This window comes from Cavia porcellus, unplaced genomic scaffold (assembly GCF_034190915.1).
Source record: "Cavia porcellus strain 051 isolate PalLab524CR breed Dunkin Hartley unplaced genomic scaffold, mCavPor4.1 scaffold_18, whole genome shotgun sequence".
NCBI lineage: Eukaryota > Metazoa > Chordata > Mammalia > Rodentia > Caviidae > Cavia > Cavia porcellus.
This window is the reverse complement of record NW_026947501.1, coordinates 63,141,839-63,213,927: the sequence shown is the minus strand read 5'-3', so window position 1 is coordinate 63,213,927 and position 72,089 is coordinate 63,141,839. Positions and strand designations below refer to the sequence as shown.

The following is a 72,089-nucleotide window of genomic DNA, read 5'->3' as shown; positions in this document are numbered from 1 at the left end:
TACAGTCATACGCTACCACATCCTGCTTGAGAAACTTTCCTTATAGTCCTAAAACCTTCTTCTTGTCCCACCAGTTAACTTGTTCCCTTTCTTTCCAAACACTTTTTCTTTCAGTGGTTTTTCAGGGAGGGTCTACCATTCTGCTCAGGCCGTCCTCTGACTTGCCGCCTGCCTTGAGTGTTGCTCCTTTCCCAGACTCAGTTTTGCCACAACATAGTAAATGTACTCGAGGGAGAAGGAAAAAAATTCTTTAGTGTCCTTTGGGTTTGCACTTATTTCTGTTTGCTTAAATCATGTCGTTTATATACTCATACACTTTGTTTTCCAACTTGTTCTACTTGTCTTAAAAATGTTAACTCTAAGTCAATATTAATTGAAAGAAAATGAATAATGGGAGAAAATATAGGAAGTGAAACCCGAGGGAGGTTATGCTCCTCTGCAGTTCATATGACCGAATGAGCAATCAGTCAGGCAGGAAAGTCGCGCAAGCCTGGCTGCACCTGCTGACAGATCCCACCCACTGCTTTCTCCGCCGTTCCAGTGGGAGGAGGTCTGTGGCCACAGACCAGCTAGGATTATAGGTGTCCGCCACCATTCTTGGCTAGGGTCACTCATTTTTGGCATGTTAGAAAATGATCAAAGTAATTTTTTTGTGGCGAAAAATCAATTTTCCATAGACCTGTAGACTTGTTTTTCAAGTTTCCACCATTTCAGCAGAAGTCACCTATAAAGAAAGGCATGAGCTGGGGAAGATAGGAGGGAGTGAAGAGCTTTATTTTTCCCAGGTGGTCCTGGCTGGAATAATTTCCAACAAAAGCCAGGAGGTGAGTGTCTGTGAGCCAGGATTTTTAGATGAGACATAAGCAGGGGTGACAAAGGTGGGACAGGACAGCCTGGCAGTTCTGATTAGCTAGTAGGGTGAGATCACCAATTACAAGGCTATGTTAATGACCATCAGTCACAACACCAGATTAGTGACCATGAAGCCTGGTACAGTCATGTTCAGTTATGCTTTCATGGTTATAGGGGTTGTGAAAGCAATTACAGAGCCATGAAACAGTTACAGAGTTAGGCAGCTTCAAAGAGAACAAAGTCTTAAAAAAGAAGTTTTTCCTACTATGGTTTTACCTTTCATTTCTCCCTCTTGGCTTTACTCAAAAAAAATCTTTTCAGTGTTGTTTCTACAGCAAATCTTTCTTGCAGTTGTTGCAGACCTTCTTGGACTATTCCAGAAATAGCAGCTTTCTCCTAGGGCAGTAAAAACTCCTCCTTGTAAAAAGACTAAATCTAAGCTTCTCCTTGCTTCAGACCAAAACGGAAGTGCTCAGGTGTCATTGGGTGCCCCTTGAAAGGAGGCCATGGACACATATTTCCAAGAGAGAGTTATATTCCATCCTGGGTCTGAGCCTGTATGTCCATATCTGTCTCAAGGGCACAGATAGAAATCAGAGGCCATCAGGACTGAATTCTGTATGGGGTCCCCTGGACTCTTTCTGGTAAGAGGGTGACCTTGTGTCTAAAGTGGTAATAATTTGGGGCCAGAGGTTTGGCTCAGTGGCACAAGCACTTGGCAAGTATGAGATCATGAGTTTGATTCTAGGTACCCCCCCCCAAAAAAAGTAATAATTTGGCAAAGATGAAATCCATGTGTTACTGGGCCCTCTATATTCCAGCCTTTGGGCTGAATTATCTTTCAAGTGTCAGTATTTACCAGGAAAAACTCAACAGGGCTTTGGTTTGGGTCTATTTGATTTTCCTTGGTTAAACTGAACACAGCCAAAATTCAAGCCATAGCACTAAATGCAGGCACACTAGTAACAGTAAACACTTTTTAGTCATAACTGACAGGCCTAGGCTTTTTCTAAATGAGGAGCACAGTTTAAAACAGTAAGTCCTATCAACAAACCATGCACCGAGTAAGGTAAAGAGCATACTGGCTGTCTTCACCATTCTGGGGTGACTGTCCACAAGGCCAAGGCAAAAGTCACAGCCAGGAAGAGGACAGGAGCAAGAACCAAGCTGGAGGGCACCATATCAAGGACATACGGGAGGCCCTGGGGTAAATGGTCACGCTTGTGATTCTGTGAATGTTGTCCTCCAAGCTTCAGCTGTGCATCGATCTGGCAGCATCCAGAGTGACAAGAGCAAGGCTTGGAGAACGTTGTCTCTGCAGTGCTGTTTTCAGGGGAGTTGACTCATCTGGATGGACCTTCCAGCAATCATCTGGGTGAGCCTGTTTGATCTGTTTGATCTGTTTGATCTGAGAATGCTGTATCCTCAGCTGAATTTCTAAATTACATAAGGGCCTCTCTAGGTGGGCTGTACAGATTCTTTCTTCCAATCTTGTATTCAAACCACATCCCCAGGGCTATATGTATGGGCAGGTGTGTCTGTGGGTATAGTTGATCTTTCAGCTATATTTGTGTGTATCTGAGAAAAAGTTTTTTCCTGTGCACGTTGTTCCTGCAGGGATGTACAACCTAGCTGATGTAGGTCTCTCCAGAGACCTCTACTTATGAGAGGAGGTCTCCCACACAACATTTTGAAGGGTGTATACCTTGTGGGTCCTGATGAACTTCAGACCTTCAGAAAGCCCATGAGAAGTAAATCTATCTATGGTGACTGAGTTTCTTGGTGATACTTAATACTGACTTAAAAGTCTATTCATTCTTTCCACTTTCCCAGAACTTTGTGGCCTGTATGTTGTATGTAAATTCCATTCGATTTTTAACTCTTTAGTCAGCTTTTGGGTTATTTATGCCACAAATGTAGACCCACTGACCCTGCCTATGGTGAGGGGCAGCCCATACTGGGGAATCCTTTTCCTTAGTAGTGCTCTACAAACCTCAGTGGCCTTTTTGTTCTAGTAAGGAATGCCTTCAGCCATCCACAAGAAGCAAGATACAAGCACCAGGTGATATTTATAGCCTCTGCATGGTTTTTTCTCTGTATGGTTCACTTGCAAGTCTTCAAAAGGGGACAGTGCAGCTTGTTGAATACCTGGTGGGGGTTTAGGCCCTGATGGGGCTCAGTTCTTGCACAGATTTGACATCTCTGATTAACAGAGGCACAGACTGAGGCTAACTTAGGCCCTTACGGTGGATAGTGGTGACCTTCTTAAGCTTCCAAATTGCAGTCAGGAGTTGAGTGATTTCCTTCTGGTTTGTAATTTGTTTTCCTTCTGCCGTGAGAAGTTCACATTCCTTGTACAGCATTCCATGGATGTGAACAGTGGCAAAAGCATACCTCGAGTCAGTATAAATATTACCTTCTTTCCTTTTACCCAGTTAAGAGCTTGTATTAAGGCACATAATTCAGCTTATTGAGTAGACCAGTGTTGTGGAAGAGGTCCAGCTAGGAGCACCTCCTCTATGGTAACAGCAGCATATTCAGCCTGACGTTGCCCATCCTTGACTGAGCCCCTTCATCTGTAAATAGGGTGCACTCAGCATCAGACAAGTGCTCCATCTGTAGATCTGGCCGGCTAGCGAGCAGCTCATCAGTCAAAGCTAGACAGTCATGGTCAGGGTGTCCACGCTCAGTAGGCAACAAGGTAGCTGAGCTGAGAGGTTTAGTCAACTGAAAAGTGAGTCGGGGGTTTTCACAAAGCAGTCCTGGATATTGAGTAACACAGCTATTTGAAAGTCAGTGTTGTCTCCAACTATTTAATAATTCCAGGACAGCATGTGGGACTTGAGGTGTCAGATTTTGTCCTAAGGTCAGCTTGTCAGCTTCTTTAATCAGAAGGATGGTTGCTGCTGGTGCTCTCAGGCACAGAGAGCAGGCAGGCAGGCCAGCCCTTAGCCACAGAGTCTAGGCTCTTTGACAGACATGTGATGGGCCTCTCCCAAGGGCCGATCTTTGGGTTCAGGACTCCCAGTGCTACGAATCTTCTTTCATAAACCAGTGGGTAAAAGAGCCTACTCACATAGGAGTGCCTACTGCTGGGGCTGCTGACAGCACTTGTTTTATCCCAATTTGACAGAAACCTGCAGTGCCCAGGAATTTTCTAAGCTGTCTTTTATTTTCAGGCCTTGGAATGGAGGGAATGACTTCTTTTCCCTCTGGGCCCAGGAGCCTGAGACTTTTTTCCAAGTCAAACCCCAAGTAATGCACTTTCTGATATGTTTGAGTCTTCTTCCAGGAGAGTTTATAGCCTGTGGCCAGCAGGTGGTGAAGGACCTGTGTTCCCTTCCAGCGGTCTGATTGACTTGAACTGCAAATCATATCATCAGCATCCTACATGTGAGTGCAACTGAAGTCTGCATGTGGAAATTGGGGCAGGTAATCAGCAAGTGCATCCTCAAAAAGTGTGTGTGTGGGGGGGGAGCTCTTGAAACCTTGTGGTAGATGAATCCAGGTAAGTTGGTCTTTTCATCTCTGGGTCTTCCCAGGTAAATATGGCTGGCTCTCAGGTGCAACCCATAGACAGAAGAAAGCATTTAAATCCAGAGAGGTGATCCAGGCAACTTCAGGAAGAAGCAGAAACAAGAGGGTATAAGGGTTTGGACCTGTCTAGGGCTGATTTGTGGTAGCTGAGTTGATGGCATAGGGGTCCCGCATTGACCAGACCCATTGCACTGTTTCATTAGGAGGAGAGAGTGTTCCAAGGCAGTTGACAATCTATCAGGATTCCAAACTGTTTCAAGCAAGAGATGTGGGGCTGGCTGCACACCTGAGCCTCTCATTACACTGGGTACTGCTTAGCAGCCATGAGGATTGCATTGGGACAGAGCTTGATCACCAAAGGGACATGACTGATAGCAAGTCCAGGGGATGAGTCCTCTGTCCATATTTCTGGAAACAAGTCTCTCAAAACTTCAGGGTTATGATCCTCAGGCATTTCAGGCTGATGTAGGCACCACTGTTCTTCTTGGGGTATAGTCAGAGTCAATATCAAGTCTGGAACAAAGGACCCAAGTGGCAAAGAAGGCAAAGAAATAATTGTTCTCCACTTGGAAAGGCGGTCACATCCCTGGAGAGGGATAGGGCACTCAGGCACATACAAGGATTTCATGTCTGATGGGGTCACATACAAGAATTCATGTCTGATAGGGTCCACCAATTGTGCAAGACCTGCTTTGACAGAATTTCTTCACAGGCAGGGCTTCAGTGGCTGTAATGACTTGGATTTTCAGGAGGTTAAGGGAGCAACAGATTGAGTCACAACTGAATGTTCAGCTGAAAAAAAGCTCACAGTTTTCTCCCAATTCTGGCAACAAAGGTGGGCTACCAGGGGCCCAGTCTAATAGAGCCTGGTCTGTTGAAGCTGCAAAGTCAGGAGGAACAGAAGGCTGTTGTCACTGAAAAGAGAGTGAAGAGGTACATGCTGAGATGGACCCACACAATCAATTTTCTTTGTGTCTCCCAATGGAGGGAGGATTGATCTTTCCAGTGTCCAAACAGTCTGAAGTCAGTGCATCTGTCAGCTGCCAAAGCATACCATCTGCCATCAGTTTTAGGCTGTCAGGTTCAAGAAGCCCCATTATATCAGTTTCCACTGATATAAGCAGGACACTTCAGGATCAGGCTTTCCTAACATCACAGAACCTGGGAGCTGTGGCTTTGGCGACAGAACAGGCAGCAAAGGCTGTGGTGGCTGCCTGAGTAGCTTGGGGCTGATGAATGTAAGGAGGAGGCAGGTCAGACTTAGGTCCTGCGGCAGGTTGAATCTGAGGGTTGAATCTGAGAGCCTCTTGCGTGGTGTTCTGGATTTGTTTTGATGACCAGGATGGCTTTCTTGTCATGCAGGACACAGGTGTACAACCAAGGTAGGAGGCTCTGACACAGGTTGAGCCAGGAGTCAATATGCGAAAACTGATAGGATAGTCTCACTCATCATTGGGCTCTGTGACTTTCTCCAGACTTGGTGGACACTTCCAATATCAAGTGTCCCTTCAGATTGGACCAAGTTTTGGCCATTCAATTTCACAAAAGGCATGGAGTTTCTGAGGTTTCATTTACACTCCACAGTCAGTAGGAAATCCTCTTTTGTGAAGGTTTACTTTGACTTGCACCCACTCTATTTCCCTATGGTGCATGTTGTGTACCCTTGACCAATTACACAACAAAGGGTAGGTGCTCCTCAGGTGAGGAGCCAAGCACTGATCAGCTCTGGCCACTCCCTTCATGGGGATTTAAGTTCATTTGGCAATTGGTGCACTTGTATAAACGCTGAGCCTAGTCAGACCCTCATTACAGAGGCTGGGTCACCTTTAGCTGTATGATGTGACTATCAGACTACAGAAATCTGACTCTTGAGCTCTGTAACTCTGAGATCCTGAAGGGTCCTATCACCATGGAGCACAGACTAAACAGTTCACTGCTTTCACCATCCATTACAGACACTCACACAATCATTCAGGAGGCACTCAGAGGTTAAACATTCCAACGCCTTCCCTTAGAGTAGCCTTAACCAACAAGAGATGGTCAAGCGCTTCTTCACCTGAGCAGACTGATAACCTGACTACCAGGGTGGGGGCTCCTGGGGGTCTTAACTTATCTGATGACCCAAACTAAATGCAACCTTTCCCCCTCTTTTGTGTCCAATGGGGACTGTTAGCATCAACCAGGAACCTCCTATCCAAGCCTCTGAGGAGACCCTGAGAAAATCTGGAGGGTGCACCTTCCCATCAAGGAGCCTGGAGAGGGTTCTGCTCCAGCTGCCGGACTCCAGATAGTGGCCTCATTGGCCAAAACAGCCTTCCTGGTCAGGGAACCAAGAATGTTGTAGTTTCAAAGAGAACAAAGTTTTTAAAAGAAACATTTTGCTAGTACGATTTTCCCTTTCAACTAGCTTCAGTATTAGCCTGAAGTCCAGTTACTTTGAACTCAGGTTGTGGCTACCACGTGTGTGAAAATGGATCCACTCAAAGGAGCTGAGACATTACTATACCCTGTCTTCCCAGTCAGAACCTCCGGAGGGGCAGAAATGACATCCTGACTAACCTTAACTCTTACAAACACCATTAGATGACGTAAACATAATTCACACAAAATTGTAAACGGGTAGAAGGTGTGAAAGAGCTCCCCTTCTATTAAATTAGCTGTTTGTCTATGGAAAATGGCACTCCGGGCCTTGTCCCAAACTGGGTCCGTAAGGACCCAGTTACGGGCCTGTGGCAATGTCATCAGATGAATTGGTTGTTAAATGAGGACTTATACATGGCATGTAAATTACAATATTCAGAACAAGGAATGGCCAAAGGAAACTCCAACTCGATGCCTTTGCTGTTATTTGCATAACTCTTACATGCAGTAGTGGAATGTAAAAAACGACACAAAACTACAGTGCTATATCATATGGTACAATCATCAAAACTTACAGCACTGTATCAACAAGATGTCCTGGCTCGGCATGGTGCACATGCCTGTAATCCCAGCACTGGGGAGTTTGGGCAAGAGGATCACTATGAGTTCAAGGCCATCCTGGGCTACACACTGAGTTCAAAGCCTGCCTGACCTACAAAGCTAGACCTTGTCTCAAAAATAAAACAAAAGAAAATCCCAAGGAAAACAAAAATTAAAAAATCCCAAGAAACAGAGAAATAAGCTGTGTTATACAGAAAGAAGCCATGAGCATATACACAAGATGTAAAGAACTGTACAAAAAATATTCAAGCTAACATTTTGGTTATCAAATCCTTCAAAGTTCTCATCAGTGTCATCATCAGAACTATGATCAGGAGGTAAAAAAGGCCCAGGTTGGGGAGATGACAAGGTAGAAATGGTCTGTTTTATCATTTTCTTTTTTTGCTTCATAAACGTTTACAATAGCCTTGTAAAAGTTCTCTTATTTGCAGCCTTGTGAGAACTAGAATCTTCATCACATCTTAGCACACTGTAGACATCACTTCTCTTGCAGAATTTAGCAAAACACCCTCTACTGGCTTTAAATTTATCACTTGTTGCACGTGGAGCATTTTCTTGTGTTAAATCTTTTTGTCGTTTCCTGGTCTTTTCACAGATCAGAGCTTCACTAATGCTGTCCCTGCCAGCTGTTTCTCATCCAACTACACTGACAAAAATCTTTCCACTCTTCAGCACTTGTGTCTGCTGCTTGGTTAACATCGTTATTCCTTTTGCTATGCAGATGGCTCCTGTGATGCCTTCAAAACAGATTTTGAGACTGTCAGCTTCACCAGTTTGTCTGCTGAGGCCAGATCAGCTACATGAACACCACGCTGTGCTTTTCTGCAATTTTTTTCTTCTATGCAATGATTATCATTCTTATTTTTCTTGCTCTGCACATTCTTACCACCTTCATTGCCCTTTCTTTGGAGGCAAGCTGGACTCAATAACACTGTATAGTATTGTGCGTACTAAAAAGCTTCACAGTAAGTGTGCATGGGTCTGTGACCTCGATCTGAACAAGAGGAAGCCACAACCACTTCTTAGAGGGGGGAAGGTGACTGGGGTCATTTGTCACCCGATGCAGTGTGTGTGAATGGAAGCAAAATTTTGCTGAGTGTTTCTGTTGATGAACTGAGGTAATACTGTGCTGGGTTCAGTCCTTGTCACTGCCTTCATAATCACAGAACTATTTCCTGTAATAACAACTGCAAAGCAGCAACCATATGTCAACACTTTACTTAAAACCTATTTAAAATTTTCGTCAACAACCCAGGAAGATGAAAGAATAGTGGTGACAAATTGTCTGGGAACTAGAAGGAGGAAAAAGTTAATAAGATATAAAATAAAAACAAAAAAGGAAACACAAGAAAATTGATTTTGATGGTATTATTTTTATGCCTGAAAAGGGGGGGGGGTAGAAGGAGAGAAGGTCTGAGAGGTTAATGGGAAGGCAGAAAAAATAAAAAAGGAAGGAAAAAGCATAACTGAAAAGTGAGCAATTTTATGTGTGTTGGACCTAATAAATAGCTATCTCTGCCTGCAGAAACCCAGTGTTGGAAGACTCAAAAAATCACCCTTAGTGAGAGAACTCAATAGATACATGCAAATGCCTGCAGAAATTAAAACAGAATGCAAGCCCACATGCAACTGAGTACACACTTATGCTGCACCCCTAATACTTTGGGAGTGATGGAGGACCTGAAGTCTGTGTAGGTGCAGACTGCAGGGTGGGTCAGACAGAAGGAAAAACCTCCGTTGATCTCTAGCTCTGTTCTACTCAGTGCGCTGAGTTTCAGGACACTTGCTCTCTCTAGGAAGTTTCAGGCTCAGGTCCTCCACCAGCCACAACCTTCCAGAACACTCCCCTGTCTTCTCCCAAACTTCCTGCTCAGCTTGCTCACACTGCTGTGATCTCAGTGGGCTCTGGAACTAGCTTGGAGGCTTCCTCATGCAGGTTATTTGTCTCCGCCTTCCCATCCCTGCTCACAGGGCCCAAATTTCCCCAGGCTCTGAAGTTCTATTTAGTTCTGGAACGCCCCAGCGCCCTGAACCAGAGGCTGCAATCCTGTCCTTCTATCTGTGCTGCAGACAGCAGCAACTGGGGTGGGTCCAGAGCTGTGGCCACCCTCCTGCCTCTCTGCCTCAGAGTTCTAGTTTCACAGAAAAGCTAGGATTCTGGACGTGTGTAGGGATCAGTGCTCACAGTCCAGGGATCTGTTTGCTGATATTCTCAGCTTCTAGGAGGCATGCTGGTGTGGAACCGCACTTCTTAGGGTGGATAAGGTGACTGGGGTCATGTTTGTCACCCGATGCAGGCCTAAGGACAACAGCATCTGGAATGAGTGCTGGCTGCAGCCACCTCTGTGGGCCTTCCCTCTCTGAAACTTTTATGTGTTTACTGAGTGAATAATTCTCCAGACGGGATGGGACACCAGCAGTCTGGGAGATTTGTCTGCTGTTATCATCACACACTGAAGGCTGGGTCCTGGCGGAGACACCATACCTCCACTGTACAGTGAATAATGGAATCTCCAAATCTAGATGGGGGAGAGCACCTGCGCTTGTGTGTGGCTTATGCTAGCTCTCCCACTTCCTGTATTGTACCTGTTTGCTTTCCTGTTTACAACATAGTCCTGCAGCTGGCAGATTAACCATTTAATGCAGTCATGCTGACTGACCTTGGTGCGGACCTTGGAGCTTTGTTGAATAGTGCTTCGCTTCATATATATATATATAACCAAGAAAAACCTAAAAAACTAGTCACTAATGATCCAAAACATTTACGAGTGATAAACCACTGAAATCTTTAGTGTAACATGCATGAAATCCTAGCACTTAGGAGGCTGAGGCAGAAGTATCACTGCGAGTTCAAGGTCAGCATGGGCTACACAGTAAGTTCAAGGTCAGCCTAGAATATGCAGTAAGACCCTTTCTCAAACAATAACAACAAACAAACAAAGAAACAAAGGACAGCACTCATTTAAATATATTTATCTGAAACTCGGGTCTTTTTTTTTTTTTTCTTTTTTTCAATGACAGCTGGCATTACCTAGTAAATTATGGGGTTATTTTGTTGTTACTTTCTTGTTTGCACTTTGAGACATGATCTTTGTATGTAGTTCAGGCTGGTGGCAGGTACTACTATACTAAGACAATTAACTTCTAACTATAATACTATCTTATACTATAAAAATATTTAAAGTTAACTTCATACAACATAAATATTTTTGCATTTTTAAAAAATCTTAGCTGTATTTTGTCTACGGTAGATAAACCTTAATAGTTTATGAATCTAGAAAAATTTTAATATATATGCCTACTATAAGTGATAATAAAAATGGACATAATTTCCAGAATACCTTCAAGAATAAGTTGACATAGCATGACTTTGTCTCAAAAAAAGTTCTATTAATAAAACAAATGAGACCTTAATTTACCACTTCTTTAAAAAAAAGAATAAAGTCAAAAATACTTGAAATGTTACTCATTTTTATTACCTTTTCATATTCAGTGAAATGGAAGTAATAAACGTTCTCAAATTATGTTGCTTGCTTCACTTTTTATTCATATATACGGACTTCCATAGTACATTGGTTAAAGCTTTGTCCCAAGCTAGCAATAACCTGACTCTTCAAAATACTGAAACTAATTTTTTTTTTTTTTAAACTGGGAACTGAACCTGGAGGTTTGTGTATTCTAGAAAAACACTCCACACTGGGTTCCGTCCCCTGCCATAGTCATTCACGTATTATGGTACAGATTATCAAATTTGGGGGCTCTTTACCATATGCTATATTTTGAGTTTTTAAATTTTGAGACAGGGTTCTGCTGACTCACTTGAACTGGCCTTGAACCTGCAAACCTCTTGAGCCTCTGAAGTAGCTGGGATTACAGATATGTTCACATTTTTTTTTTCCCAGTGCTGAGGATACAACCCAAGCTTCATGCCTGCTAGGCAGGTATACAACCACTGGGCTAGTTACCAAATCACTAAAAATTTATTAGTGTAAGCTGGGTGTAGTAACTTGTAAACCCAGTACTTGGGAAGCTGAGGCAGGGGGATGGCTTGAGTCTGAGGCTAGCTAGCCTGAGCTACCTACAGCAGTGAGTTCAAAGCCACCCGGACTATATAGTGAGGCTCTGTCTGGGGGAAAAAATAAAAGAAAATTATATTGTAATGAAAATCAACTCCAAGCCAGTGTCCTTGAAAATTCTCATCTAGATATGAGAGGGTGTTGGCCAGAGGTATATATGAAATGGTATCAGAGACTATGGACTTCCAGAGTCACACGCCCAGTCTCTTGGAATGCATGGTTAGACACAAAGATAGCCCACAGGGCCACCAAGTTCAAGTAAGAGCAAAGCACATTGCCATGAAGGAACAAATGCTTTGATCCTCTCCTCCCCATACTCCAATTTATCACTTAGATTGGCCCTAAGGTCAGCCATGTACAGACCACTCCGACCTTCCCCTGTCCTTCTATCAATAAAAAGCCACAAAAGCTTTTTATTCATAAAGAAAGCTCAGAGCTGTTTTTATGAGACTCTTTCACAATGAGAGGTCCCTGATAAGGACAGTCCCTCTGGGCTGTCTTGGAGTTTGAACTGGACATTGACTCAGTAATCTTTCATCCTTTGTGCTGTGCCAGTCATGAATTGCGACACAGAGAAGCTCAGATATCTTTGTGGTGCTGTGGCAGTAGGCCTTCTTGCTGAAGGAAAAATTCATTTCCCAGAGTTCATGTATGCCAGGTAAGATGCAGAGCACTGGAAGCTGTTCCTCTTCACCAAATACAGCCTGGAGAGATGTAGAACAAAATTTAAAAATCTAGGCAAGCAGTTTCCCCCGTAATGAAATTACTTGCTTGAAGAAAAGCAATGTGGACCAAGTTGCGGCAAGTCTCCGAGCTGAAATTCACGCTTCTGTAACTTAACCTTTTTGGGTCTTTTTAAAAATTAAAATAAGATTTTAAATCAACAAGATTGTTGAATGTTAAACCGAGATGCACTTAACTGCAATGACTGGCACACTGGACTAGAGTGACTTTTAAAGATAATTCAGTGCTCTCAGTAAACCCGGCTAATGGTATCTTGTACTGAGCTCCTACACAGGCCATGCACGCCTCGGGGGGCGCGCAGCCGGCGCCGGTAAGAGGCCTGCCAGTACTCGGGTGCAGGTGGTCAGCAGTCCCTGCACCAGCTACCCACAGCCTTTCCAGCGTGGATACCAGAGCGCTCCCTGCAGTCTTTCCAGTGCGAATGCCAGAGCCACTGGGACCTGGTTACCGCCAATTTATTGAAGTAAATCCTGCGGCAGTAGGAAACATCGCGAGAACTTTGCGGACCGAGGCGTTTAAAAGCGTATCCACCTACCGCCCTGGATTCACGCATGCGTAGAATGTCGCTAACAGCCCCTTCCAGGGGGAGGTGTGGCTTTCCATGTCAGGCCGGAAGTGGGGTCGGGAAGGAAGAAAGGCGGCCACTGAAGGGAGTAGACGGGAGTTCGCTAAGGCGAGACTTTCCAGGGTTGATTGTGGGTAGACAAGTTCTGGTTTTGCAGAAGGGGCGAATTGAAGTCACAGTGGACAATGAGGGCAGCCATGGGAGATGAGGAAAGATAGTCTAGGGTCGTGTGAGGCATGGGCTCCTTAAATCCTAGTTGCATCCTTTTAGGACTGGAGGGGACCGAGTGATCTCTGGGTAAGAGGATCACGTTGTAATACACCGAAAACAGGGTTCTGGAATTCCTGCCTTTAAGGCCTCCTGTAGTAGAGCGTGCATACTGACAATACAAGAAACAAAGGGGAGTTAGGAGATGGATGCAATTTTAAATTCATAGTTTGTGGCAGGTTTGCAATGCCTTCAAGAACTCAGCGACCCTTATAAATGCTTTTTAAAAGTAGACTAGCAAACTGTTAGAAAAAAGGGAAAAAACGTTTTCTGTACTTCCCACACAGGTGGAGAAATAAATGGTTATTTAAGTGACTTAAGTTCTTTTTCAGCTCTACCCCTTTCTGTTGTGTCCCGCGTGAGCCTCTTGCCACTCCCCCAAGCACCTCCATGTTACAATTCTATGCAGTACTGTTTTGCATAATTTTAACAATCAGTAATATAGTTTGCAGCTACCTTGTTGACTTAATGTTATGATTTTTCATTGTTATATAGCTCTGACTTATCGTAATAGCTCAACAGGTATTCTTTTATATTATTATATAAATATGTCTTGTTTTGTATCCCCAGTGTTCAGAAGTTTAGATATTTAACTGTTAGTCGATTAGATGAGTGGTGTAGCATTTGAGTTAAATCCTTCTAAATGAAGAGGATTTTCAAATGTCAGAAGGCAAGCAAAGTATTTGGCCTAAAGATTTGGCCGAAAGAAATAGTAGAACAAAAACAGAGGAGGCATAAAATATTGCAGAAAGTTCCATAGTTTGAGAGCTGAAAATACAGAATATATGGAGATAATGTGATAAAAGAGAAACCCAGAAAGATAAGGGAAATAAAGGATATTATCCTGGGGCATTTCCACAAGCTAAGAGCTATTACAAGGTTTTGAGTTACACGGGCTCTGATCAGATTTTTTGATGATGTTTTTAAATGATATTTATAGTACCTTGGAGCTAGATTTTAGCATGTGCAAGATTAGTGTCAGGGAATTAAAGACTACCTATAACAGTGATGATCATTGCATTAGGCATGTAAGGCAGCTGAGCAGATTCACTTAGAATCCTAAAACATTTTCCTAGTCCACTCAGTTAAACTTTCTTGTTATTTCATAGTTTATTTGGTCAAACTTGCAACATTTTCTGTTTCTGCCTCCCACTTAGATGGCACCTTTCATCCTATTATAACTTAAAAGTGCATTTCCATAGTTTTATATCATATCTATGCGATCCTTACCTTTATACACTGTCTTGGTTACTTTTCTCATTGCTGAGACAAAATACCTAACACCCAAGTTAAAGGGGAAAAGGTTTATTTAGCTCAGTGTGTAGAGGTTTCAATCTGCAATCAGCTGGCTCCAACACAGGGCAGAGAGGCATTGCAGAGGAGAAGCACTTCATGGCTTAGAAGTCAGCAAAAGCAAGCAAGCAAGCAAGGGATCTTAACAGCACCTTTCTTCCCGTTTTATATTGTATCTGGGCTACTGGGATCAGGCTACTGGGTTTGGGTGGTGCCCGATCAATCAGTGGACTGATTTAGTGATCACACACCCTTAATCCTAGCATCACACATTATAGATCCAGCCACCTTTGGAAAAGGCCCATCTATAACTATATGAGGCTTTGGGGGGACACCTGGACATAAGTCGTAACATATACCTTTCTCATTTGTAGGTGAATGATCTGATTTAAGAGAAATATTAAGCCTTACAAGAATGTTTTTAAATATAACTAATTGAAACATAACCAATTATAAACTGTCAAGAGGGACTGAATTGAAATGAGAATAGTAAAAATAGCTACAGTAATAGCTCAACAGCACAAATGCCTTGCCTGGCAAGCGCAAGGTTCTGAGTTTGATTCCTGATGCCAAAGAAAAGAAAATAATAAAAATATGAAAGCATAAAATGGATTAGAACAGTTTTCTGTCTAAAGTAATAAAAAGCCCATACTTGCAGTATAAATGAGATACTGGTTTTTGCATGTTTGTTTTCATAAGTTTCGTATGATAAATCAAGTTTATATATGTTTCTGTAGGACCACCGTTTCTACCACTTAATCTTATAAGGAATTTATTTTGAAAGAGGGTATGCATTGTCCTATTTTAGAGGTATGTAAGTCTTTTCTTACATGTTACCAAGTTGTAGAAATACTGTCTTGTGCTTTTCACTGATTGTATTAGCTTTCTGTGGCTGTGACAAAATAGCTAAGAATTGTAACTTGAAGGAGAAAAGGTTTACTTAGGCTCACAGTTTCAGAAGTTTCAGTCCAAGGTGGGCTGACTTCACGGCTGTAGGCCTGTGGTGAGGCAGTAACATCATGGCAGAAGGACGTGGCAGCCAAGAATGAGGGGTGGGGCAGGAGGCAAGGTCTGTTCCTCTGAGTAATGGCCCCAGTGACCTACTTCCAGCTAGGCCCCACCTTTTACAGTTCTACCACATCTTAATCATCTCTCCGATTCTGAAGCAGTGGATTAATCCATGGATGATATTAGGACACCTATGATCCAGTCACTTCCCAGAAGCCCCACGTCTGAACATTGCTGCAGTAGGGATAAATTTGATATACCGTCCTTTGGGGTGCATTTCTATCCAAACTTTTTATGCTGATCATGGTAAAAAGAATGTATATGGTACCATATACATATAGGTCTTACTGATACTCTCATTTTTTTCAAATACATTTATTGACAAACAAACCAAAACCAAATTACTAGGAAAACAGGAAACAAAAAAGACAAATAATGATAGGAAAGAGCCTAAAACAATGATGATACAGACCTTCAAAACAAGATGGTAGGAACATAACTAGGGTTGTTATTTTACACGGTGTTCTTCAAGAGTACTATAGGTCTTACTGATATTCTCATTTTTTTTCAAATACATTTATTGAGTACCTACCATGTGCAAGCACTATTTGAGGATCAGGTAGATAAAAAGATTCACTTGTGGGAAATCATAAACCTCAAACTATCACATGAGCATGTTAATGTACCTTACTATACAAGAAACTTTCAGTTACAAGTGTTTGATGACCTTAGTTGGAATTCTCTCCTAAAGATTGGTTAACTACATAGATAGCTGAATAAAGAGCATTATCCCACTGAAATGTGGTCGTACATCCATAACCCTCAACCTCTATACCCACATCTTAAGCATCAGTGCACATATTTATGATTGTGAAGTTTTGCTGTGAAGGGACCTGTCCTAGCAGAACTCATCTGAGTTATACAACACACTGTACTTGGTTGCATTTTGGTATGTGTATGCTAACTTATTCTGAGTTCTAATAATATACTTTTGTTTAAATTAAGGTCCAGAACTTATGGTTATGCCAGAATTTTAGGTTTAAACTTACTCCTCAAATTCCTTTGGCTTTCTTTTTAGGCTCCTGGCAGAGATACAAGTAAAGAAAGAAGAGGGGGTGGTGGAGAAGACTTTATTACATGTTTTAACAAAATCTTGAGCAATGTAAAGTAATTATCAGTAAAACATAGGGAGAGGTGGCAGACAAAATTGTAGTGGTGGAAGATTACTTGGTAAGGGGAAGAACTGATAGCTGAGTTTATTGGAACTTTTATTTATGAAAGGAAGAGATTTAGTAATTCACTTGCTAACAACTGCTATATATCCCATTTGTACTGTCTCAAGGATGTGAGAATTGCTTTCAAACTTTTCATTAGAAAGCTCTAGATAAGGTTGCTTTCCCATATAGTTCTGGCCTAAAATATTGATGACACATACTCTTCTCTGACACTGAAGAGGCATCTGCCTCTAGTCCTTCTGATGTTTCTTGGCAGATAGAAGACTTAAAAACTCCAAAGAAAAACTTTTGTTCTCAGACCAAGGTTAAGTATTTGGAACATGTCATCTTGTAAGTATCTAAGTAAATCAAAGGCATCTACCACATCCTGAATTCTCTCCCTTATTCATGTCTTTCAGTGCGCAGCTAGGTGCCATATACACACTAAGATCTCTATCTGTTTAAACATAGTTAAAGCACTTAATATTATAGAAAACCTCATGGTCTACAGAATTTATGCTAAAAAATCATTAACAGTATAGGGAAAAGAAGGTTAGGGCCAGGCTATATAACTTTGAGCAGTGAGGATTAAATGACAGCATTTTGAAACATACCTGAGATTTGTTTCAGTGAGGTGGAGGAAAAACCTGCAGAGATGAAAATGACTGTCATGAATATGTTTCATATTCTTAGAGCCATAGCAATAATAGCACAGTACCTATGCCCTCCAGAGGCTCCATGCCAGAAAGCATGAGGGTCATCAAGGAAACTGAGGAAGCGCAGTGGTCACTGTGAGCAGGTATTATTTAGCTCTGGGAAGAAAAGGCAGAAAAGAAGTCTTAAGGAGGTTTAAGGATTAGGTAGTTTGAGTCATTTTAGCTGGATTGGGGCATAAGGGGTTATCCTTAGTTATCTAGTCCCTGATGCTGAGATGATTAGGTCAAAGAAGTACTGACTAGGAATGTCAGAGCCAAAAGGTAGGTATATAGAGGGAGCCAACCCCTGGACAGGTGGTGCCCCTGCCAGTCAACAGGGCCCCACTCATGTCAGAGCATCAAGAATACAGAAAATGGAAAAAAATGTCCTAATAAAAATATTACATAGTTAACACATGTCAACTCCTAATAACTACCCGCCCTCAACTGAGATAACTTGATGGGAAGACACATAAGGAAGGGACGAAACACTGTTATGGTAACAATGGGATCTCAAAACACTATAAGCAGAGAGAGCAGGATGTAATTACTTGTAAAACACACCTGACTGAGAGTCGTGGCCAAACCAAGGCAGTGTTTATGGTAAATGAGCTGCATTCCTCCATGACTTGCTACAGAGACTTTGCTAATAATATACTCTGCAGTTCTTGGTGCTGACTTCCAGGTTTTAATGTCATATTTTTTCTATTTATTAATGTGATGTGATTTGTCTTAAAGAAATAGACAAATCATGTAGATGTGTCTAACCCAGGAACTGCTAGTTGGACATACCTGCAAGATATGGATGAGAACACAATAAGCCTTGTGATCTGCCCCCCATGAAATGAGATGATATAAAGATCCTCATGGCTGGTGATAATATACTACTATGTATTGTGATGCTTTAATGTCATGTCTCTGGTCCTAGTCCCAGGTCAAGAATACATTCAAGAAAGTTTTGTGAAAATTTGCCATCAGTTCTAGCCTGATAATTGACCTAACCATGGAAAATCCTTGTTGGATCCTCAGTAGATCTGTCCATAATTGACACTCCTAACTCTTCCCATCCAAAAGTATCACAAGTGAAAGTCTGCGATTCCTATTCAAGTCAACAGTATTTAGCAAATCAGTTGATTTTTTTCATCATCAGGTAGGTACACTCAAGCCACCAACACAGGAGAGGGCATACAGTGTGTATGATCCATGAATGAGTCATGAAATCAGTTCTGTAAGTCTCAGAGAACTTTTAAAAACTATGGTGTATAATATCAGAATGTTTCACATAGATCCTTTGGCTGAATTTTATACATTGCAAGAAATATTGAGGTCCATTTCAACATACAAGAAAAGTATTCTGATGAAAGCAATATAATAAATAAAATGTAACATGGTCTTCCATTATTTGCCTATTGATGTCATTCAGTTTTCATGTAGTGAAGTTAATATAAAGTATAGTTTTGTATTACCATGACTTGCAATCAGATAGGAAGTCAGATACTCAGTTGAGGTTCACTTGCAAACTTTGAGTACATTTTTGGAGATGTTACCTAGATTGCCCTCCTTTTGTGTTAGTGGTAGTCATTTACTCAAATGAATAAATAACTATTAAAATGGATTATTTCTATACTAAGAGGAATAATGAAATGAAATATACAGAAATGTTCAACTGTTGGATCTGGAAGTGTGAATGTTGACAATACTGAGAAAAATAGTTACTCTTCCAACATTAGCAATATTTGAGCCACATATCATAAAGAAAAAAGCTGGGGTTGAGGAGTTAGCTTAGTGGCACAGGTGCCTGCCTGGCAAGTGCAAGGTCGTAAGTTAAATCCCCAGTACCAGAAAAGTAGAGTACAAGTAGAGTAATAATGAAGATTCCTTAAAATACGGCTTTATCAAATGTGAAAAATCCTTTGAAGATGATAGACCTTGGTGTGTGATTTGTAATTTTGCAAATGAAAGCTTAAACCTTCAAAATTAAAAAGGCACTTAGGAACTCAACATGCTGAACTTATCTCTTCAGTATTTTCGTGATCATGGTATCTCCCCTGCCAGGTAAGTATATCTCTTCAGTATTTTCAAAGAAAAAAATCATCAACAGTTTCTTAGTGGTTCTGTTAGTAAAAAAACAAAAAACAAAAAACAAAAAAACACCCCTTAATTCCATCGTATTTAGTTGCATGTCATGTGGCAAAAGACAGAGTAACTCACACAGCTGCTGAAAAATCATCCAGCATGTTTGGATGTGATGCATATAATTTTTGATGATGTGACCTAATAAAAACTCAGTGATAATACAGCATTTCCAAATCTGTAGTATTTCACAACATTTAGAAGTAATGCTTCTTAGTAGGTTACACAGGTATAGGTTTTACAATCCAGCTCAATGAAATCACTGATACTGCAAGTTGCAGGAGACCATTAATGTGAGGTATGCATAGCAAGATGATTTTATTTTAAAATTTAACCTCTCATCTAAGTGCAATATATGTCTTTATAGAATTAGAAAAGCACATTGTTGGTCAGTATAAACTAAATTGAAAACATTGTAAAGCAATTTACAAGTGATGGAACAGGAAGCATAGTTGGAAAAACAGAGCAGAGTAATTTAAAAATTGCTAGAAGTTACTAATGGTGCTGTGCACAATCATTGTTTTATACATTGTGAAGTATTAGCTTCCAGAGAAACTCCAGTCTCCTATAAGTATTGAAAAATGTGGAAAGAGTTGTTAATCTTTTTAAAGAAGGCTCATTGAATAGCCAACTTCTTAAAATATTTTGTTCAGAAATGGGAAGTAATTATGCCCATTTATTATATCATGTCAAAGTTTGCTGTTTGTCTCAAGGAAAAATACTATGGCAGGGTTTATGAACTCAAAAATGAGGTTCACATATTCCTCACTGGAGAAAAGATATCGGGCCGAGGATTTAGCTCAGTGACATAAACACCTGCCTGGCAAGCACAAGGTTGTGAGTTCAATCTCCAATATATATAAAAAAATCTCATTTGGCAAATATTTTTAAGAATGATATTTAAGATGACACTGGTAAATTTAACTGATTTGTTGGCATTCATAATGATCTGAGTTTAGAACTCCAGGGGAAAGACAGTGATATTTCCATCCCGAACATGTTCAAGTATTCCAAAATACATGGTTATGGCAAGCAAGGCTTAAGAGTAGTGGGCTTAGCTGCTATCTGTTTCTGAGGGTTTGCAACATGTTGGAAGAATATTATTAGTAAAGACATTTGAAAGCAAGGAAATCAGAGATGATGTTGCGTCTGGCTTCTCTGTTTCAAACTTTTAACCATGTTTTTTCCAAAAGAGAAATTTGAAACATTAAAGGAAAACAATTGGGTAAAAGATCCCTTTGCTTTTCAAAGCCCTGAACCGACTATTGAGTTAAACTTACTATCTGAAGAAGAGACTGAATTACCACAGCTCAGTTCCTCATAAACATTGAAGAAGGACTATGAAAAATTATCAGCATTTCGGATTAAGGTGAAGGAAGATTTTTCTTTCTACATAGATTATCTTGGCCATTCACAGCAAGTAGTTGGTGTGAACTGCGGTTTTCCATCTTAATCCCATTGAAATTAAAGAAATGGATTGAATGGTGCAGCAGATGTGTGAGTAGCATTATCTTCTTGTGTTCCAGACTGGGATGAATTGATGAACAGGCAAGCATACTCCACTTATTAAATAAACTCTTCCTTAGCTTTCTCTTCTTATTTTGTAATGTTACTTTGTAATATTTTCTGCTATATTTACATCTTAATATAACATTGCATATGATACCTTTGTTATATTTAAATATTAGTGAAATTGAATGACTTTATGTTCATTGAACAAAAAAATCAGTTGGAAGTCAGGAATTCTAGAAATATTTGGGATACAAATGTGAAGAAAAAATATTATTTTCTGGTGAAGTTTATGTCTTGGTAAGGGGAGAGACACAGACGTAATAAACTTTAAAATCTTTAGAAGATAGTAAGTACTATAAATCAGTAGTGCCAGGTGTGGTGGTGAAGACCTGTAATCCCAGCACTCAGGAGACTGAGGCAGGAGAGTTGCTGTAAGTTTGATGCCTGGCTGAACTACATAGCAAGACCTTGCCTCAAAATAAGTAAAAATAAATAGTAATAAGAAGAGAGTTCAGAGACGTTTTGGGGGACTAAATCATGGAAGACTTTGTAGACCATTATAGGGTCTCTAGCTTTTTGTCTAAGGGTTTAAACACAGGAGAACTGAGTGAAGTGTTAAAAGTGAAGTGTTAAAAGACTGTCAACTATTTTAGAGTTTAAGGTTAAATTAAATGTTACTTTCCTAGAGAAGTCTTTCTTAATCTCTTTAAGGTAAATTAAGTTCTCTATTCTGTTTTCTTTGCAGTACACGCTCTAGTCATTTTATGCTTTGATTACTGTCTCTGTCACCCTGACAGCCCGGAATGAATGCTCTATAAAAACAGAAGGGCCGCCAGGTGTGGTGGTGCCTGCCTCTAATCCCAGCACTGGTACTTGGGAGGCTGAACTAGGAGGATCACAGTTTGAGGCCAGCGTGGGTAATCACGTTTTTGAGATCCTGTCTCAAAACGAAAACAAAACAACAATAACAAGAAAACCCCAACCAAGTCTTTAAAAATTGGGGCACATTTTCCAAGTATGGCCTGCTGTATGCAGGGGTAACATCTGACCCTTGAATCATCTGGGGACAGAGCATGACGGAAGTGACCCAGTGATGCTCACTGCTACTTTTTGCTGTGATTAATAAATTATGTCCAACTCAGAGGTTTTGAATCTGCGTATGTGTTGCTTCAGCAGAATCTCTTACTATTTTCTTACATTCACAGCCCTCAAAGATTAGGATGTAGACATCTTGAGGGTATGTGTGTGTGTGTGAGGAGAGTGAATTATTCAGCCTGTCATGTCAACCTTCTGGCTCCCAGAGACATTTGTCCCACAGGATAAATGCATTCAGTCATCCCACAGTCCCCCAAACTTTTCGACAATGATGGCATCAGCTCATCCGAAATCTCACCTAAGTCTCAGCTCAAAAGACACAAAGCTCATACATAAATCACCGTGATCAGATGTGGGTTTGGCTGTCTGTCCACTCCATTCTGGAGCAAAACTATTAGCTGCAGATGTGGAGGATGAGACATCAAGCCCTGCACTCCAAAACAGGGACACAGGTGTGGGATAACAATAGAAAATCTCATTCAAAAGGAGAAAACAAAAGACAGGAGTCACAAGCAACATCCTTTCCAAGTCCACCTGGGTGGACTTCACCGGCTTTCAGAGCCTGGGAATGACTGTTGGGTGGTTTCTGTCTGCTCTCTACAGCTCCGCTCTCTGAATCATCTTTTTTTTTTAACAGCACAGCCCTCGTCTCACTGGTTTCATCAGCCTGTTCCTGCCAGTAGAGTCTCAGTAACTGAACAGCCTTTCCTTTCTTCCTCTCTGTCCCTTTAGTCCAGCTTAATCAGCATTTCTTAATTCAAGTCTTAGGAGCCTTGTGAGTAACCAGGGTTCACACTGTTAGAGGAGTAACTCCTCCGCAGGTCTCCCCTTAATAACGCCAGCTGCTTCTGGCTTCTGCTGAGACGGTCTGAAGACACCGTGAGTCACATACCTCATCCCTCTGTGTGATCAAACACTGTAATGCATTTAAAAATGATGATGATGCATTTCGCTGTTTAATCACAATTTAATTCTTATAAAAATTGAATTTTTAAAAAGAAGAATACCTGGCAATATCATTAACTTCAGCGTCTTTTACAATCAGAATACAGACATTCTTCCCTTAGTGACCTTTCTCTTCAGTGCCTTCAGAATTACAACCCGGTGTCAGATGGATGACCTGCCTTTTTTTCTCCTACAGTTCCCTATATCTTGTTGCTAGAGCCTCAATATCTTTTTTGGTACAGTACGCTTTATACAGTACTGTAATTTTTGCTGATTGCACTGTATGGAACACTAGTGTATGTTCTGTTATACATTACAGTATTGTATGTAAGACTTATGCACAATCGGGAGGCTGAGGCAGGAGGATCTCCATGAGTTCAAGGCCAGCCTGAATGATATAGGCAAGATCCTGTCTCAAAAAGCCAAACCAAACCAAACAAACAGACACACACACAGAGAAAACAGTCATGCAAATACCAGCAAAGCCATCAAGCTGGAGTATCCTCTGACTGTTTCTTTGTTCTGAATATTGTATGCACTACATAGAATTTCTCATTTAGCAACTAATTCATTTAATGACCTAGCTGTGGGAATAGAATGCAGGCTTTAACCGAGTGTCTGTACACAGACTTTCCTAAATCATAAAATCCTGGTTCCATTTTTACATACTGCCTTCAATCTATTTGTTCTCTTTTATATTTTATCAGAAATAACCAGACACCGAGTCACACTTGGAACATTTGTTTGAACATCTCAGGAAAGTGCACAGTGCCCCTCGGGGCCTTCCTGGTCTTTCCTGCCACCCTTCCTCCTGGGCACCTGCCCTGCACCACGGCGTCCCCTGCTGTCGGCCTCGCCCTGCCTCTCTGGTCCCTGTCCCTCCGAGCCCTTTTGAGCCTCTCTTGGCCTCTCCTGGCCCGCTCCTCAGCCCTCCCGGGTGATGCTGCAGTCCTTGCTCTTGGCTCTTTCTCAGCTCTCAGCCCTGGGCGTGGAAGTCAGTGCCCTCTTCTCCGCGCTCTGCCCAGTGCCTACCCTCGCCAAATCTAAAGCAAGGTGAGCCACCGAGGAATGGGGAAGGGCTCTGGGTGACCTCCTGCACATGAGGTTCCTCCTCATGGGTGAAGCTGGGACTTCCATGCGGCAGACGGCCTCCGCTTCTCCCTGTGTGCATCTGCTCCGGCTTTGCGCTTTGCTCTTGATACTGGGCCTTCCCTTTGCAAGGCAGACTCGAACTAAGACTAAGATGCGGTTGTGCAGCAAGCCACTCACATTTCCCTCGCTTCTCTTTAGCCTTTGCCTGCGGAGGTATTCTGTGGAGGCTTCACTTCTCTTTGAAAGCAGTGCCAAATATTTTCATCAATTTGAGCTAATTCGAGAGACCTTCATTCTGACATTTAAATGTGTTCCTGCCCTCTATAAGTGACTGTCGCAGCGGGTGTCATGGGACGGTTCTGTGGAGTGTTCTGAGCTTTCTGAAGGGACTGTCGTCACGGGGGCCCCGTGGTGACTGTGTTAAGCTCATTGTCTCCAGGATATTGCATCTATCCGTGAGTGACACTGTGGACTTACTCTCCGTCCTGAGTTTACCTAGCTTTAAAAGGAGGACAGACAGTTACAAGCCCAGCCAGGAGACAGTGACTGTAAACGCGCACTGGGTGAGTCCAGTGCTTGATGCAGGGCAACAACTCAAAAAGTATTAGTTTTGGGAATTATGGTGTGCCGAAAACAAGAGCTACTTGTGATTGGCTCTTAAGAAAAGTTGTTACAGTTTGGAGCCAGAAAAACATGTTTCTTTGGAAGAATAAAATTCTGTCACCTATCCAGCCACTTGGAGTCTTTTTGGTGTCACCCTGGAGGACACCATGCAAAAGCCATGGTCCTGCTGGGGCGATGATGCTCCCAGCTGTCTTGGGCCTGCCATGCAGCGGAGGAGGCAGAGCTGGCGGCCCAGGGCCAGCGCCGGGAACCGCCCGCGCCACGGAGGAAGTGGGCGGCGTCCGCAAGTACCGAAGTCTGCTCCATGGCGGTGGCGTGGGAATGCGCGGCCGCAGGGCTGCGGCTGCTCGCGCTGCTGTCGCTGCTGTCTCTGGAGCTGGCGGCGGGCGCCCGGTGGAGCGGGGAGGGTACCAGCCCGCAGCTGCGGAGCATCTTCCTGGGCCGCTGCGCCGAGTACATCACGCTGCTGAGCCCACAGCTGGGGTGAGGAGCGGCAGGGGTGGAGAGGGAGACAGGGGCTAAAGGAGGGCGGGTTAGGTGAGCAGAGGAGCTGCAATCGAGGCTCTGTGAGTGTGTGTATGAGTGTGTGTGTGTGTGTGTGTGTGTGTGTGTGTGTGTGTGTGTGTGTCTCGGGGTCTCCAGGTGAGGTGCACTGTGTGGTCCAGAGGTGAGATGTCAGTATGTGAGTATATAGTTGGAAAATGTCAGTCTAGAAGCCACAGCTGGAGAGACGAGTGTGAATGACCCCCTAAGCTGGACCTCAGACCCCAGTATTCAGTCTGCAGCCAGAATCTCCAGTCCAGGCGCTTCAGGAATTTCAGATCCCATCGTTGGAACAACTCTCAAGTGTTCCTCTTTCTAACCAGCGCCGTGCTGCTTACTGATTTTTCTTTCTTCTTGGGAACCCTTTCTCTTTTTCCATTTTCATAATATCCTTTTCAGGTGCCAGTTGTTTTTATTGTGACTCATTTCAGACAAATAAAAAAAGAGGCTAGAATAAGGAACATCAATATTGCTCCACCCAGTGTAGAAAGGAAACAGGACCACAGTTTCGGGAAGTGCTCTTAAAAGCGGAGCTGGAGGCTCTGTCAGGGCAGGGCCTGCTTTCCCTACATTGGGAGGCAAAGCCTGGCCCAGATTGCTGGTGCTGGCTTTGGGTTTTGCTGTCTTTTGTTCTGGTCCCGCCCAGCCCTGAGCCCAGATGGACCTGGATAATAAGCCTGGCCCCGCTTTTGTGCCTTAATAAAGAACAAGAGCTGGGGATGTGAGGATGTGTGCAGCCCTGAGTTCCATCCTCAGCAATGAAAAGGGACTGAAAAAGATTCCTTGAGGCTGTGTGGCTTATTAACATCATCACCTTCTAGTCTGTAACCTTTCCCACTGTGACCTTGGGGCAAAACTATATCCCTAACTTGGAGAAATCCATGCAGTGCCTCTGAGAGACACTGCCAGTGCCTGGTTTCTCCATCTGCTGCTTGAACCGTGTGTTGGCTTTTTCATGTGAGTGGTCCTGCAGTCAGCATGTGACAGAATCGCTTGCAGAACCTTTAAAGAAATGGAAATATTTCACAGCATATGGTGATGTCTTTTGTTTTATTTTTGACCTGTACTTCTACACAGGGACAGGAACTGCACAGCCATCTGGGAAGCCTTTAAAGTGGTGCTGGACAAAGATCCCTGTTCTGTGCTCCCCTCGGACTATGACCTTTTCATTAACCTGTCTCGGCACTCCATTCCCAGAGACAAGGTAATCACAGCCATCTCAGATAAATCACTGCCCTCTTTCTTTATCTGACAGAGGGTGCACAGGCAAGGAGTGGGGTCAGCTGCCCCCAGCAGCCTGCAGAGCTGAAGAAACACCAGGTGATACACTGGGATATGGCATGGTACTATACTTGCTGGTGCCGAGGCAGTTTTGTTTCTAGCAGAGATTCTGGGTCTGCTGGCCACCTGTGGACCAAAAGTGCTTTCCTGAGTCAGCAAGTCAGTACAGAAATCTCCACAAAGACTTCGGGATCTAGCCAGAACTCTCACACCGGGCTCCACATCTGGCCAGTTCTGAATGACCTCTATCCTAACTGGCCCTGGAGCCCAAGCTCTAATGATTCACAAAACCCTTGGTGTCGTTCTTTCAGGAGACATTGCTTCTGCAAGTGGTCCTCGCTATTGTGTTTATTCAGTCCTAGTTTCTCTAAGAAAACCACAGGTCTCTAGTCTATCTGGGCTCTCAGGTTTAATAAATAAAAATAAATGAGGAGATCTACGTAAAATGCTTGCTTAGAATCATACCTTGGCTCTGAAGACAGATACCATTTTTATTTCTCTAACACAATCAGTCTTAACCTGATTTTTCCATTGTGTGTTAGGTATCAAGGCAAATAATTGGAGCCGTGGAGCGTAGAGTGAAATAGATCATAAACGTGGTTTTGAGGGATTCATTTATATTTTGAACCTCAGTGCCTCCCTTTTGGTAAAAGGTTCGGGAAGCATCATGTTTGCTTTCCTCTCTGGGAGATTTTGTAGGCTTACTGATTAGCTCAGTAAATACTTCCTGGCTGTTTCTGTGTGCCAGGGATTGTGCTAAGGGGAAAGGATGTAACAGTGAAAACCAGCTTCTCCTTGAAGACTGTCCAGTCTGCATGGAGCCCAATGACTAGGTAGATCCAATGACTAGGTGTCAGGTGATCCAGTGGGCAGGGAATGCTTTCATGTGTACAGTTTATGAAGACATTGTTAATGGTGGACTAGAAAAACAACATTTTTTGAGGGACTTTACATTCCAGGAAATGCTCTCTGAGGTTGCATAGCATCTTAATTATAGCTGTAGGTGAGGAAAAAAGGCACATGCTCTCCAATTTCCAAATGTGGAAACCAAGAGTCGGAGAATTTCATGCCATGTCTTGCTCAAGAACACACATGTAGTGTACAACAGAACCAGGATTCCAAGACTCTAACCCAAGTCCCATGATTTTTTTTCCTTCTTGGCCTTGAACTTCTCATGTTCCTGCCTCAGCCTCCAGTGTAACCAGAATTAGATATGTGCACTGCAACTCTGAGCTCTTTCATCTTTTTTTAAGTCAAAGATTTTACCACATGGACTAAAGGATTTTGCGCTACTGGGAAAAGAGTTAATTAACCTTTACATGGTACCCTTGGAATAAAGGGAGGAGAGACAGTAGTGGTCTTCTAGTGGTACAGAAAGATAACAAAAGAGAAAGTGTGTCGTTCTGCAGCAAGCCAGCATTGAATGAGCAAAGGGCAGCCTGACTTGTCTTGATGATACTGTGCCTAAGTAGTCTGGCTTGATTTTACCTTGATATTTCATTTTCTTTCCCCTCAGTCCCTGTTCTGGGAAAATAACCATCTCCTCGTTACCAGCTATTCAGAGAATGCGCGGCGCTTTATGCCGCTGTGTGATGTTCTGTATGGTCGGCTTGGAGATTTTTTAAGCTGGTGTCGCCAGGAAAATGCCTCTGGTAAGACTCCTGCACATCCCATGAAAAAGCAAGAGCCCTTACAACCATGCATTTGCCATTTGTACTGGGAATTTTCATATGTGTTTATCTCATTGGTTTCCTCCCAAACTCTCTGATATTAATCCAACACGGTTAGTAGGTAGAGACCACTTATCTTTTGTTAGGTACTAGTCTAGGCACCTTATGCATATTAACTCACTTAATTCTTGCAATAGACCAAGGAAGTCTCATGGAAGGGCACCAAGAGATGGTAGGATGGGTGGGAGGATAGGAGAAAGGGATGAAAAGAAAAAAGAATGAAGATGTGTTAGGTACATGCAATTTCTCTTCATAAGTAACTTAATTATGTACCGCTAACCTGTGCCAATAAGAAGGAAACATTAGCTAGAAAAAAGTCCCCACTTTAGCATATAGAGAAATGAGGTTTTAAACAGCAGCAGAGTAAGGTAGCAGCCTCCAGAGGCTGAGTCTCTGCTGGCACTGATCTGCCTTCCTGCTCTCAGTTTCCACTGTGGGAGCCTGAGGCTGGGGAAGGGTTAATGATCCGTACACATTGTGCAGGATGCAGGCTAACCTGGATCCAGCTAATGTTAAAGATTCATTCTTTGCTGTGCAATCTTTGACAAGAAATATGTTTGTCTACTTTATTTGTAGGACTTGATTACCAATCCTGCCCTACGTCAGAAGACTGTGAAAATAATGCTGTGGATTCCTACTGGAAAAGGGCATCCATGCAGGTAAGCTGCAGTGGCTGAGCACCATGCGACCTGTGAAGACGGAGCAGGGCTCAGAGCCGGGATCCCAGGCCACTGCTTAACTCCTCTGAGTCTCACTTTTCACTTCTGCAGCATCCTAATCCATTCTCGCTGCTCCATAAAGTTGGGAGAATTCAAGAAAAGAATACACACACACACACACACACACACACACACACGCACACACTCCTTTTCATCTTTTTCTTTTCTTTTGGGTGGGGAACAGGGTCTCCTGATATCTCCAGACTGGCTTTGAACTTGCTACATTCCTGTGAGTAAACTCAGTCCAGCAATCCTCCAGCCTCAAACCCACTGTGTACTGGAGTAGCACACATGTACCACCGCGCCTAGCTAACAAAGTAAAGGTTAGTGCAGTGTCTGACACAGAAAAAGCATCCAGTAAATGTTACCTAGAGATAAGGACATTATATAGTCATTATTTCTGTTATGTCGTGGTTGTTTATTACTATTAAATTCATGTGATTTTTTAGTTGCTATGTAAAATTGGGTAATCCTTGCCTCAGGAAAGACCCCAGAATATGTAGTATCTAGACATATGGGTCAGGAATGTTCATGAACTTAAGTTAGTGGAAGAGGAGACGGAAGGAGGCGATGGCCAGGCTAAAGACTGAGAAATAGGCCCTTTAAGATAGATCTGTTTCGTAGGAAATGTCACCAGAGTGACAGTTCTCAAGGGCTGTAAAATGCCATGACTAAGTAAAGATTGGAAATAAAGAGAGCTGGATCCTTAGCTCAGTGCTTGGCTGCTGAGGACGAAGCATCCAGTGTGCTGACCAGGAGGCAGATGGACACTTGGTGGGCTCCAGCGTGCTCCCTCCCCACCCCGTCAGGAGTATCGTATCCCTTTGGTGCCATCTTCTTTGGTGATCTGGGGTGCACCCTGGGTCAATCGCTAGTCAGGGTAAAGGACTTGGCTAAACCCTAGACTGTGGCTGGAGGTGGGAGCTAAGCACAGGGTCCCCTCGAGTCAGGAGGCATTGTGCTGTGGGCTGTGCTCTCCTGGCAGCCCCACTTTCTTGGGTGTCGCCGGAGTGTGGGTTCCTGCCAGGCACCGTGGCAGGTGCCAGAGCCTCTCCCACAGGGCTGGGGGCCCATGGCTGTGTCATCTCCTGATGGTGGGATCATGATATAAACCCAGGGGACATAGCAATGCTATGTGTGAAGAAGCCACAGTTCTCCTTAGGCGCTGTGCCGGATGTCATGTTGCCTCCTTACACTTCCCCCGCTGCTACAATGGGAACTAAGAACAGGACCCACAGAGTTTGAGTTTGTGAGGCCTTAGAATATGCTGGGGAGTGTAGGCATGAAAAAGATATGTCTGCAGTGGGTGGAGGGCTTGGACCTTAGCAGGTAAGTATTCATTTTATATTAAGTTATTAGTATTTTTTGTGTGTATGGTTTGAGAACCAACACAAGATATTCATGGTAGGTAATAGCTCTACTGCTTAAGTCCAAAAATTGAATTTTTTTGGATACAGAGTCTTGCTGTGTAGTTCAGGCTGGCGTTGAACTCTGTATGTAGCCCAGTCTGGCCTCCAACTCGTGGCAATGTTCCTGCTTCAGCTACAGAGTGATTACAGATGTGCGTTGCCCTACCTAGCTACTGTTAAGTTATTTTAAAAGTGTTCTTCATGACATAGTAAAGAAAATACAATGACTTTTCATGCCAGAGAATGACAAATTACGGAAAATATAAGTGACACTCATGCACGCTCCTGCCGCCCCCTTACCACAAGCCTTTTAGCATTCTCCTCAGACCTCTGCACTGAGGATTTAATTTTGTTTGTACTATCTGGAAACAATGAGACGTGGATGGCACCATTGTTTTGGTGCAGCTAATATTGGGCATCACTTTTCTATAGAGCAAACCCAGCACTGTATAGCCCAGTGATCCTAGAGCACTCTCATCTGGCCTTTATTCTGGTATAAAATTTTAGGAGGGAAATTATATGCTCCATTAGTATTCCAAACTGGTGATTTCTTCAGCACTCACTTTCTTGGGAGTTTCTAGAATTTTGCTTATTTATTTGCTTATTTTATGATGCTAGGGGTCAAACCTGAGGCTTTGCCCATGCTAGCAAGTGCTGTACTAAGTAGCTACATCCCCGTGCTGCTATTTTTAACCTAGTAGAGCCTGTACTCTGCCCATCTGGTCTTGCATTTTGCTTGGAAGGCAAACGCTTCTGTGCTGCTGCAGATACTGCATAGAATTTTGCTAATGGATGATTACTATTTCAGACATGTAAGTACCCTGTGGTTGTTTTAAATTGGTTATTATATTTTGGTATTAATTACAATGCTGCAATACACATCTTGGTGCACAGTGCTTGAGGTGACTCTTAGTGCTCTTTACCAAGCATTCGGCTGCGCCCATGGCTTGCTAATTACATGCAACTTACACCACCAGTGATATCTGAGAGGCAGGCACTGTGACTCCTGGGTGGAAACTGTTCAGAACTGGTCAGTGATTCATCACGTTCTTTGCTGATGATGATGACTTTACAGATGTGGAAACTTCCCCAGCTTGGCCCCTGAGGAAAACTCATTGAGCAAGACCCCAGTGAGCATGTGGTAAACAGGCAGTGCATGCTGAAGGCTCTGTTTAAAGTCATTGAGAGTTTGAGGCTTTTGCTGTGGCAGCTTGACCTAGTTCACTCTAGTGATACCATGTTGTGTAGTTCACAGTATCTTTTAATTAGAATCTGAGACATGAATTACTGAGTAAATGAATTTTTAACATTTGAAAACAATTGGGTTACTGGGTGTGGTAATACATGCCTATAATCTCAGCATTCAAGAGGCTGAGGCAGGAGGATCATTGCAAATTCAAGACCAGCCTGGGCTGTGACCTCGAGGCCGGCCTGAACTGTGTAACAAGACCCTGTCTCAAAAAGACAAGAAAAAAATCATTTGACTTTGCAAAAAACATCAGTTTCCTCTCTCCTTAACCATTTGAATATTTTCCCATGTTGAAAACTGTCACTAAAAAAGAGGTCATTTCTTAACAGAAAAAGAGGCATCTTTTACCTTGCTAAAACATGACTCTGATTCTTTCTTCTTGCAGTATTCCAGAGATAGTTCTGGGGTGATCTATGTCATGTTGAATGGTTCAGAGTCAAAAGGAGCCTATCCTATCAAAGGGTAAGCACTTCAGCACCAGTGAATACAGTGGAGGGTGAAAAAGTATTTATTTAATTGCTCTGAGTGGAAGCTAAAGAGAACTAGCCTAGTCCCCAGTGTAATGCTTGCCTTTGTAAATTCAGGTTTACTTGAAGGACCTGGTGATTGCACCTTGTCTATACAGCTAAACCATTAGTAGCTGATAAATGTGTGAAAAAGAAACCTGAAAATAAAAATTAAGGGGCCCTACCAGACGCCAGCCCTGGGCTGAGGCCGCTGGAGGACTTCAGCTGCACCTTTATGCCTCAGGTCCCCATCTGTCACCCAGCCTCCTGCACCTATGTCCCCAGGGGCCTAGTCACACCCTGGAGGTGACTCCTCAGATTCAAAGTGACCACCGAAGAACCTCTTCCCAGAAAGGTCCCAGAGAGTTTCCACGGAGTGAAACAGAGCTCACAGTTATGGCAGAGCGCAGTGGACCTAGGATGGATGCAACAGAAAGCCTTGCTCATGCTTTGGAGCCAAGGACGCAGATCTTACATGGTGTGACTGGCTCAAGGCAGGGTGAGGAAAAGCTAAAGCACCAACAGCTAGAGTCTGACGCCGGGAAACAGAAATGACCACCACCACGGGACAGGTGTGCACGGTGCGGCCTAGTACCTCAAGGGAGTCCGGCAGCCAGTGCTGCCCCACTGGAATCCACAGTGGCCAACCCCAGGGCCAACACGTGTTCCCTAAACATGAAAGGTGACTTGGAACAGGCAAAAGACCAACCAGAACAAGCTGGAAAGGAATGTGGAAGCTTCTGCCTGACTGGTAAATCAGTCATATTCCCTGGTCAGGACTTTGACAGTTGCGCTTGGAGAAACCTGGGGAGGGACACAGCTTTCTGAGGAAAGAATACATACACTCACGTACTGTCCAGCGTGTAGTGGCTCCTGTAACCTTACCAGACGAGCCTGTGTTTCTGCTCTTTTCTTTTCCCCTCCCCTTGCCTCAGAGGCCTGAGTCTTCGGATGATTCTGAAGAACAGGCCAACTTTGAAAATTTCCCCTTCTGAAACATGTAGACACTGGAGGAATGTTTCTGTTTGAAGAAAATAAAGGGAAGAACAGAAGTCTTGATTCTGTGTCCTGTTGTGTCTTCAGACAGTTTAGAAGACTGAAACCTAAATATTTCCAATCATGAACTGAGCACGTGAAATCCCAGTTCAGTGTCAAGATGGGGTATGCAATTGTTATTAACTGAGCGCAGTGACTTAGGGACACCGTGTATCAGCTTCGCCACTGAGACTGTGGACCTCGTGAGCACTGTTGTGTTTCTGGGTTGTATCTCAAATGAGGGGAATTTCGCCTTCAATGGGTTTATTTGCAAGTAAGCACCTTTATTAGTCATGACAGAAGTGACAGATATTGGTATTGTAGCAGGTGTATTTAACCAGTTAGCTCAGAGCACTGTGATACTTAATGGTGCCTGAATCAATGTGGTTTAATCAATGGTTTGTGCTTCGAATGGTTGCAGAAGCGAGGCAATCTGAACTAGGGATGACACAGGGGGGAAGGAATGCTGTCACATTTCAGGCTTACCTGTTGAAGCAGGGTGGATGTTCATTTCACAGCTGGGTTGTGTGAGGGCCGCAGTGAGGAGACCGCTGCATTATTTTCGGAGGCCCCCAGTCCATCCCACTGACACCTGTTAACAGCATCGTCTTTGGTGATAATGGGGATGGATTCCTTCATTGGATTTGGGCCTTTCATGCTAACGCTTCTGATATTAATTAAATGTACCTTGAAAAAAAAGTTAGGAAACAATCCCTTTTGAAAAGCAGCTGGCAAATCAACTAAAAATGAAAAGAGAAAGAATCATCTTGCTATAGAACAGTGATGACCAACTTTTGGAGACCGAGAGCCAGTACTGCGACCCCACGCCCACTCCCTGGTCACAGAGTCTCAGCTCTGAAATGAAGCCTGAAAATCTAATGCTTGACTGCTGGGGTGATTTGATTCCCATGGTGACAGAGAGGGAACGGGTGGCATAGGTTTTCCACTGCTTAGAACTGTTAGCAATGTTTTTCCAGGCTGGGGCCTGGGGATGCACTGCAAAGGGCAAAAACAAAAATGACTCCCTTTGTCTCTCAGTTTTTTTGCAGATTTTGAAATTCCATACCTGCAGAAGGATAAAGTCACACAAATTGAAATCTGGGTCATGCATGATATTGAGGGACCTAATGTGTAAGTCTTGGTGCCATCCATAAGGATGATCATGTTTTTCTTGGATATGGTATAGTTATGTCCACTTTCCACTTTCAGTTTGGGGAAAACGCCAATCTTCTATTTCTGGTGGGGTTGATAATGAGGGCCACAGGCCTAGCATTCTGGGAGTGCCACTAGGCAGTTTTGATCCCAGAGGAAAAACCTCCTTTATCCTGCCAGGGAGTGCAGGGTTTGTTTCTGAGTGACTTGGGCAGCTTTGGATAGGCAAGTTCCTTGTGCATATGTGAGGTTCAAAGCCAGTTCCTCTTTTTGGTCATTTGAAACCCAAAAACCCTTATCAGGCTCTTTAGAATCCGCTCAAAGACTCCATGATGAAGGTTTTATTCTCACTGAATAATCAACCACACCACTGGGTCTCAGATAACCTGGGGAAGAAAGTTTTAAGATTTGTATCTTTCTGCAAAACTTCTTGAGTTTATGTATAAGTGCAAGCTGAACTCATGTGTCTCTCCCATAAAGGGCATTTCAGGCACAAATGAAAGACCAGATAAGTTAAATCTATTTGGTTCAGAAATGTTCAATGAGACCATGGCCTGAAGGAGCCGAAGTGGGGCTCTGGCTGCAAGCTGAGGCCGTGGTCTTCAGAGCACTGATGATGCTACATGGAGGAGAGAATTGCCCAAACCCAGGAGCATATGTGCCATTACATATGTGTCCCTAGAGAAGCCAGCATATCTGTTCCCTGCCTCCTCTGTGACTCACCATATCATGGGTGTTATTTTCCTTTAGCTCTTGGACAATGGACTGCAGTGAATGTGAAAACTGCATATTACTCAAGTTCTACTAAGATTAGCATTTCCCCTTCCTGAAGACAAATAATACTTATGTGTGAGAAATCCACGGTGGTGTTCTTACTTTTTGGGAGAAACTGTTCTTGGAATAGAAGTTAGGCTTTCCTATTTTTTAAAAATGTGTCTATTAGAGAAAGTTTGATCTTTGACATTACCTGCAGTGACCAGTAAGAAATTGCAATTTTTCATTATCGCAGTTCATCATGTCTGCTGAGGGAGAATTTACGCAACAGGTCAGAATACCCGCTTGGAAGTTTAATCCACAGGTTAAACAGAGTTGCAGGTCATGAGCCAAAAAGGTAGGGGTGTTGGGCTGCTCAGATTTTAGGAATAACAGGAGCTCATAGTCAATAAAATAGTGTTGTGGTAGGAATTATTGCTAAATAGATGTTAGCTACTCTTATGAGAAAAAAGTAACTGAAATGAAATCACAGCGCCAGGGATGTAGCTCAGTGGTCCAGCAGCTGCTTGGCCAGCACAATATCCTGAGTTTGATTCCAGTTACCAAACAACAAAACAAAACAAAACAAAACACCAAAATGAATGAAATTGCTAGTGTTGTGCTTCGTGACCATTATTGACCGCAAGAAGATTATTGACACTCAAGGACTGCTATCTCTAACAGTCCATCTGGTCATCAAAGTGGCCATTAAGTGACTAAGAAACAGGAATCATGGACAGTGGTGGGTTCAATGATAGACCAGGGGATGATCCATGTCCTGTGGAAGAGGACAGTGAGGGAGAGGTTTCATCCTGCTACTCAGAATGCTGGGCAATCTCAAACCCATGAATCATTTATTCTGGGAATTTCCCCCTTAATAATTTTTGGGCCAGAGTTAACTATGGATAACAAAAATCAGGATAGTAAAAGCGTGGATAAGTGTGTGCTACGGTGCATGTGAGTGTTGGCAGCAGCTCTCTCTAGGGATGTGGGATGGGAGATTTGGAGTAAGTGCTGCTTTTCCTCTATTTTCCAGTACCCAGAAGGTGTACTGGTTTTTAATTCACTGCAGGTTGTTAATTCACTGTAGGTCACAGCCTTATTCATGCAGCCCCTGGGCTACACCACCGGCCCATGTTTCTGGGTGGGGAATGTTACCTTTAGGAATGTTGCTTAGATTAACAGATATAGGCATGTAAAATTGATCTAAACAGAGGAGTATTAACTGTTCTTTTCTAATAACGAATACAATGCGTAGCATAGTCAGTTTAGCTATCATATATAAGCAAAAATTTATGTCTTTTCCTTTTCTTTTCCTTCTTCCCTCCTTTCCCTTATTCTAATTACTTTTGATCTGTGAGCAGTTTCTTACCCTTACACAGGATTCATTGTAGGTTCTGGGTAATGTTCCCTGGACTCCAGCAGCTCAGCCTCACCCCTGGTGTTGTGTCTTCAGAGCGCCCCCTCTCAGACGCTGCGCATTCACTGGAAACTGTACTTTTTGGACCAGAGACTTTCCCAGGTTGCCTCTAAGAGGTGTTCTACAGAAACGTTCAGCTTGGAGTCAGCCTCTTCTTCTCCCTTGTCCTCTTCTCCTCCTTTTGTTTATTCACTGCTGATAACTTGTTTTTCTCTTTTAGGGAGTCCTGTGGTGAGGGCAGCGTGAAGATCCTGGAGGAGAGATTGAAGGCCATGGGGTTCCAGTACCGCTGTGTTAATGACCACCAGTAGGTGACCCTGCACGTGACCAGGGTGCACTCAGGGGCAGGGTGATGATGGAGTTTGAAGTCATTTTGCTGGGCAGCAGTTGCAGAGCCCATGAGCTCAAGCCTCCTTGTTGCCTCCAGAAGAGTTGGCAAGGAGGAGATTCTGGTTCCATTTCCACGAAGCCAGAGCTTCGTCCTGGGCCCAGCCCACTTCAGAGTCAATTTTAATGACAGTTCAAGACAGAACACTTTATTGTTTGTCCAAATTGTTTTCTCCTCCCTTTGCTTACTGTAGAGTAACCAAGGAACAGAAATGTGTTTCTTGAGTCTCTGGATCCCTGTGGGGTCCTCTTCTATAACAGGCATAAAGTGTGAGTTTGGTAGAATACAGACAGATGCAACGAGACCATAAACCAGTAAGTTCATAATAGCTCCATTTCTTTTTCCTTTTTTGTACTGGGAATTGAACTCAGGACCTTATGTTTATCAGGCAGGCATTTCTTGAGGGTGTTATGAGCAAGCCCTTTGTATCCTTACACTCAGGCATCATGTGTGGCCCTTCCTATTTCTTGGACAGAAGAAGGGTGGCTTGTCAGTAGGGAACTGGTTCTTACAATGTGTATCATAGGGACAGCCCTGCATCACAGTGATCAGCTGTTTCTCTGAGATAGAAGTAACACAACCTGAGTTAAACTGGAGGTTACTTGGGCAACAGAAAAACAAAAACAGAAGCATACTGCCAGTTTATAGCATCAGGGTACCAGCATCATCCTATATCCTGGGAGGGGAGCATTTTCTATTTTATTTCCCCCTCTTCAGTACCCCTGCAAATCTTTGCCTTTTGGAATTTGATAGAGTTTATATGAATTGAGATAAACCAAGTAAGCTAATTAAGTGCATAAGGCTCAACTAGGAGTAGTAGCTTTATGGCTGTCAGTGATCCTAGGATGGGTCCTAACCAAGATTCTCAACATTGGAAAGTTTCTCACCAGGAGTATGTGGCTTGTCTTTCCTATGCTCTTTTCTAGTCTCTCTCAAGTGACCATCTATAAATCAAGGGCCTGTCAGTTCTGTAACATTATTTTGGCAAGAGTTAATCTGACCCTGGAGTATGTCCAGTGCACCTTGGAAACTTGTCACATCTTGGTCAGTTTGCTCAGCTAACTGTAGAATAAGGAGGACTGTATTGAATTGCTGCTATTCTCTTGGGGTAACTATCTGCAGAGCTAAGGCAAAGGTCACAGCCAGCAGAAGAATGGGAAACAAAATCCAAGTTTGACAATATAATATCAGGTATATTTATAAGCTGAAGTGGAAGCAAGGATTGGGGTAAGAAATTTGAAAAGCTGCAAAAATCAAGGGAAAGTCACACATTCACCTATGGAACATTCCCATGAACAGTGTCCTTGAGGTTCAGTCATGCATAGATTGGTCAGCCTCTGGAGTTACCAGAGTAGGGCTTTGAGTGCATTGTTTGTTCAGAGTGAGCTCCAGAGGAGCTGTCTAGTCTGGATAGATTCTCCAGCAGTTGTCTGGCTGGGCCCTTTTACCTCTGGAATATTGGATCTAAGGCTGAATTTCTCAAATTTTAAGAGCTGCAGAGGTAGTTAGTATGACCATGTATGGTCTCTTCCATGTAGGTTATAGAAATTCCTTTTTTCAATTTTTGATCCATATCATGTTGTCTTTGTTATATGTGTGTGTAGAGGTGTCTGCAGGTTCTTTTAGTTAAATATTTATGGAGCCTTCAAGGTCTTTTCTAATTGCACAGGCTGTCCCTGTAGGATTATGTTACTTAATCAGCAGGAGTCTCCATGGAAGATAATAGGTGGTGGTCTTCCATATAAGATTTCTAAGGGTGTGTATCTAGTGCATTTGGTTGAACTTTTCATGCTGAATAACACCCTGGAGAGTAAGTCAACCCATGGGATGTGTGTTTCCTGGTGATATTTGGTATGAATTTACTTTAAAGTTCTGTTTATTTCCTCAGCTTTTATAGAGTTTGTTGCCTGTGTGCTGTAGGTAGTTTTCATTTAATCTTTAATAGTTCTGCTAGTCTGAGTTTCCACAAATGTAGGCCCATTGTGTTTGCCAAAGGTCAAGCAGAGGCCATATCTATGAATGGTTTCTTGCAGCAGGGCCCTATAAACTTTTGGTTTCCATAGGGAATTTCTTGGGCCAGCCTGAGTAGGTATATATAAGCACCAATAGATATCAGTCACCTCATAAAGCTTTCATTCAGTAGTGTCTATTTGTATATCTTCAAAGAGAGACATTTCAGTTTGTTGGATCCTTGGAGAGGGGACTTAGTCTTCTGGATTGGTTTATTTTGAGCACAGATTTAGAATAGTTGCTAGACAGAGGAATAGATTCTGATCAGGCATGAGATGCAATAGTAGGAACCCAGGAGCTCTCTCACGTCTACTTTTCATTTATGAGTTAGATTGTGGTGACTTTGAACCCAGGCGTAGGCCACCTTTGTGGGAAAACAGGGTATGAGTCCATTTGTGGCTCTCTGTTGTTTTGGTTAGTCATCTTTTTATTTTGTATAAACAGGAAATTGAGTTTTGATTACCATCACAGTGTCAGGCAGGATGTCCATTAGAAGTTCTAGGCTTACTTGTATGATATTTTCATGCCAGGGTGCTCCTTTAACAGTGAGTTTCCAGACAACAGCAGGAAGCAGTCCATCTTTCCATTTTCAGATGAATTGAGTGCTTGTATGAGGTCTCATAGTTTAGTTCACTGTGAAGCCCATCCCTGAGAGAAGGTTTTGGCCATAAGAACTTTGTCCCAAGTGATCACAGAATAATAAACTGCATGTACTCAGCCTCTCTCAGGGAGTTCTTCTTTACATCTGGTTGGCTGAGAAAAGCTCTTCAGTTATTGCCAGGCAGTCATGGTCTGGAGGGCCCAGCCTGGTGAGTAGGTACATAGCAGGATTGAGTGATTTTATTGCCACAGGTATCAGGTGAGAGTTTTTGCATAAGTGCAGATCCGTTGACTTGAGTTCTGAACTGGGCTTTTCCAATTAAAGGTGAAGAGGGGTTGGCTGACAGAAGCCAATCAAAAGCTTCAGAGGCATCCTTAGATCCAAGCAGGAGTATCAGAAGGCTGTAGATGGCAGAAGACTGAGGAGAGTATAAGAGTTTTAGGCTGCAGGATAGAGGGCAGCTGTGGTGACACTGACAGCTCAGTGGTCCTAAACTGAATGATATTCCATGTTGGGTTTCTTTACAGGCAAAAGAGTGAAATCTAGTAGTTCTGAAGCTTCTGGATATATTTTTTAATTCTTAATTGAGTCTTTTGTGGCATGGGATACTGTTTGATGCAGATGGAGATTCCCCCAGGATGATGTTTCACAATCAGAAGCAGGTGGTTTATGGATCAAATTCAAGGAAAGATAGTCTTGAACTGGAAGGGGCAGAGAAACAGACTCTCCCAGAGAGAAGATGATAGGAACTTGTGAGAGTCACCCCTAAAGTAGTAGGTGAGTTCTCAAAACCTGTGTGGCAATTTAATCCAAGGGAGTTGGCCTTCTCCTATCTCAGGGACCTTCATTCAAAGGCAAAGAGCAGTTGGCTTATGGGAGCAACCCACAAGTACGAGAAGGCATCTTTTAAATGTACACATGTAAACCAGGTGACATCTTGAAGTATCAGTTCAAGAATGGTGTATGGGTTGGGAACTACAGTGTGAAAGGTGATGGTTGCATTGTTGATGGCATGAAAATCTTGCACTGGCTGCTAATTCACACTGGGTTTCTTCATCAGGAGCAGAGGAACATTCCAAGGTGACAGTTTATCAGGATCCCAATAGTGGATCCTGAACTGCTTTAGTGTCTGATGTCTGTTTGTGCTCCCTATGATGTGGGATATTGTCTGACAGCAGTGGGGGTTGTGGCAGGGTTGAATTAAATCACTACAGGAGCATGGTTGATGATTAGGTCCAGCAGTGAGTCTTTGGCTCATACCTCTGGGAGGAGAGTTTTCAGAATTTCAGGTTTGTGATTATTTGTCTGAGGCTGAGAAGACATCCTTCTTCTTCTCAGAGAACAGTCAGTGTCATGGTTTATGTCTGTGGCCCCCAGGCCTCATGAGTTTGCATTGTGCATTTGCGATGGTTCATTGTCTAGTGCTTGGATTGATGGTGTCAGTGCTCCACTCATATAGGGGTGGAGCCAGAATGTGATGTAATGGCAGGAAGAAGGTGTGTCTTGCTCTTTACTAGTTCCTGCTTGCTGTTTTACAGCTGCCATGAACTGCAGCCTAGCCATACCCGCCTGCCTTGGAGCCAACTGAGTGTGGACTGATACCTCCAAAAACTGTAAGAAATAAACCTTTCCTTTCCCAACTTGGGCTTCAGGTATTTTGTCTCAGCAACGAGTAAGAAGTAACTAAGACAGTCAGAGTTGGGACAAATTTTGAAAATGCAGGGTTACAAAAGAAAAGGGAGGCTGAGTAGGCTTGGTGTGAAGTAGAGTGTTGCTCCTACCTTGGAGAAAAAGTCTCTTTTCAGAAGTGTTGGGGCATTCTGACATATACAGGAACCGATGTTTAATGAGGTGTCCTCTTAGGCTGCAAGTTTATGCCTGGTAAAAGTGATGAAGAGTCCTAGTTGCGCTGGTAATGGTAGCCTTTTTCTGACAGAAGGACAATAGGTTAGCTAACTACAAAGTGTTCTATTTCAGAAAAATCATATGTTGGTGCCTCAATATGGACATGGACTGTGGGCTCCCAGTGATCCAGGTGAAGAAGGGAGCCCAGTCTGGCCTAGATGGAACCAGTCAGATTGATGAAAAGGCTGTTATTTGATCAAGGTTGAAGCTTTTGAGAGTTTTTATCTTTTAGTCTGTATGAGCATTTTAAAATGTGTTTATAGCCCTTACATCTTGCATATTGGTGTTTGGACAGAGGGTAAGGTTGTCTTTCAGACCAGATTTTCTTGTAGATACAGCTACTTTTTGTGCATGAAGACTGCATTTCCCATCTGTAAATTTTCTGGGGCCTTATGGTCAAAAGGCGTGTAGACCCTGTAAGCTTGGCAGAGTCTCTCATTAAAAAGACCTTTTATCAAGCTTCAGGATAACAGTAGTAACTTTTGACATATTGATGGGCTGCTTGTGCCCCTCTTTGATGCCTTTGAGGAGCACTTGACTGGATTGCTTTGTTTCTTTTTGCTGGCGTGTTATTTTGGCAAGGCCCCTTTGGGAAAGCCTTGGCAACCCATTCTCCAGGCCTGACAGTTTATCTCTCCCTTTAACCAGTTTTTCTCTCCACAAAATTTGGAAACATTTCTGTGTTGAACAGAATTGGAGTTGCTCATAATGATCCCAACTGGGTGTTATATGATGCCATCTGACAGAATAGGCATGTAAGGGTAACATTAAAATAGAAGGCTCCAGGGGGGCCTTGGTGGCTGAACACAGGAAATGACTGACTGGATTCTTCAGAGTTGGGAATAGAGAGGCACACTACCATAGTATCAGAAGAACTGGTCCAGGGCTGGCAGCAGAAGCACCATTGGCTGAAACTGGTTCAATAGGCTGGAGGTAGAGGCATCAGGAGCAGGAGGAGGAAGAGGAGGAGGACTACCCAGTGAAACTGGAGGTTCTGGCCGCAGCTGCAGTGGGCAATAAGGGGTGATACATCTGCCAAGGAAGAATCCTCAGGAAGAATGGGTCTTTGTTCAGGTTCAGGGAATTGATTTGGTTTCATTCAGCAGCCCTCAAAAAATATTTTTAGCATACATTCCAGAATTATAAGCTTTGACTAATTAGATCCTGTGCTGACTCCCTACACATATGTGATGTGCCCTTGAGCAGAGTTGCAACAGACAAAGGGCGGATGCCCCTCAGAGAGAGGCCATTCAGGTGCCCACCTGGATGCATGTCTTTTGGCAATTTAGGACCATCTGGACTAAGGAGAAACTCATCACTAGGGTCTCCATTATGTCTCTTAGATTCATCCCCAAAACTTCAGGTCAAGACCCATTCAGACTCCATGGTCCCAGGTTACATTGCTGTGGAGCTGCAGAAATGGAATGATGTATGGTATACCCCATCCATGACATTCAGACACACACTCAGCATTCATTCAGAGGTTAAAACAATAAGGGAAATCCTTAGTCTGAGGAATCTTTATTCTGGTGAGAGGTTCTGAGTCACTCCATCCAGTGGTATAGGCCTGACTTGGGAGTGGCCCCAGGGTCTCACCTTAGCCAAAGGCAGGACAGGATTCTGTGTCCGCCTCTCCCTTTGATCTAGTAAGCCACAGATGGCAAACAGGTTGTCCTCTCTGGTCTCCTTGGGAGACTAAAAATATTTTGGAGGCACACCTTTCTCCTTGATGGGCTGGAGAGTCCTCACTCATTCTGTGGGGGATATGGTCAGGGACCCAAATGGCCAGCACAGTCAGCCTTACTGGTCACAGAACCAAATGTAACAGCAAAGTTCTGACCAAGAAGTGAGTGATACTGAGGTTTGGAGGCAAGAATCAGGTTTATTTATGCTGGTGGTCCTGACTGGCATTGTTCCTAAAGAAGTCAGGCCCTCAAGGTGTGGGAAGGGAGGGTTTTGTGAGGTTGCAAAGCAGAAGTACAGAAACAGGGTGGCTTGTCATTGGGCACTGGTTCTTACCATGTACATCCTGTGACCAGTCATGCATCTTGGTGATCTGCTGTTTCAGAGTCAGAGGTAAGAGAAACCAAATTAAACTGCCGGTTACTTGGGCTACATAAAAACAGAAACTGAAGAATTTTGGTGGTTTACATTGTGAGGAAACCAACATCATCTTACATCCCTCAGGGGGCATTTTCTGTTATAATACATTTGTGCAGGAGAGGACAGGCCCTCTGGCTTTGAGTCACCTACAAGGATAAAGCCTGGCTCTCCAGTTCTCTACTGTGAGAACTTGGGCAAGTCACTGTGTTCAGCTCTCAGTACTGGAAATTGGAGGTAAAAATAGAACCAGTTGCATTTGGTTGTAGGATTGAATGATATGATCTGTGTGAAATCCTTGATCAAGTTTCTTACTACCAAGCTGGAAGTGCAGGTCAGTAGGAGATGGCTTCCCTAGCATGCACAAGGCTCTGGATTCCACCCCCAACACCACAAATCACTATAAATTTCTTGGCACACATTATAGTAAATGCTCAATAAATAGTAGCTAGGTTTATTATTTTGATTTTTTCTGTGTGTGTGTGTGTGTGTGTGTGTGTGTGTGTGTGTGTGACAGTGTCTCTATATAACCCAGGCTGGTGTTGAACTTATGGCAATCTTCCTGCCTCAGCCTCTCAAGTGCTGAGATTACAGGCAAGGACCACCACATTCAGCTTTTAAAAAAGAATATTTTATATGTTCTTCAAGGAGCCAAACTTTGTATCACCAAGATCTTTCAGGTCCACCATAAATGTTAGATGTGTTTTTTAATTGCTTTAATGCTGCCAATACGTGCCTGTAATTTCAGCACTCAAGGGGCTGAGGCATGAGGTTAACCACTAGTTTGAGGCCAGCGTGGTTTATGTAATAGTAAGTGCAGCCTGAACCACAGAGTGAGTGTCTGTCTCAAAAATCAAATCAAATCAAATCAAATCAAATCAAATCAAGTCAAATCAACACAAAACTCCCTTTTTTTCTTTCTGTAGCCCAGTGAAGCTCTTGATGTGTGTGGACCACAGCGCTCACCCCGACTGTGCCATGAGTTCGTAAGTAAACGTTTTGACTCAGACCTCTTGTCCTTCCTAAGATTCCTTCATGCATAGCTGCTGGTGAAGTGCACTGTGATTTTATGCTATTCCTCAGGTGGAGAAGAGGACAGTAAACATTGTCTCAGGGACTCAAGGGGACAGATTCCCAGTGCCCCAGGAGCCTCACGAGGCCAGGGTGTGTGGGTGGTCTCTGGCCGTGGTGTCACTTAGGTCCATATGGTGTCACTCAGCCTGTCTGGGCACAGCTCATGTGCAGCCACTGCTTCCATGGGGAATTCCTGACTGAGAGAGATGCAGCCCAGGGGCCTTGTCTCTGGTCTTGGGGGGGACGAGGGTGGTACAGCTGGGTGAGGCTTTCAGCTGGTGCTCTGTGGTTTCCATCTCCCCTCATTGGATCACCTTCTTGGTCCTCAGTGACACTGAGGTTTGGAGAGATTAAGGAATCCTTAAGTTCACCCAGAATGGGTATAGCAGTGATGGTGAACACTTCAGAGACCGAGGGTCCAAACTGCAACTCCAAACCACGTATCTACCAGAAAGTAGCAAAGTGCCTCTACTTCCTGCATGCGCTGATATCCGATGCTCGGCAGCTGGGGCGATGCTGGGATGAGGTGGCCTTGTGATGTGGCATGTGTGCCATAGGTTCACTAACATGGGACCAGAACCGGAAGCAACGGCAGCTGAAGTCCCTGTGCCCCTTGCTACACTGGCTGCCCCCAAGGCCGCGTGGACACACACAGCAAGGCGTGTAAAGGCCTGGAGGGTCTCTGCCCCTTCTCTTCCTCTTGCTTCAGTGTTTATTTCACTGATTGTTGGAAGATCTATTTTTTGACAGTTTGGCCATTTCCTTAAATGAGAGGAATAAATACTGTTTTTTACTCTTTGGCAAGTATCCTCCACTTTCATTTCATATTGTTTATGGTAATAAAAATTAATAGATAACTTACAAAAGCAAAACCATGAGCAGCAAGTACACAAAACTACTTATTCACTTTTTAGATCCAGTAAGGTATAGTTTCCACCTCAGTTTCTTTTTTTTTTTTACTGGTACCGGAGATTGAACTCACGACCACACGCTTGCAAGGCAGGCCCTTATGCTGCTGAGCTGAATCCCCAGCCCCTCCACCTTAGTTTCTAAACAAAGCAATAAATAAATAAATAAATAAATAAATAAATAAATAAAGCTGTCATGATATCATTGAATATGTGATGGGATTATCAAGTGGTAATATGTTTTGGGAAAACCATTTGACAATAGATGATCAGAATTAGGAATGTATTCAGAACCTTTGAACTGTATCAGCCTTTGGGGGTACTTCTGGTATCCTAAAGGAATGATGGAGAAATAAATAAAACTTACATGCTCAAAGATGTTCAACAATAAACTGGAGACCCGGGCTGGGCCTAAATACCTGGTGACAAGTGAAGGAATCCACAAAAACATCCACTCATGAAGCAGAACATGTTGTAGCTGTCAAAGACAATGGTTCTATGAAAATATAGAATAATCTATGTTTTAAAAAATTTTTACTCGCTTATCTGATGTAATATTGGCTCCAAATCCTGTTGACAAGGCTGTGAGGATATGAAAACACAGGCCCCCTGCTCCTCCTGAAGTAGTCACTGGGGAGAGGGCAGGGCAAGTGTCAGCTCTCTCATCTCGGCTGGAAGCCTGTGGTCCTAAACGCCTCCGCTACAGTAGCAGGATCATTTATCTGCATTTAATTAGACACAGTGGAGCAAAGGATTTTTAGTCTGCAAAAGTTTAGAATCAAAGCAGCTGTTGACATTAATTCAATCTGTATTATTAATAATTGTGGGGTAAGGGTAGGCACAATCTTGCGTTTTGGTGTTGAATTTATTTATTTGCAAGACTTTAGAGAATTTAGCATATGAGAATAGTGGTTGGATCAGCCCACAATCTGAATGAACATGCAAGTATTAGCTGATTTGAGATCTGGGAGGCTTAGTTGAAATTTGTCAGATAATTTAACTATAGCTTTTAGCCATTTTTGGAGTATTAAAAACAACTAAGATGAAATCTTACACAGTTGCTAGGTTTACTAGAATCAAATATTTGAGCAGGCTTTGCTTATTTATTTACTTACATTATCTTTTGAGGCAAGGTCTCACTGTGCTGCACAGACTGGCCTTGAACTCACTTGTAGCCCAGGGTGGCCTCAACTCACAGACCATCCTCCTGGTCTGCTTTCTAAATTCTGGGATTATCGGCATGCATCAAAAGCCCTGGAAGCTTTGCCTATTTAAAGACAGCTAAAATATTTGTGGAAAATTAATGTAATATTATCAAGCTTAAATTTGCATATTTTAACCTTAAATAACTTTTGCTATAAATATCCAAGGAAATTAAATGAGAAATACCATGAAAAGCTGTCAGGGTCAGGCACAGTGATGCCCTGTCACACCCATACTCTGGTGAACTGAGGCAGGGGTCACAAGTTCAAGTGCAGCGTGGGCAATTTAGCAAGACCTTGTCTCAAGACAGTGCATTTTAAGAAACGCTGGTGATGTATACTGGGAAAGACCTGGGAGTTCAGTCCCTGCGAGTGGGAAAAGCTTGTCAGAGTGCAGAAGGTTCATCAATAGAATGACACAATTCACAACTTAAACATAAAGGTGTGTCTGAATTTATAAATTTAATATTAAGAATTAATTATTAAAACCAGAATAACTACAAATGGTGCATCAAACTGCCTCAAGTATAACCCATGTCAGCAAGCAAAGCTTATGAAGATAAAATTTGACGAAGCGAAACACAGAGCATGAACAGGGACGTGGGAAGCAAAGGAAACCTAAGCTGTGCATTTCCATCTGTCGGTGGTAGTGGGCGTACATGATAGAAGCAGGTCTGAGAACGCGAACTCCAAGCCACTAACAGTCGTTACTTCTCAGAGGGAAGAAAAGAGATCACAGGGCACTCTCATGGTTACTGTATTTCTTTGTGTTCGTTTCTCTTCTATTTTCTTTTTAGACGCTCTCTCTGTGTAATTCATGCTGGCCTCGGGCTCATCACAATCTTCCTGCCTCAGTATCCTGAGTGCTGGGATTGTGGGCAGTACCCCCAAGCCTGGCAAGTTATCCGTACACTAATCATTTGAAAGCAGAACTAGTGAATCTGGACTGTGAGAAACTGAACCAGAAGTGTAATTATAGAAAATTTCCAGAAGGGGGAGCCCTAACACAAATTGGAAGGCAAGGTTCTTTCTGCCGGCAAGGGGGCCAGCAATGTTCAAATAGGAAATTTCTTAAGGCCACTCTTCTGGTGCCATCAGATTTATTTTCCATCCAACACTAGGTAGTTTCAGGATTTCTAAAATTCATGTTTTAATTGATTTTACAGAATTCATAATTTCTGTTTTCAAAAATCCAGAGGTCAGCTGCTATGAACAGGATTGACTTTGGTATGAACAGCATTGACTTTTGACCATCCAAGAAGTGGGCTAGGTGAAGGAAGCAAACTGCAGATTCCCCGTGCTGAGAAAGAAAGGGAGGGGGGGGGGAGACAGACAGAGAGACAGAGAGACAGAGAGACAGAGAGAGAGACAGAGAGACAGAGAGACGGGGGGGGGGGGAGAGAGAGAGAGAGAGAGAGAGAGAGAGAGAGAGAGGAAAGAGAGACAGAGACAGAGACAGACACAACAAGACAGAGAGACAGAGATAGGCTGGCTGGCTGTGTCTGTCTGTCTGCTTCCTGGAAGGACAACCCAAATTACCAGTGGTGATTCTCTCTGGGAAGGAGGAATGCAGATCCTGAGAGACCTAGTTTTCCCTTTATAACTGTCTGCCCTAGTTAACATTTTCTGGAAGGGGTGCATGTGTACTGTGGAAAGCAGGGGTCTCATGGCAGGCAGGACTGATGTCTTTTGTTTCACTGTTAATTTTCAGGTCAGCAGCACTGATTGGAGGGGGAGCCACGTTTCAAGTTCCTGAACAGAGCACCGCCCTGGTCCTGCTTCTGTCAGTGGCTGTGGCCTGGGGTTTTCCAGAGTGAGGAGAAGCTCCTCTCTGCTGTTTGAACAGCTGTGGCCACGCCTGCCTGCCCTGAGTCTTCTCTCATTCTGCATCAGGTCCTGCCACTTGGTCCTCTTCTCTGAAGATGTTTCTTCCTGAGGAAATGTGGTCATTTTTCAGTGAGGTTCATGCTCAGGACTCCAGTAACAAGACTAATCCCATCCTTTTTAGCAGGTTGAATCTGCTGCCTTGAAAATAAAGCAATTTTTGATTCCTTTATTTTAATAATGGCACCAAGTTTCATGATCCCTGATGGTTGCATAATCTTATAAAACAATATTTAGAAAATTCTAGTAGAACAGTATTTTTATTTTCAGAATTTTTCTAAATCTCCATGAGTGCAGGATGCAGGCTTATAGATACTTGAGATCTATGTACCCTGTAATATACATATATCAGATACGTAAATATTTACATAGAAAGAGATTTACTGAGAGGCTACTTATAATAGGGGCAATCCAAATGTCCAGTAACATTTACACACTGACTGGAACTGCTTAGCTGTGCTTGCTAAGCCTTGGGCTGTCTGTAGGGTACAATATCATTCAACAAGTAAAAGCCACACTTGCCAACACAAATGTCCTTCAGTGGAGAGCAGGTAAATTACCTGAGGGGCACCCACGCCGTGGAACACAGCTGAGCAACAGAAAGTATCAGCTGCTGATGCCTCTGCACCGATGTGGATGAAACTCAAATCATCCCGCTAGGGGAGGAAACCAGACCAATCGTGTGTGCCCTGTGTGATTCTGTTTATATGAGGGTACAGGAGGGCAGGACAGTGGGAAAGAGGGCAGGCCAGGAGCTGCTGAGCCAGAGAGGGGAGTGGGCGAGGGGCACATTAGAGGGGCTGGGAGAGGAAACAGAGAGTCTGGTGCTTTTTTTTTTATTTTAAAAAACAGATTAAGATAAAAGAGAACATAACAAAATAGGTCAGAACAGAACACAACGTAGTGTTTCACCACAAGACAACCTGACATAACAGTAGCTACCACAATGTCTCTTTTCTTGAAATATTTGAGTGTACTGTCATACACTATAGTATCAAACATAAGACGGTGTAAAACCATTCAAGGGAATGAAAGTGTTATAGGATACTCAGAACCAACTAACAGGAAACAAACAAAGGTTACTATATTATCTCCTTGTCCATAAAAATTTTGTTTATACTACCACACATAATAAACTCCAGTGCAGGGGAGTTAGCTCAGCGGCATAAGCACCTGCCTTGCAAGTGCACGGTCATTGCACTTATGAGTATGGTCTCAAGCTGCATCGGTTTACTTATAAATGTTCTTTTTAAAAATTTTATTTAAAGAATAAAAAAACAAGACAGTGAAAGGGTACAAGTAATTAAGAATTTCAAAAAAAATAAACAGTAAGAAATCACTAGTTAATAGATTACATATTGTCATCTTAGAAATAGTTGTTCAAGTTACAAAACTAAAGCATAAAAAGTGGACATTCAAACAGTGAGACTGCAGTGATTCAACAAAAACTTAGTAATATGTTCATCTATCTTACACACCTAAACACACTTGCAGTTGAATCCTTTAGAGCACTTTCATTTCCTCTCCTTTTTACAATAACAATTACATATTTTGGGTTTTATTACTCCCACAGTTATTATTACTTTTTTTTGAAGAGAATAAAACCAAATGTGACAGAATAAAGCAGAGTCAGTCAAAACAAAGGATAGACATAGCACATGATGTAAAAACAGAATACAAGGTAATCAACAATGGTTACCATAATGCCTCTTGCTACCTTAAAAAGAATTGCCTATATCATCAGGTATAATAAAATTGAACAAAACAGTAGAGAACAAAACCAATAAAACCGAAACATTGGAGACCTTCCAGACTTCAAAAGAAGATAATAGTCAAACCAGAATGAGCATCATGGTGAATCTTATTGCCTTCAAAGCAGTTGCTATACCCTCAAACTTGATACTATCAAACAGAACAGAATAGAGTAAAACAAGTCAAAGCAAGATGGTGAGAGCAATACACGGTTCAAATCAAGTTAATAGGAAATCAAAATGGTTACTATAATATATCCTGCTATTTTATTTTTCTCTTAAAAATCATAAAAAATAAATAATTTTAAAAAGAGGGAGATTGAGATAAAAGAGGACATAACAACATAACAATAAAGGTCAGATCAGAACCATTTAAGCAACATAGTGTTTTACCACAAGATAACCCAACTTAATTGTAATTACCACAGTGTCTCTTTCTTTGAAATATTTGAGTATAACTTTGTAAACTATAGCATCAAACATACAAAGACAGTGTGAAACCATTCAGGAGGATGAAAGTATTATAAGACATTTAGAATCAGCTAAAAGAAAACAAACAATGTTTTCTACATTATCTCTTTGCCTATAAAAATTTTGTTTATACTATCACATATAATAAAATCCAATAAGATACAACATGATAAAACCAGGAGACAGAAGAACAACAGTTTGATGGGACTTCAAAACAAGATGATATTAAATCAGCACTATTAAATCAGCTATTATGATGTCTTGTTTTCTTCAAAATATCTGTTCATATCATCACAGAGAATAAAATCCAACAGCCCAGAACGAAACCATTCCAATTGATGAGTGAAAACTTTATAAGGCTTCAAATAACGGGGAATCATGATTACCACAACTTTTATGTGTTTATATCATTTCTTACCCTAGGGAAACTATTTGGTATTCATACATGTGAGTTTCATTATTTCACTTATGAGTATGGTCTCAAGCTGCGCCCAATTCTTTATAAATATCTCAATGTGACCCTTCTTTATAGCTGAGTAGTACTCCATTGTATAAAAATACCACAAGTTTTTTATTCATTCCTCAGTTGATGGACACTTAGGTTGTTTCCAAGATCTGGCTTTTACAAATTGTGCTGCTATAAACATGGGTGCACATACATCTCTGTGGTATGATGCTTTCAGTTCTTCTGGGAATACGCCTAGAAGTGGAATAGCTGGAACAAATGGGACTTCCAATCCCAGCTTTTAGAGAAATCTCCAGACTGGCCTCCAAAATGGTTGCACCCGCCTACATTCCCACCAACAGTCCAGAAGAGTTCCTTTTTCCCCACAGCCTCTCCAGCATTTTTTGTTGTTGGTTTTGTTGATCCCGGCCATTCTTTCTGGAGTGAGATGAAATCTCAGTGTGGTTTTAATTTGCATTTCTTTAATGAGTAATGATGATGAACATTATTTTCATGTATTTATTTGCCATTTGTATTTCTTCGTCTGAGAAGTGTGTATTCATTTCAGACGCCCATTTTTGGTTTTTTTTTTTTTTTTTTTTCTTTATCGGTACTGGGGATTGAACTCATGACCACCTGCTTGCAAGGCAGGTACTTAGGCCACTGAGCTAAATCCCGAGCCCTAGATGCCCATTTTTGGATTGGATCTTTGAATTTTGGGAGTCTGATATTTTTAAATTCTTTATATGTTTTAGACAGAAGTCCTTTGTCTGAGGGACAGTTCACTAAGATTTTTTCCCAGTTTGTGGGTTTCCTTTTCACTGTGCAGGAGATTTCTTTTGATGTGGAGAAACTTTTTAATAAGACGTGATCCCAGTTATTGATTCTGGGAAGTATTTACCGTGTGGTTTGAGTCCTGTTCATGAATCTCTACCTACCCCTATGTTTTCAAGGTTCTTACCCAATTTATCTTCCAATAGATTTAGTTTTTCTGTTTTAATATTCAAATCTTTGATGCATTTACATTTTAATTTATTACATGGTGATAGGCATGGGTCTAGTTTTAGTTTTCGGCATATGGAGAGCCAGTTTTTCCAACACCATTTATTAAAGAGACTGTCATTCTTCCAGTGAACATGTTTCGCCCCTTTATCAAAGATAAGGTGGTTGAGTGTGTTTGTAGTTGTGGTTGTATCTTCTAATCTAGTCCATTGATCCTCTGCTCTGTTTTGATTCCAGTACCATGTTGATTTTAGTACGGTTGCTTTGTAGTATAACTTCAAGTCAGGAATTGTGATGCCTCCTGCCTTGCCTTTGTTGCTTAGAATTGTCTTTGCTATTCTAAGTCTCTTCTTGCTCCAGAGGAATTTTAGGAGTGATTTCTCAAGATGTATGAGGTATGTTGATGGTATTTTTATTGGGATTGCATTGAATTTTTATAACAGTTTTGGGAGAATAGACATTTTCACAATATTTATTCTTTCTATCCATGAGCAAGGAATGGCTTTCCATTTTCTGAGATTGTCTTCAGTTTCTTCTTTCAGTATATTATAATTTTCTCTGTATAGGTCTTTCACTACTTTCATGAGAGTAATTCCTAAATATTTCATTTTTTTGGTTGCTAGTGTGGATTCTCTTATTTCTCTCTCTGTGAACTTGTTGTTAGTGTATAGGAATGCTATTCATTTTTGAGTATTGATTTTGTATCCAGCTACATTCCTGGAGTTTATTTATTATGTCTAAGAACCTTTAAATGGAGTTTTGGGGGTCTTCTATGTAGAGTATCATGTCATCTGCAAATAATGATAATTTAACTTCCTCTCTTCCTATCTTTACCCCTTTTATTTCTCTCTTTTGTCTAATTTCTCTGCCTAGGATTTCCAGCACTATGTTGAATAGGAGTGGTAATAAGGAACATCCTTGTCTTGTGCCTGATTTTAAGGTAAAGGCCTTCAATTTTTGGACATTTAGTATGATACTGGCTGTTGGTTTGTCATAGACAGCATTTATTATATTGAGGTAAAGACCATCTATTCCAATTTTCTGTAAGGTTCTTATCATAAATAAATGTTGAACCTTATCAAAAGCTTTTTCTGCATCTATAGAAATGATTATGTGATTCTTACTTTTGGCTTTATGGATATGGTGGATTACATTTATCGATTTATGTATGTTGAACCATCCCTGCATGCCTGGGATGAACCCCACTTGGTTATGGTGTATAATCTTCTTGATGATTTGCTGCATCCTATTTGCCAATATTTTTGAAAATTTTTGCATCTGTGTTCATTAGGGAGATTGGCCTGTAGTTCTCTTTTTTTAGTTGGATCTTTGTCAGGTTTTGGCACTACAGTAATATTTGCTTCTGGGAATGACTTAGGAAGGATTGATTTCCTTTCAGTTTCAGTGAAGAGTTTGAGGAGTGTCAGCATTAAGTCTTTGTATTTCTTTTAGAATTCAATTCTCAATGAATCCATCCGGGCCTGGGCTCTTCTTTGTAGTTAAGGCCTTAATTACATTTTCTACTTCATTAATAGAAATTGGGTTATTCAGCAGTTTTACATCTTCTTGACCTACCTTTGGTACTTCATATGTTTCTAGGAATCTGTCTATTTCTTCTGTGTTATCAAATCTATGAGAGTAGAGGTTTTCGAAATAGGTGTTGATGATCTTCTGTATTTCTACAGAGTCTGTAGTGATTTTGCCTTTTTGATTCCTTATTGCATGAATTTGAGCTTTTTCTTCCCTTTTTAAAATAAGGTTGGCTAGGGGCTTATCAATTTTATTTATTTTTTCAAAGAACCAACTCTTTGATTCATTAATTCTTTGGATTATTTTCTTAGTCTCTATTGCATTAATTTCTGCTCTGATATTTGTAATTTCCTCTCTTCTTCTGGCTTTGTGCTTGACTTGCTCTTCTTTTTCTAGATGTTTGAAGTGTAGCATCAGGTTATTTATTTGTATTCATTCTGTTTTCCTTATGTGGGAACTCAGTGCAATAAATTTTCCTCTGAGGATAGCTTTATAGCATCCCACAGATTCCAGTAAGTTGTATTTGAATTTTGGTTTGCTTGTAGGTATTGATTAGTTTCTTTTTTAATTTCCCGTGTGACCCACTGATTACTCAATAGTGTGTTATTTAGTTTCATGATTTTATTTCTGATTGTTAACTTTTTGTGTTTTCCAAAGAAGATGCAATATTTTATTATCACAAAAAATGTAAAAATCTGTGTCCCGCAGGTGTAGGAATTTGACCTAATACAAGACATTTTCAGAATAGACAACAGCCTGTGGCAGACATCTCTCTGTTGTCTCTCTCCTCGTTACTCTATCCCACAGTGAGCGTGTGTGGCCTGGTGGGTGAACTCCCAGGTTGTGGTGCCCCGAGGTTCAGCAAGTGGCAAGGTGTCTTTTTGCCCTCCTGGACCCCTGTAAAGTTCTGGGGAGCCTGGGAACTGTGCTGCAAGCAGAGTGACCCAGAGCTGCTTGTTCCCCCACCATAGAGTGGGAATGCTGTCTTCCTGACCCCTCTGTCCCTGGCTGCTGGGGGACGCCCTCTTCACAGTGCTGCAGCTCAGATTGATGGGCCTTTCAGCAAATATTCATTCCACAACCAGAACCTCTCACAGCTTCATGATCAACATAGCCAGCAAATGCCTGCAGGCCAAGATGTGGGTTCCAATCACCCCCAATACTGTCCCTCAGGGGTGGTCCTCAGACTGTCTTTTTGGAAATGACCTGACAGTGGCCTAATGGGTCTCCTCTGTCTTCCTACTTTCATGGTTCCTTTTCATCTTCCACTGAAGCCCTGCCCTGTGGGTTCCACACAGAGACCTGCGCCTCCCAGGGGGTTCCTCCTAGAGTTTGTCTCTCCTGTGGGCAGAAGAGGCCTGGCTGTGTGCTCTTGTCATCTCCTGTGTCTATTAAAGTTTGTCCCCTTGGACGTTGACAGGAGTTTAATCTCGAGTCCTGTGCTAATTTATTAAGAGGGTGGGGACTTACTCTTACTACGAGGCTCAAAGGGAAGCCCTTTGGGAAGTGGTGAGACCAGATTAGCAGATTAGATGGATCCTGTGACTGAATCTTGGTGGCTCAGAAGGAGCAGGACAGAGACAAAGTGCACACAGAGATACCTGTACACACAGACATTCCCCCCATGGCGGTGGCCTCACCACAGCCTACCCTTTGCTCTGTGGATCTTGGGCCCCTAGTACTGTGAGTGGAAGTAAACATCTTTTCTCTTTAAGGTATCTCACCTCCATTCTTTTTAGTAATCAGAAAACAGACACCACAGTCACCCTCATCCTTCTCCCCTTAGTGAGTGTTCATTGAGTCGTAGGTAACAGGCCATAGGTGATGAGTGACACGTGACGTAGGCATTTTAGGGGACAGTGGATGTTTGCCCTCTGCTGCAGAATACAATTGGGCTAAACTGGTTGTGGTCTGACACAGTCTGGATGTGGAGCACGTGTGGGTGGGAAGCGGGGCAGGATGACAGGAACAGACTGGCACATGAGGCTGCAGAGGAGGGAAGATCTGGGCACACAGAATGCGCAGACACCAGCACACACTGTAATAGAGAAGCTTTGTTCGCCAACTGAGCTGCTTGATGTGACCCACATGTGTCCTGCTTTCCTTCTCCTGAGGGGTTTTGCACATTGAACACGCTGCTCTGTTATATTAAGATGCTAAAAATTAAAATAATTGATCAAAAGATAATTAACAAAAATAGTTACTTATAAAGGTAGTTATTAGTAATATTGTCATTCTGTACTGAGCTCATTACCCTAGTAACCAAGCACCAACCACATAAAGATTAACTGACTGCATGGTTATGCTGTTCTATATGGTGCCCCCCCCAGCCAACCTTTGTTCCCCCTTGTAAGACAAATGATGTTGTGTCAACCATTGTTCCCTTTATGAGAGACAAATGTTCCTGGAATTAGCAGACCAAGGGCTATGAACTGGCTAACCACCCACTGTGACATGCCTCTGACCTCAAGCAAAGGGGAACAAAGGCCCATCTTATTTCTGTTTCTCATCACTATGTACTTAATGATCAATGAGCTAATCATAAATGAACTATATAAAGCAGTCAAAACTCTAACTCAGTTGCACAGCTTTGCAAATTCCGTCTGCGCTGTGTCGCTGGGCCAGCTAAAATAAAAGCGCTTCTTTTAAAAAAGACGTCTTGCCCCGTTTGTCATCTTGGGGTCTTGCCCTGTTTTTCATCATGGGGCCTTGTTTTTTAAGTAAAGTACAACAGCTCTCCCAGCAGTGACTTCCTTCCTTCCCAGCATCCACTTGGCAGATGTCAAGATGCAGCCCTGCCTTAAGCATCACCTCCTCCCTGGAGCTGAAGTTAGGAGCTCTTTGCTCCTCTCCTCCCTCTGCCCTGTGATTTCCCCTGCCATGGTCCCTCCCCATGGTCCTTGCCTGGCTTCACCCGGGGACTGCGGCTTCATTGAGCTCTCACCAATCTTGGCAGCCCTGCCATGGGCGCGCCTGTGTGATGTGACCTTCTAGAATTGCTCCAGTGAGAGAAGAAATTGGCAAATGGACTGAGCTCTGAGAAGAAGAGGCAGGCTGTGTGTTCTTTGGGGGATATCGGGATAGAAGGAGAGCAGATTATAAGTATTGTGTTACACAGTGCATGTGCTTGATGCTTCACTAAAGCACATGAAGTGCGTGATGTCACTGATGTGTGTGAAGGATCCAGAGCAGGAAGATGATGCTGAGGCGTGAAAAGACTATTTGAGACAGAGTAAACAGAAGCACAGGGGTCCCTCAACCCTAGTTTGCAGTCTGTCTGAGACCAGCCGGCTCCTTGGACTAACCCAGAGGAAGTCCCAGCCATGGTGTCTCTTAGGCCAGCCTTGGAGAACACGGTGTCTGATGGCTTTGGGTTGCCTGGATGACAAGGGGACTTCCACAGCTGCCTGAAATACCCTGACCTGCAGGTTAATTAGATGCTGCCATTTGGTTTACAAAAGAAAAACACTTTTAGTTTTTAAAGCTAGAAAGAAATGTACTTATTCAAATTTAAAAGTTCTACTATCTAATCACTTGAAAAAATTTGTACTGTGCAGAACAATTGGGAAGAAGACAACAAATATCACCCATCACACTGCATGCAGAGAACTCGATTTCTTTCTATGTGTATTCATAGGCTTGCTCATATTAAACACAGGTGGCAACATTTGGTCCCAAGAGTACAGGCTGGGGCAGGATCACTCAGCCTCGGGTCCTAACCCTGTGCAGACTTAGCCCTGACTCCTGGCGGCTGTTTTGCCTCTGTTTGGCTTCCTCCTCCAGCCTGACTTCTGCAGTGCAGCCAGAGCTAAGCACCCTAAACCAAGGTTCCAGGGGCGTCACCGCATCCTGGATGGCTCCCGACTGTCAGCAAAGTAAAATTCATCTCTGTGGCCTTTTTTGTTTTCTCTCTCTTATTTGCTTGGTTGCTTTTGTGCTGGTTGGGATAAAACCCTGAGTCCCATGCATGCTAGGCCATTGTTGTACCCCTGGCGTACATTCCCAGCCTGAAGTCTTAGAGTTCTAAATCTAATGTTCAAGGCCTTTCTCTGTGCGCCCATGTACCTTCCTAGTCCTGTGCCCAGGGGACCCACCACATACCTCCACGTTCCTTCTCTCTACTCTGCACTCTCAACATAATCCTACTCTCCACATTCCTCCTCCTCCTCCAAGCCTGACTGTGCTCCAGGCTTAGACACAGGTCTTTGGATATCATACAGTGACCTTATCCACGTGTATCCATTACAGGGCCTTACCCTAACCAGCCATGATCCTGTGAGCCCGTGATGGGGGAAGCAGCTGTTGATCAATCTGAGTTTGTGTTTAGTACTGAGTGCCTTCCTCAAGCTTGAGGATCACAGAGGGGTCATGGGGAGGAAGTGTAGAATTGTGGCTGAGAGCTGGCTTCAGTGCCTAGCAGTGTGGCCCCAGCCCTGCCTTTAGCCCTTGGCAGAGTTGTGGCCTTGGGTAAGTCGCTCACTGTGTCTGAATTACATCAACTCCCTTGTGAGCAGGGATCCAGACACTCACAGGGAAGTGAGTTACTGCATACAGATACAAAGTGCCTAGAACAGCACCAGGCATAGTCATCTCGCACTGGGTGGCTGTTCATGGCCAGGTCGGTTGCTTGTCCTCCTGCAGTTGTTGGGTAGCTGTCTAAACACCCCCTGCCCACTCTTCATGGCCCAAGATCTCTGTGCATCAGCACTGATCAGAGATTTTCATACCTGGCGTCTTGGCTTCCCTGACCCCATGAGATTTGTTCCTGTAGTGTCCTTCGTGACCCATGAGAAAGTGAGGCAGACCGCTTCCTCTTGGACCAGGGTCACCTCTCATGGCCCTGCTCGGGGCAGAAGCAGGGAGGGTCAGCTGGGAAAACCACACTCTGTTTCTCCGCTACCTGAAAGATCCAGCACACATGCTCACCTGGCACACAGCGGGTGCTCTGAACACATCTTCTGAGTGAGTGAATGAAGAGAAAACTGAGGGAACCACAACAGTGCAAATACTGGGAGAAACAAAAGATCTCGAAGTCTCACACAAAAGGGACCCAACTCTCCAGGGTGTGGTAGGAGATGACTTATTTGCAAGTCCAACCCTCTTCCATACACATTCAGATCCTCCCAACATCAGTGACAGCAGGATCATGTAGAAGCCTGCACTTCTAATGCAGTAAAAATGCTCTGTATGGTATCATCATGGTGGATACATGGCACCATCCATGCGTCAAAACCTGTGCAGGGTACAAGGCCAAAAGTGGACCTTACTGTGAACTAGGGCTGCTGGGTAATAAGGATGGGTCAGTGTAGGTGGTGATCTTAACAAGGGCACTGCTTCGGTGGGGATAGCAGAGGAGGCGGTGTATGTGTAGAGATGGGAACACACAAAAGCTCCAGGTGTATTCCGCTCTATTTTGCTATGAAACTAAAAGTGCTATGAAAACCCAACTTGAAAAGAAATTTTAGGCCCTGGAGGAGAAGTTTAAGGATGCCTCCAAGCCCTTCTTGATAATCTATCACACCTGTCTGTTGCATGTATTAAGGTAGTAGAGGGACCTACACAGAGACTGGAGGATATGTAGGTACAAAGTAGGGAGCATCTGGATTCTGAGGAATCTCACCATATTGTTAGATAACAATGAGAAAAAGGATGAGACAAAAATCTTCAACATGTCCCTAACTATTGGTTGATTTAACAAAATACATCAGAGGGCACATGACTTTGATGACAAAACATGATGACCCTCTTCGGATGGTCTTCAGAGACGTGGAGAGGGAACCACAACAAGCTGGCCAGCTGGAAGGCTGCTTATCTGAATCCCACCTTGAGCTGAGGGGTATTGGCTGCTGTTGGAATCTGGCAAATCCCCTGCAGGCCATGTGTTCAAGGCTCAGTTGCCAGCCTGCGGGGCTACTGGGAGTTGGTGGAACTTCCAGGAGATGGGGCCTCGTGGAAGAGAATCAGGTCACAGAAAGGGGTGCTTTTGAGGAGATATTGTGGGACTCCAGCCACTTCCTGTCTCTCTCTGCTTTCTGGCTGCCAGAGATGAGCAGCCATCTCTGCCACATCTTTCTGTCACAATGTACTGCTTTACTGTAGCCCTCAAGGAATGGCCAACCACCATGGACTGAAACCACTGGACCTGTGAACCCAAGTAAAACTTTTCTCTTTCTAAGATGATTAGTTCAAATATTTTGTGACAGTTCAGGGAAGCTAACACTGTCCTCCTTCCTATTCCTATTTTATTATGGTAGCCAGAGCAAACAAACAGTGATTAAATAATCAACAGTGATTATTTCTAAAGTAAAGAAATAATCAACAGTGGTTATTTCTAAAGTAAAAGGTAGAAATAGACATATGATACAGTGAATACCAAGTTTCTTAATTCCTCCTGTGAAAAAATGAAAACTGAGTTTTTGCAAAGTGTGACAATTTGATATGAGTGCAGACTGTGACTTGGAAAAGGGTCATGTTTCTCTCTGTGTGGATAGTCCAAGGCAAGTTGAACAAACTCCTACTGCTTGAACATTCATTTATTCAGTCTTTTTGGAATTCCTCAAGGCAGAAAAATAGCACTCATGGTAATGGTCTTCATCCAAGACTGTGCTCTGGTTGGAACTTAATGAACAGGCTTTTGAAGCTCCGCACTTGGCCTGGCTCTTCTCAGGGGCCTTTGGGCACCAAGGAGAGAGGCAAACTGAAGGCCTGAGCTGGCGCCCAGGGCACCGCAGTTGTTGAGACTGGAAAGCTACCTTTCAGCCCCAGCAAGGGTTCTGAATATCCACATTACTAGCCAACTAAACAAGTTTTCAGCATTGGTAATTCAAACAAAATTTCTTCTTACTTAAAGCCTTGTTATATTTCTGTGTTTTCTTGGTAGGGCTAACTGAAGGTATCACTGTAATTAGAAATATATAAATAAATATATACATATATATTTATAAACATATATTGCACATATATTACATGTATTATACATGTGTCACACATATATTATGATATACCCATGTATGTTACACATATACTACACATATATTGCACACATATTATACATAATACACATACATTACACATATTACACATATTACACATTGTATACATACATATACCTATACACACATTCTGATTAGTTTTTTAACAATAGGGGTTTCCTGCCCCCAAAAGATATAAAATATAGCAGGTAATTTAAAGCATATTCATTCACTGCTATGTGGTTTGGTACTTTGAAAGTTCTGTTGTATGGCTATTAGAATTATAGGAACTCTCATGGAAATGATTCATATATTTTGGAAAAATCCCTGCTGAAAAGCAACCTGAATGTGCATGTTTTACTTCAGTGCCAAAGTTTAAAGTGCTTGTTTTGTGTCGGAACAGATGCATCTAGATGACTTGGCTGTGGAATATATGACATGCTAACTCTAAGTTGGTGCTTACACACTTTTCCTATTTGTGGTCAAGTATCATTCACTTAGAAGTGTTCTGAAGAACACTTTAAGCTCATTTGAATTTTGCATGGTGCAGTGATCTGAACAGAATAATAATCAGAGAGCTATTCTTTTATCTCTGTTAGTAAGAAGTTGGATTCACTCCTACAAATACAATTTATGGAGTGTGAGCAGAGAGAGAGAGACAGAAGGGAGAAAGTCTCTGAACTCCTACCGGCTGGTAATTATACCAGTACGAATTACTGTGCTTTAGGTATGGGGGCAAAATGGTGCAGGGAGTGTTGAGGTTGCAGAGTGAGGGACCTACTCTTATCTACAGCAGGAAGACTTAAAACGCGTGGCTTCAACTTGACACCAGAAGAATGGAGGCCTTGTAGCCAGAGGGGAGGTGGTGCCGAGAGGGTGGGTGGGACGTGTTCCCAGGCGGGGAGATTCACATGTACAAAGGTTTATGCTCTCAGCTGTCCTAAGTGTGTGCACTTTATTTAACAAATTTATTTTGCTTGGCCAATATTTGCTATCTTGCTCAGAAGACTCGGGAGCAGCAGTGTTGTTTTAGGTTACTATTATCCCCAGGTTGTGGGCTTTTTGAATTTAAATTTTTTTTTATTTTAAAGATAGTAAATGATTGAGTGATTTGTCCTCAATCTAGAGCTATGCAGAATGTTAAAGAGAGGAGGCAAGTAGATAAGAAAAGAGTTTAATAAGGGAGGAGGGCAGGGAGGGAGTCACCACAGTGGGCTCTCCCTGCAGACAAAGGGCAGGTTCTCCCAGGTATGGCCTCTGATGAGGGTAGGGCTCTGGTGGCTGTAGTGAGCTGATTTATTTTGTGAGAGTGCAGGGGATTGGGTAAACTTTACATGCCTGAGCTTTGGCACAGATTTTTGGGAGGGAGAAGCCATAGGAGCTTCTTGGAAGAAGGAGGTGTGCATTATCACGGCACAGCTTTGAACAGTTGCCATGATGATTGTGCTGTCTCTCAGACAGGAGATCTAACAGTAAAATCCAACAAAACAAGACAGAACAAAGCCAATCAAGACAATGCAGCAAAATTGGTAGAGGACTTCAGAGCAGGGTACCAGGAAAACAATAGTAGCTACCATAGCATATCTTGTTACCTTCACAAGAGTTGTCCTTCCCATCAGGTATAGCAGAATCAAGCCAAAAGCAAAACAGAATAAAAGCAGTCAAAACAGAATATTGAATAAAACAAAACAATTAATCATAATAAAGCAAAACAGTGAAAACAGTATTGGACTTCAAAGACAAGATGCGAGGAAATCCCCCATGTTTGCTATGTTGCATGCTGTCATCCTCCCAAGAGATGCTCAGACTGCTGGCTCCAGTCCTGCATAATCGACCCAACAACTCAAGCATTTGGTTGCTTTATGTGCCTTAGTTTCTATCAGTATAGGCTGTCCTGGGAACCATCTGGTTCTAACTGGGATGGGGTAGGGTGTTGATTTTCAGCCTGTGTGTAACACTCTTTGAATTCGGCCCTGATGTTTACCCTGCCTCCAAAGGAGAAGCCCTAACAGAAGACAGGTAAAATCGCAGACTGGAAATCAACTTTCATATTGCTACAGTTTAGATGTCTAATCTCCACACTACAATCATATGTTAAAGGCCTGGTCCCAGGGTGCTGCTATGAAGAAGCTGTGGAAGCTCTAAGGGGCAGGGCCTTGTGCGAGGTCTTTTGGTCACTGGGGCACGGGCCAGGGAGGGGATGACGGGTGCCAGCCTTTCCCTGCTCTCTTTTCCTCCCTGGATGTGAGATGAGTGGTTTTGCTCTACCAGGCGCTCTCAGCACTGTGTACTGCCTTGCCACAGGCACAAACTACAGAATCAGTCAATCATGGCTGAACCTGCTACAACTGAGGGTCGAAATACACTCTTTCTCTTTGTAAGTTAGTTACCTCAGGTATTTCATTAGAGTAATGGCAAAGCACTAACGGAGTTATTTAGGAGCCTAATCATCAGGCTTCCATGGGGGCCCCTCCTTGTCCTGTGCTGAGCTGGACAGCCCAGGGAGGACATCATATGGATGGGATAATCACCTACTACAGGTATAAAATGTGGTCCAAGATACTTTGCTCCTAGAAATCCTATTAGGAGTTCTTCCTAAAGGCAGAGGGAAGGTGGACAGGGGAGAGCTGAGGGAGATGTGTAAGGGAAGGTCCAATACATTCTGCACATAGGCTAGAGAGCCAGCCCTCATGAGAAATCACAGTGAGAGGGGTGGGGATCTCCGACCTCAAAAGGGCTTACGATGTGGTATGCGTGTGTGTGTGTGTGTGTGTGTGTGTGCGCGCGCGTGCTGGGGGCTCAGGAAGCCGTAATTCACAGCATCATGGACAGTGTGTGTCCATGGCCCACAGCAGGGCCTAACTTTGGTCCATCACTTGCTTTTGTGGCCACGAGTGTGTCTTATATTTCTAAGTAGTTAGAAAAAAAATCAGAAGAAGAACACTGCTTCGTGGTGTATGAAATCTATGTAAAACTGGAATCTCTGTGTCTCTGAAACAGTTGTACTGGAAACTGTCACTCTCATTCTTGAACACACTTTCTACTTCCACTTTCCAGCTCTGACAGCAGAGCTGAGCAGCTGCCACAGGTGTCATATGATGAGCAAAACTGAAAGTATTTATGACCTGGCTTTCTATAGAAAATGTTTGCTGGCTATGACCCAATGGTCTGAGGCACTCAGCAATCTCTATCCCCTTTGCTTTTACTAGAGAGTAAAGGACAATCCAGAGGCTAGGTAAAGGCTCCAGCTCTGTCATGCTCTCTCCTCCTTTGACACACATGCGAACCATTTACACTCGCTGTAGTCAGGGGTTGCAAGGAGAACAATTCCACACAGGACACAGAATTTATAATGTTACTTTGTGATGGTCACCCAGAGTTAAATACAAGAAAGTGCAGGAAATCTGTCCACAACCCTAAAGGCTTAAAATATTCAGCCAAGTGCCTGGATTCCAGAGCAATGTTCTGCACGAGTCCAGGTGAAGACCCAGAGCCCATAACAATGCCTCCCACCTGTCCATCTGGAGGTCTAGAGCCCACAGCAAAGACAGATGCCTGTCTGTTTTACAGATTTATGCTGGGCCCAACGGTCAGCAGTGGAAGGTAGAAAGTCTAAGTCAGTGGCGTGAAGGAGCTGTGCCAGTAGGTTAAGGGTTTTACACTGGAGCCAAAAAGTGATGCTCAAAATAAGGACCAGGGCTACCCTGAAAAGTACCACAGCCATTCTCAGTGACAGTGAGGTCCCAAGCTCCTATGACAATGAGAACACGTCTTCCCCTCCAGAGCCAGGAGGTGATGCTCAGAATAACTACCAGAGCTCCCCTGAAGTGAACCACAGCCACTGTCAGCGACAAGGTCCTGGGCTCCTCCAATGATAATGGACTGAATTCATGTCAGGGAAGCCAGGCATGACAAGCTCCTCCAGGAGAACCAAGGGCTCCAAACAGCAACACTTAGGAGAACCCACAACACCTCACTCTTCCTCTCCACATCTCCCTTTATGCTGGCAACTTTCCTCAGGCGGGCCATCTACATTCAGCACCATGCTGATTTAATTCAGCTGGTGTTAAGTTGACCACCAGTTTGTAATCCATAACTCTCTGTTTCCCATCCTCCTCTCAACTCTCAGAGTTGGGACAAACCCCAGAGCCATTTCTCAGTGTTGGGGAAGGAAAAGAGTTTATGTTGAGCTCAGTTCCTTCTCCCAACATTGATCTTAGAACCAAGGAATTCCCTTCAATTTTTTTAAACTTTGAATCATATTATTTTAGTTTTCATCAGTACACATTTGAAGTACACAGTGATTGCATAAATTGTGGGTTGCTGGTACCTGCTATAACACATCTCAGTTCTTTTTATCTCTCTTTGCTTTCCTCTCCTCACTCCATTTTTAAGATCCCCTTTCCAATTGCAAAAGATCTCCTTGATTTCTATGATTGATTCTTTAAATTTTGTTCCTTGAATTATTTATACTTTGTTTTCTCACGTAAGAGAAACCATTTGATATTTAAGATTATGGGTCTGTTCTATTGTACTTAACCTCATGGACTCAAGGGTTGGGGATTTAGTTTGGTGGCACAAGCACCTGTCTGAGAAGTGCAAGGTTGTGAGTTTGGTCCCTGGTACCAAAAACAAACAAATAAAAACCATTATGGTCTCAAGATGCATCCATGTTTCTATCGATGACTCAAGTGTATCTTTCTTTATAGCAGAATAGTACTCTATCATGTATAAATGACACATTTTTTGTCCACTGTTAAATGACATACAGGCTGATTTCAAAATTTAGCTATTCTGAGTTGTTGTCTTAATTACTTTTCTCTTGTAGCTGAGACAAAATACCAAATACTCAAAGTAAAAGGAGGAAAGGCTTATTTAGCTCACAGTTTGTGGAGGTTTCAGTCCATAATTAGCTGGCTCCAAGGTAGAGTGGCCATGGAAGACGGGCAACAGTTCATGGTGGCAGAAAACAATGAAAGCAATAGTTTTCCCTCCGTTATATTGTATGCAGATTACCCATGGTAGGGTGGGTATAGCACTCACACTCACAATCCCAGCACCAGACAATGCACAAATTACAAATGCTAGAAAAAGACCCACCCCATGACTGCATGAGGCTCTGGGGAACATCCAAACACAAACCATAACAGATGTGCTGTTCTAAACATGAGGATCTATGTATCACTATGTCTTTAACTCTTATGAGATCATAAATTAAAGGGAAATAAACAAACTCTTATTTCTCATTATCTACAAAATAAAATCAAAATAGACCAAAGACCTGAATACTAAAACAAAAACCATCTACTAGAAGACAAAATAGCTAAAACTCTTGAAGTCATATGCATAAAGATTTTATCAGAACCCCAGTTGTAAAAGAAATAGCATTGAGAATCAACAAATGGGATCATATCAAATAAAAAGGTTCTGCACAGCAAAGATAACCTTCAGTAGCTTGAGGAAACAACCTACAGAATAGGAAACCTACAAAATGGGAAAATTTTTTTACCTCCCACTCCTTGGACAGAGGACTAATATCTAAAATATATGCCTTGCAAGCAGGCAGTCGTGAGTTCGATCCCTGGTACCGATAAAAATGAAAAAGACCAATAAAATAAAATAAAATAAAATAAAATAAAATAAAATATATGAAGAATGTGGAAACACTAGATCACCCCCTACATTAAGAAAACCTAAAGAATGGACAATGAAATAAGTAGACACATCTCAGAAGAAGAAATACAAATGGTCAGTGAATATATGAAAAAATATTCAATGTCTCTGCAAATTAAAACTACACTGAAATTCTATCGCATTCCAGAAAGAATGGCTATCATCAAGAAATCAACCAATAATTAACAGTGGCCAGGATCTGTGAAAAAGGAGCCTTTCCACACTACTGGCAGGAAGGAACCCACTTTAGTACTTAAGAGAAAGCAATGAAGTTGTTGATTACATTTTCTGAGAAGCAGACCCTGTGACAAGAATAAGCCTGGGTACTTATCTCAGAGGCGATTTCAGGAAGCACAGAGGGTGCGAAGGGGTGGGAGTGTGTGAGGCCTGGCCAGAAGCCAAGGCAGTGCAGTGTGGTTACCATGAAAGCAGCTGCCACTTCCGCCTGCTGGGGAATCCCCACCAGCACCTCTGGGGCCCAGAATCCTTGCACCTGCTGCACTCCTAAGGACATCTCCCAGGGGTGGCATCTGGCGCCAAGGCAGAGCTGAGCTGGACAGAAGAGAAATAATATTTCCACATGTAGTTTCAGATGAACCAACTCAAAGGCAGCCTTTGCTTGTCATCTGTGGTAGAGGGAAAGAATTTGTAAATCATTCCTTCAAATTATGCACAAATCATGAATTCGCTTACTAGCTGCACAGACCTTACAAATAATGGGGTGAAAATTCAGACTTATGAGTGATTTGTTGGAAGTTAAATTTTCTCTGAGAAACTGTTCTGGGAGTCATCAGACCTAGACGAATTGCAAGGAGTCTTATAAAATAACTTGCCAGTCTTATTCCAAGACCATAAAATGTTTAATGGCTCCAGTGATAGATTTGTTAGCATAAAATTGAAAATTATCAAACATTCTGCAACCTTGCATCTTCCAAGAGTGACTGATGTCACTTTCAATTGCATTGGTTGATAATGAGTTTGCTGAAAGTCTAAATCTGAATGAACTACAAATGAATTTGTGGAGGAAAAAACCAGAAGAATGTCATAATAAATCACAGTATCATACTAAACTTTATTATATTACTGAGTATGCATTTTATATTGAATTCTATAATGTTGGGAGCCACCACATTGCCGAGCCGCCGCATATAGCGATCATGCGGCCTGTGGTAAAGAGTAAAGCCTGAGTTAGATTACCCCTCCCATCGAGCACGTTAGTTTCCTGCTTACCGCGTAAACAACCTGCTCAATAATATGTTAGCCAATCAGCTTGCCTTGCTTACTTTAACATGATTGGACACTGTATCCATATATATACTGGTGCCACCCCTGGGGGGAAGTAGAAGCCCGGAAGGAGCCGCGGAGAGCGGACCGGTAGAGGCTTCGGAGCGAAGCACGGAAGGAGCCGCGGGGAGCGGACCAGAGGAGGCTTCGGCTGGGAGCGATCCCAGGGCAGGCTGTACGGAGAGAAAATAAAAGAAAAGGTTGTCCACTGCCAGACTTTGTCGTGTGTCCTTCCTGCCGGCCGGGAGCGACATCGACACTATAACATACTATATTCAGTTGTGACACTGAGATCTTTTCTTACAATTTGTAGGCTTATCCTGTTATATATGTGTTGGAGTCTGCACCTAGTCCCCCAGTCCCCCAAATGTGTGCACAACAAAGGCTCAAAGGAATGAGGCATGCGGCATGATCTTTAAGGTGAGGGAAATCCTCCGAAGAGCTCACAGCTGTGCTAGCTGGCCAAGCGACTGGCGCTGGGAAGCCTGTATTTAATCAGAACAAGCAAGGAGTGGAGTGGACAAGGGAGGAAACCTGAGCAGGATCTTGGGAGGGGTTCAGGGAACCCTCAGAGCAACAGGTGATGCTGATTAAGGAAAACTATCCAGAAAGTCTCCAGGTGGCCTCAGCTGTGGCCTATTTTTCCACCTGAGGTGTCTCCTCAGTCTCAGTTCAACCATGCCGGGCCATGCCACAGCCCTGCATGTGTATCCAGCGTAGACACTTCCTGACATTTATGATTACTATATAGTAACTACAGTTTATAAGGAATAAAATATTTCTAGAAGAAAACATTTTATCTTAGTTGTACTTTGTTTCTTACTTCATGCACAAGATGTCCTCCTCTGACTTTGCACAGGGAAACTCCCAGGTATGTAGCTGGTCCTGTATCTAGCACAATACTTTCTTCTGGGTTAAAATATCAATGAGATCCAGGACCTGGATGCTCTGTGGAGTCCTTTCTGGTTCTTGGAGACATTTGACATCAAGAGCTTTCTGATTTGTGTGATTAAGGCTTCAGAACTGTATTTCCAGGTATGACTTGTGTTGCCTTCAAAATGCGGAGAAGAGCTGTGTTCCCTCACAGTGGCAGGAGACACAAGCTGAAATAACACACCCTTACTTTGCTCGCTCACTCACTGCTGTTACAAACATCACACATATGCATGTGTGTACTCATCAGGCCTCAGAGGTGCTGCAAAGATTATTTAAAGTGAACACATTTGAGCTAAGAAGATACAGAAAGAAATCTTACCCGAGCTTCCCTTAACTGACGAAGGCAGTGCCTTGGAAGATACTGCTGTCACTGTTGCCTCCTCTGAAGGGTCAGAGGTGAATCTGCAGCCTCAGAGACAGATTCCTTATTCACCAGCAGACAGCAGCCTGGAAGATTCTCCCAAGCCTCCCTGTGGACGCCCTGAGTCCTCCTCTCCTCTTATGTTTGGCAGCACTTACCTCTTTTATCTCTGTTCAGTTACTCATCCCTGATTACTCCTTCCTGCATATGAAAATTAACTTTGTTTTATCTTCCACTCATTTGTCTTTTGTTAATTTACAGGCCTATCACTGAACACAAGTTGGAAAAAAAGTTCTCCTACCTGATGAATATACACAGTTGTGTGTGTGTGTGTGTGTGTGTGTGTGTGTGTGTGTGTGTGTCTTTTCTCACGTAGCTCCAGGTGGTGTGTAGCAAAGACCGACCAGGAACATGTGATTGACAAGTGTACGTGACTTGAGGCAGGAAGACAGGAAGAGTCCCCAGAGCAGGGTGCACGTGGTGGATCGATGCGTAGACAGTCATGTTCCCGAAGCAGACCATTTCCCTGTCACACAGGGTCCCAGTCACTGAGACAATGAGTTTACAGGGGAGAAAGAACTTACTAATGGGGCACAATCCTGTGGACACAGGGGAAGAGCTTAAGGGCTGCCTCCTGGAATAGGGTTTTTAGGGGTACCCTTACCAGAGCCCTGGCTAAAGGTCTGGCTCTGGGGTGTCCCAGTGACCAAGAGTTACAAGCCAAAGCCACCATCCCTGGCTGCAGATCTAATTTCTAGTTATCAGCTGCTTGAGTTGGTGGAAATGACAATGAGATTTCAAGTCTAGAGAAAATCACCCTGAAAACTTTTCTAAGAGCTGTAGTAGAGGTTTTAAAGTACCTGGGCAGGAAAAATACCTTTCTTATAGGCTGATTACCTTTAATTTTATTTAAAAAAATGGAAAGTAATTCTTTGTTTTTTACAACAGAACAATTTAAGCAACATAGTAATTCACAAAACAACACAACAGTAGCTACCATAATGTCTCTTTCCTTGAAATAAATAGTATCAAATGGAACAAAATAGTATAAAACCATTCAAGAGAATGAAAGCATTACAGGACATTCAGAACCAAATAATAGAAAATGATCAATGGTTACTATATAATCTTATTGTCCATAAAAATTTTGTTTATACTATCACATATAATACAATCCATGAAAGTACAACATGATAGAACTGATACAGACAGAAGAATAAAAGCATGGTAGGATTTCAAAACAAGAGGATTTTAAATCAGCACTGGTTATTATAATGTCTTGTTTTCTTCAAAATAGCTGTTCATATCATCATAGACAATAAAATCAAACAAGCCAGGATAAAATCATCTGAACTAATGAATGAAAACATTATAAGGATTCAAAGCAATGTAATGGGGAATCATGATTACCATATACTTTTATGTATTCTTACCATTTCTTAGAATAGGGAGATCTTTCAGTATTTATACATGTGAGTTTGATTTATTTTGCTTATGAGTATGGTCTGAAGTTGTGTCCATATATTTATAAATATCTCAATGTGATCCTTCTTTATAGCTGAGTAGTACTCCGTTGTATATAATTACCACAACTTTTTTTATCCATTCCTCAGTTGATGGACACTTAGGTTGTTCCCAAGATCTGGCTATTACAAATTCTGCTGCTATAAACATGGGTGCACATATATCACTGTGGTATAATGCTTTCAGTTCTTCTTGGAATATACCTAGAAGCGGAATAGCTGGATCAAATGGGATTTCCAATTGCAGCTTTTTGAGAAATCTCCAGACTTACCTCCACAATGGTTGCACAAGTCTACATTCCCACCAACAGTGCAGGACAGTTCCTTTTTCCCCATAGCCTTTCCAGCATTTGTTGTTGGTGATTTTCTTGATCCTGGCCATTCTTTCTGGAGTGAGATGGAACCTCAGTGTGGTTTTAATTTTCATTTCTCTAATGAGTCATGATGATGAACATTTTTTCATGTATTTATTTGCCATTTGTATTTCTTCATCTGAGAATTGTGTATTCATCTCAGATGCCCATTTTTGGATTGGATCTTTGAATTTTGGGGGTCTGATTTTTTAAAATTCCTTATATGTTTTAGACAGAAGTCCTTTGTCTGAGGAAGAGTTCACTAAGATTTTTTTCCCAGTTTGTGGATTTTCTTTTCACTATGCTGGAGATTTCTTTTGACGTGCAGAAACTTTTTAATAAGATGTGATCCCAGTTATTGATTCTGGGAAGTATTTCCCGTGTGGTTAGATTCCTGTTCATGAATTCTCTACCTACCCCTATGTCTTCAAGACTTTTACCCAATTTGTGTTCCAACAGATTTAGTGTTTCTGTTTTAGTATTCAGATCTTTGATCCATTTAGATTTTAGTTTAGCACATGGTGATAGGCATGGGTCTAGTTTTAGTCTTAGGCATATGGAGAGCCAGTTTTTCCAGCACCATTTATTAAAGAGACTTTAGTTCTTCCAGTTAACATGTTTGGCCCCTTATCAAAGATAAAGTGGTTGAGTGTGTTTGTAGTTGTGGTTGTATCTTCTAATCTACTGCATTGATCTTCAGATCTGTTTTTATTCCAGTACCATGTTGATTTTACTACAGTTTCTGTGTAATATAACTTCAAGTCAGGGATTGTGATACCTCCTGCTTTGCCTTTGCTGCTTAGAATTGTCTTTGCTATTTTAGGTCTCTTCTGGTTCCAGATGAATTTTAGGAGTGATTTCTCTAGATCTATGAGGTATGTTAATGGTATTTTTATTGGGATTGCATTGAATATGTATAACAGTTTTGGTAGAATGCCCATTTTCACAATATTTGTTCTTCCTATGCATGAGCAAGTGATGTCTTCCTATTTTCTGAGATCCTTTTCGATTTCTTTTTTCAGGGTATTATTATTTTACCTGTATAGATCTTTTACTTCTTTAGTGAGATAAATTCCTAAGTAGTCCATTGTTTTGGATGCTAGTGTAAAGGGTGTGGCTTCTTTTATTTCTTTCTGAGTGATTTTGTTGTTAGTGTATAGAAATGCTATTGATTTTTGAGTATTGATTTTGTATCCAGCTACATTCTGAATTTATTTACTATATCTAGGAGACTTTCAGTGGAGTTTTGGGGGTCTTCTTATGTAGAGTATCATGTCATCTGCAAA

At 42.6% G+C, this 72,089-nt stretch overlaps 1 protein-coding gene across 3 annotated transcripts; it reads left to right on the top strand.

Annotated features, from left to right (window-relative positions):
• Positions 1–24,909: 24,909 nt before the first annotated feature.
• Bst1 (bone marrow stromal cell antigen 1) lies at positions 24,910–48,684 on the top strand. 3 transcript variants are annotated; one of them, XR_010040851.1, is made up of 10 exons: positions 24,912–25,117; positions 26,255–26,381; positions 27,975–28,110; positions 28,765–28,847; positions 31,951–32,027; positions 34,145–34,237; positions 36,652–36,738; positions 40,969–41,043; positions 44,362–44,421; positions 48,331–48,453. XR_010040851.1 is itself a non-coding variant. In XM_013147309.3 (9 exons), the coding sequence occupies exons 1-9, from the start codon at positions 24,939–24,941 to the stop codon at positions 45,254–45,256; spliced, it is 1,032 nt and encodes a 343-aa protein (XP_013002763.1). In that variant the 5' UTR covers positions 24,910–24,938; the 3' UTR covers positions 45,257–45,307. The 3 variants fall into 3 exon arrangements, 2 of the variants coding, with proteins under 2 accessions (XP_013002763.1, XP_013002764.1); XM_013147309.3 differs by lacking the exons at positions 40,969–41,043; positions 48,331–48,453 and adding an exon at positions 45,067–45,307 and having other exon boundaries at positions 24,910–25,117; XM_013147310.3 differs by lacking the exon at positions 40,969–41,043 and having other exon boundaries at positions 24,915–25,117; positions 48,331–48,684.
• The last annotated feature ends 23,405 nt before the right edge of the window (positions 48,685–72,089 follow it).

Bases quoted from the DNA above. Each gene is read 5' to 3' on its own strand.
- Bst1 (XM_013147309.3), top strand. From the start codon at position 24,939: ATGGCGGTGGCGTGGGAATGCGCGGCCGCAGGGCTGCGGCTGCTCGCG. The intron at 25,118-26,254 runs GTGAGGAGCGGC...ACTTCTACACAG, and splicing joins CTGCTGAGCCCACAGCTGGG to GGACAGGAACTGCACAGCCA. The intron at 26,382-27,974 runs GTAATCACAGCC...CTTTCCCCTCAG, and splicing joins ACTCCATTCCCAGAGACAAG to TCCCTGTTCTGGGAAAATAA.